The 72089-nt window shown below is 41.9% G+C and overlaps 1 protein-coding gene, 1 long non-coding RNA gene and 2 pseudogenes across 2 annotated transcripts; all 4 read right to left on the bottom strand.

Annotated features, from left to right (window-relative positions):
• Window positions 1-13465: 13465 nt before the first annotated feature.
• LOC138427263 (tripartite motif-containing protein 64C-like) lies at window positions 13466-36213 on the bottom strand (annotated as a pseudogene).
• Window positions 31604-33241, bottom strand: LOC138426901 (upstream-binding factor 1-like protein 1; annotated as a pseudogene).
• A 13660-nt stretch (window positions 36214-49873) lies between the features above and the next one.
• LOC138426454 (uncharacterized) lies at window positions 49874-53621 on the bottom strand. Its single transcript, XR_011251647.1, has 3 exons — window positions 53357-53621; window positions 51326-52044; window positions 49874-50769 (listed from the first exon to the last, which is right to left on the bottom strand). It is a non-coding gene; the product is annotated as an uncharacterized lncRNA (long non-coding RNA).
• Window positions 53622-55669: 2048 nt separating this feature from the next.
• On the bottom strand, window positions 55670-56842 carry LOC138427262 (upstream-binding factor 1-like protein 1). The gene has a single exon (XM_069566611.1). The coding sequence runs from the start codon at window positions 56840-56842 to the stop codon at window positions 55670-55672; it is 1173 nt and encodes a 390-aa protein (XP_069422712.1).
• Window positions 56843-72089: the final 15247 nt, after the last annotated feature.

Genomic DNA, 72089 nt, shown 5'->3' with positions numbered 1-72089 from the left:
ATGGAAATGCCATTAATTGACCTGGTTTTTCTCTTTCTCCCTTGGATAACATTCTCAGTCAGAAAATTACCATTCACAATGTGAGCCTTTCAGAAGATGATACAAGTGTGATGTTTGGAAATCACCATTACTAATTTTTTCTTAGGCGTTGCTACAGAAAAATATTGAATCAAAAATAGTATATACAGGCTTTAGCTCCATAGTTTGAACTCCTACAGCCCAGAATTCCAAGGCCACTGCAGCAGGAGGGAGAGCAGAAAGAGGTCCTCAGGCCTCTCTGCCCTGCAGGGCTGGAGACAAGGAACCCCAACCCAGACTCAAGGTCAAGGTTTCCCCCTGGAGATCGATGTTTGGAGTCCTAGGACAGTTCTAGACCGTGTCCTTTCTCTGGCATCATCGCTGATGGAGCCACCTCCTTCCACAGAGACCTGCCTTCCCCGAGAGCAGCGTGTCTTTCAGGAGAGCCTGGTCTGCCAGGGTCAGAGCCCAGGCCGTCCTGGTGGTCAGTGGGCTCCAGCCCCGCCACTGAGGGACCCGCCCGAGGGGGTCGTGTGAGGCTGGAGGCGCTTGGACACCTGTTCCAGGTGCTCTGGGACAGCCACAGGGCTCAGACCCTGTGTTTCTGGGAAGGATCTTGCTTTCTGTCTGTCCAGGAGCCCAAAGGCCCAGTAGGGAGTCAGGAGAACATGCATGGCAGTGGGAGAATGGCCCTATTCCCGGATCTTAAATGGGCTGCTCCAGGGAACCCCAATATCTTTTTGTCTGCAAGTGCCTGACAGGGCCCCGGAGTCTGGTGGTCCTGAAGGTACTGTCTCCCGATGAACATGGCCTGAGTGTCAGAAAAGAACTCAGATCCCCGGGCACCATGTGCAGGTCTTGGTGAGAGTTAGTGTTGGAAACAGGGGTGCTGGACCACTGAGCCAGAGGGGGTTCATGTGGATTCTGGGGCTGTGGCCTCATCGAGGCTCTCAGGAGCTCTGCTGGCTCCTGAACCCTGCAGGTTCCCTGGCATTGCACCTGCCCTCCCACTGCGTCTTCCTGTGCGAGGCCCCAAGGGTGGTTCTCTGCCCAGGGTGAACTCAAGAGAGAAGCGACTGAGTCAGAAAAAGAAAGATAAATATCTTGTGATATTGACTATATGTGGAATCTAAAATAATGGTACCAATGAGGTTATTTACAAAAGAAACACACAGATGTAGAAAACAAACTTAAGGTTCCAGGTGCTAAGAAACAGGGTGGAGGATGGGAGGGATAATGTGGAGATCTGGATGATTATACACCCATTCCTATGCATAAAACTGTCAGAAATAAGGATCTGTTGTGTAGCATGGGAAATTCTATTCTATACTCTGTAATGACCTATATGGGAAAAAAACTTTTATAAAAAAGAGTGGATATATGTATTTATATAATTGATTCACCAGACTGTATAAGAGAAACTAACATAACCTTGAAAATCAAGGATATTCCAACAAAAATTGAAAAATAAATAAATTTTCTCATCTAGTAACCTTCCCTGAGTGAATTATCATGGCCCATCATTGAATAAATAGAAAAACGTTTTAAGGACTAGAATGCAAACACAGTATAATAAAGAAAACCTGAAAAGATAGTTGCCCAAACTTAACAGGCAATATAATATTTCTTTCACAAGCTGTCTATTTTTTTCTAGTCAATCTTGTACAAAACAATGACATAATCATTAACTCCACAACCTAGCATCAATATTTCCACTGTGCATACATATTGAATAATAAAATGGAGAGAGTAAGAAATCATATGCAAGGAATGAGTATCAGGAGTCTTAGAGAAAAACCCATGACAGCTATTGTGTGTGGAGTTACAGACATAAAGAGAAAAGCAATAGTGTGTAACCTAAACAGAATAACAAAACCAAAAATAAGAAAATAAAAATATTCTGAAGGAAAAATTTCATGCAGAACTGAGTGAAAATAACTGAGTGAGATTTGAAACCATGCTGCTCCCTTTCCTCTCCTCCTCTGACAATTCCATGCTCTCATTCAGTTTCCTGTCTGCACCATTCCTACCACTAACATGAGCGGCTTGTCTAAGAAGGTACAGCTTTTTAATGGTAAGATTTAAGAGATTTTTGTCCTAATTTCCAAGTTTCATTTCACTTAATAGCTTCCCATGTTGACCATAGATTCTTTAGAGTAAGAGCAGTCTGAATTAATTATACATTGGAGTTAAAAACTTCTTGCCATGGAAGGGTTTAGGAAATTGAGAAAGTTTCTCAAATACTTGTTTGAGGTGCACAGTGCATGTGTCCTTAGTCATGTCTGATTCTTTGGGATCCTTTGGACTGTAGCCCACCAAGGTTCCTCTGTCAGTTGAATTTTTCAGTCAAGAATACTGGAGTAGGTTGTCATTTCCTCCTTCAGGGGATCTTCCTGACCCAAGGATCAAACCTATGTTTAATGTGTTCCCTGCATTACATTTTATGTGAATTCTTTACCCACTGAGCCATCAGGAGAAAAAAAAAAAAAAACATAGATGACATGGGGCTTCCCTGATAGCTCAGTTGGTAAAGAATCTGGCTGCAGTGCAGGAGATCCCAGTTCAATTCCTAACTCAGGAAGATCCGGTGGAGAAGGGATAGGCTACCCATTCCAGAATTCTTGGGCTTTCCTTGTGGCTCAGCTGGTAAAGAATTTTCCTGCAACGTGAGAGACTTGAGTTTGATCCCTTGGTTGGGAAGATCCCCTGGAGAAGGGAATGGCTCCCCACTCCAGTGTTCTGGCCTGGAGAACTCCATGGACTGTATAGTCCATGGGTGGCAGAGTTGCACAGGACTGAGTGACTTTCACTTTTAGATGACATAGAGGCCGGAGACCAGGAGAGGGCGCTGTCCTGTGCAGTTAGGAACTTTGCACCTTGGAAACCAAAGGGGAGTCCAGTAAAATCCTTATTAACAATAAAATTGTCTCTCATAGAAGAGCCCCCACCTAGATTCTTTCTGGAAAAAACTAACAGGCTGTGACTTTCTGGAAGTTCTGACTGGAAATATATCACTCTCAAGCACAATCAGCAAATCTACACAAGAAACTGGGAAATATTATAAAAATTATGAGATTATAAAGGGAAGAGAAATCATAGCTACATTTCTCTGATTACTTTTCACAGTGCAGGAAAGTTGTGACCTGTGTATTGCTGCAAGTTCACAGCAAGTGGCTGAGCCTGACCATCGCCCAGTGATGGCTCCTGAAATGAGCTCCGGGGTCACAGGCCCACACAGGTATAGCAAGACTGACTCATGACTTCAGTGAGGACTCCTGCAAGAGTTCATCTTTTGGTGCCACAGGCTTCATCAGTGTTTACTAATACATATTAACCTGAAAATGTTCATCAGAACTTTTTTAAAAAATTTTTTATTTTTACTTTATTTTGCTTTACGATACTGTATTGGTTTTGCCATACATTGACATGAATCCACCATGGGTGTACATGAGTTCCCAATACTGAACCCCTCTCCCACCTCCCACCCCATATCATCTCTCTGGATCTTCCCCGTGCACCAGCTCCAAGCATCCTGTATCCTGTATCGAACATAGACTGGGGATTCGTTTCTTACATGGTAGTATACATGTTTCAATGCCCTTCTCCCAAATCATCCCACCCTCTCCTTCTCCCACAGAGTCCAAAAGTCCGTTCTATACATCTGTGTCTCTTTTGCTGGCTCGCATACCGGGTCATCATTACCATCTTTCTAAATTCCATATATATGCGTTAGTATACTGTATTGGTGTTTTTCTTTCTGGCTTACTTCAATCTGTATAATCGGCTCCAGTTTCATCCACCTCATTAGAACTGATTCAAATGTATTCTTTTTAATGGCTGCATAACACTCCATTGTGTATATGTACCACAGCTTTCTTATCCATTCTTCTGCTGATGGACATCTAGGTTGCTTCCATGTCCTGTCTATTATAAACAGTGCTGCGATGAACATTGGGGTACACATGTCTCTTTCAGTTCTGGTTTCCTCGCTGTGTATGCCCAGCGGTGGGATTGCTGGGTCATAAGGCAGTTCCATATGCAATTTTTTAAGGAATCTCCACATTGTTCTCCATAGTGGCTATACTAGTTTGCATTCCCACCAACAGTGTAAGAGGGTTCCCTTTTCTCCACAAACTCTCCAGGATTTATTGCTTATAGACTTTTGGATTGCAGCCATTCTGATTGGTGTGAAATGGTACCTCATTGTGGTCTTGATTTGCATTTCTCTGATAATGAGAGATGTTGAGCATCTTTTCATGTGTTTGTTAGCCATCCTTATGTCTTCTTTGGAGAAATGCCTATTTAGTTCTTTGGCCCATTTTTTGATTGGGTCGTTTATTTTTCTGGAGTTGAGCTGCATAAGTTGCTTGTATATTTTTGAGATTAGTTGTTCGTCAGTTGCTTCATTTGCTATTGTTTTGTCCCATTAAGAAGGCTGTCTTTTCACCTTGCTTGTAGTTTCCTTTGTTGTGCAGAAGCTTTTAATTTTAATTAGATCCCATTTGTTCATTTTTGCTTTTATTTCCAGTATTCTGAGAGGTGGGTCATAGAGGATCCTGCTGTGATTTATGTCGGAGAGTGTTTTGCCTATGTGCTCCTCTAGGAGTTTTATAGTTTCTGGTCTTACATTTAGATCTTTAATCCATTTTGAGTTTATTTTTGTGTATGGTGTTAGAAAGTGATCTAGTTTCATTCTTTTACAAGTGATTGACCAGTTTTCCCAGCACCACTTGTTAAAGAGATTGTCTTTAATCCATTGTAAATTCTTACCACCTTTGTCGAAGATAAGGTGTCCCTAGGTGTGTGGATTTATCTTTGGCTTACTATTTTGTTCCATTGATCTATATTTTTGTCTTTGTGCCAGCACCATACTGTCTTGATGACTGTGGCTTTGTAGTAGAGCCTGAAGTCAGGCAAGTTGATTCCTCCAGTTCCATTCTTCTTTCTCAAGATTGCTTTGGCTATTTGAGGTTTTTTGTATTTCCATACAAATTGTGAAATTATTTGTTCTAGCTCTGTGAAAAATGTGGCTGGTAGCTTGATAGGGATTGCATTGAATCTGTAGATTGCTTTGGGTAGTATACTCATTTTCACTATATTGATTCTTCTGATCCATGAACATGGTATATTTGTCCATCTATTAGTGTCCTCTTTGATTTCTTTCATCAGTGTTTTATAGTTTTCTATATATAGGTCTTTAGTTTCTTTAGGTAGATATATTCCTAAGTATTTTATTCTTTTCATTGCAATGGTGAATGGAATTGTTTCCTTAATTTCTTTTTCTACTTTCTCATTATTAGTGTATAGGAATGCAAGGGGTTTCTCTGTGTTGATTTTATATCCTGCAACTTTACTATATTCATTGATTCAGCTCAGTTCAGTTGCTCAGTCATGTCCGACTGTTTGCGACCCCATGAATTGCAGCACGCCAGGCCTCCCTGTCCATAACCAACTCCCAGAGTCCACTCAGACTCGTGTCCATCGAGTCAGTGATGCCATCCAGCCATCTCATCCTCTGTCGTCCCCTTCTCCTCCTGCCCTCAATCTTTCCCAGCATCAGGGTCTTTTCCAATGAGTCAACTTTCCGCATGAGGTGGCCAAAGTACTGGAGTTTCAGCTTCAGCATCATTCCTTCCAAAGAAATCCCAGGGCTGATCTCCTTCAGAATGGACTGGTTGGATCTTCTTGCAGTCCAAGGGACTCTCAAGAGTATTCTTCAACACCACAGCTCAAAAGCATCAATTCTTCAGTGCTCAGCCTTCTTCACAGTCCAACTCTCACATCCATGCATGACAACAGGAAAAACCATAGCCTTGACTAGATGGACCTTAGTCAGCAAAGTAATGTCTCTGCTTTTGAATATACTATCTAGGTTGATCATAACTTTTCTTCCAAGGAGTAAGCATCTTTTAATTTCATGGCTGCAGTCACCATCTGCAGTGATTTTGGAGCCCCCCAAAATAAAGTCTGACACTGTTTCCACTGTTGCCCCGTCTATTTCCCATGAAGTGATTGGACTGGATGACATGATCTTTATTTTCTGAATGTTGAGCTTTAAGCCAACTTTTTCTCTCTTTACCTTCACTTTCTTCAAGAGGCTTTTTAGTTCCTCTTCACTTTCTGCCATAAAGGTGGTGTCATCTGCATATCTGAGGTTATTGATATTTCTCCCGGCAATCTTGATTCCAGCTTGTGTTTCTTCCAGTCCAGCGTTTCCCATTATGTACTCTGCATAGAAGTTAAATAAGCAGGGTGACAATATACAGCCTTGACGTAGTCCTTTTCCTATTTGGAACCAGTCTGTTGTTCCATGTCCAGTTCTAACTGTTGCTTCCTGAGCTGCTAGTAATTTTCTGGTGGCGTCTTTAGTGTTTTCTATGTAGAGGATCATGTCATCTGCAAACAGTGAGAGTTTTACTTATTCTTTTCCAATTTGAATTCTTTTTAGTTCTTTTTCTGCTTTGACTGCTATGGCCAAACCCTCCAGAACTATGTTAAATAGTAGTGATGAAAGTGGGCACCCTTGTCTTATTCCTGACCTTAGGGGAAGTGCTTTCAATTTTTCACCATTGAGGATAATGTTTGCTGTGGTTTGTCATATATAGCTTTTATTATGTTGAGGTATGTTCCTTCTTTTCCTGCTTTCTGGAAAGTTTTTATCATAAATGGATGCTGAATTTTGTCAAAGGCCTTCTCTGCATCTATTGAGATAATCATATGGCTTTTATTTTCCAATTTGTTGATGTGGTTAATTACATTGATTGATTTGTGGATACTGAAGAATCCTTGCATCCCTGGGATAAAGCCCTCTTGGTCATGGTGTATGATCTTTTTAATGTGTTTCTGGATTCTGATTGCTAGGATTTTGTTAAAGATTTTTGCATCTATGTTCATCAGTGATATTGGCCTGTAGTTTTCTTTTTTTTGTGGCATCTTTGTCAGGTTTTGGTATTAGGGTGATGGTGGCCTCATAGAATGAGTTTGAACGTTGACCTTCCTCTGCAATTTTCTGGAAGAGTTTGTGTAGAATAGGTGTTAGCTCTTCTCGAAATTTTTGGCAGAATTCAGCTGTGAAGCCATCTGGACCTGGGCTTTTGTTTGCTGGAAGATTTCTGATTACAGTTTCAATTTCTGTGCTTGTGATGGGTCTGTTAAGATTTTCTATTTCTTCCTGTTTTGTACTTTTCTAAGAATTTGTGCATTTCTTCCAGATTGTCCATTTTATTGGCATATAATTGCTGATAGTAGTCTCTTATGATCCTTTGTATTTCTGTGTTGTCTTTTGTGATCTCTCTATTTTCATTTCTAATTTTATTGATTTGTTTTTTCTCCCTTTGTTTCTTGATGAGTCTGGCTAATGGTTTGTCAATTTTATTTATCCTTTCAAAGAACCAGCGTTTAGCTTTGTTGATTTTTGCTATGGTCTCTTTTGTTTCTTTTGCATTTATTTCTGCCCTAATTTTTAAGATTTCTTTCCTTCTACTAACTCTGGGGTTCTCCATTTCTTCCTTTTCTAGTTGCTTTAGGTGTAGAGTTAGGTTTTTTATTTGACTTTTTTCTTGTTTCTTGAGGTATGCCTGTATTGCTATGAACTTTCCTCTTAGCACTGCATTTATAGTGTCCCACAGGTTTTGGGTTGTTGTGTTTTCATTTTCATTCGTTTCTATGCATATTTTGATTTCTTTTTTGATTTCTTCTGTGATTTGTTGGTTATTCAGAAGCGTATTGTTCAGCGTCCATATGTTAGAATTTTTAATAGTTTTTCTCCTGTAATTGAGATCTAATCTTAATGCATTATGGTCAGAAAAGATGCTTGGAATGATTTCAATTTTTTTGAATTTATCAAGGTTAGATATATGGTTCAGGATGTGATCTATCCTGGAGAAGGTTCTGTGAGCACTTGAGAAAAAGGTGAAATTCATTGTTTTGGAGTGAAATGTCCTATAGATATCAATTAGGTCTAACTGATCTATTGCATCATTTAAAGTTTCTGTTTCTTTGTTAAGTTTCTCTTTAGTTGATCTGTCCATAGGTGTGAGTAGGGTATTAAAGTGTCCCACTATTATTGTGTTATTGTTGATTTCCCCTTTCATACTTGTTAGCATTTTTTCTTACATATTGCGGTGCTCCTATGTTGGGTGTATATATATTTATAATTGTTATTTCTTCTTGGATTGATCCTTTGATCATTATGTAGTGGCCTTCTTTCTCTCATTTCACAGCCTTTGTTTTAAAGTCTATTTTATCAGATATGAGTATTGCTATGCCTGCTTTCTTTTGGTCTCTATTTGCGTGGAACATCTTTTTCCAGCCCTTCACTTTCAGTCTGTATGCGTCCCTTGTTTTGAGGTGGGTCTCTTGTAGGCAGCATATATAAGGGTCTTATTTTTGTATCCACTCAGCCAGGCTTTGCCTTTTGGTTGGGGCATTCAACCGATTTACTTTTACAGTAATTATTGATAAGTATGATCCCATTGCCATTTATTTTATTGTTTTGGGTTCAGGTTTATACACCCTTTTTGTGTTTCCTGTCTAGATAATATCCTTTAGCATTTGTTGGAGAGCTGGTTTAGTGGTGCTGAATTCTCTCAGCTTTTGCTTGTCTTAAAGCTTTTGATTTCTCCTTCATATTTGAATGAGATCCTTGCTGAGTACAGTAATCTGGGCTGTAGCTTATTTTCTTTCATCACTTTAAGTATGTCTTGCCATTCCCTCCTGGCCTGAAGCGTTTCTATTGAAAGATCTGCAGTTATCCTCATGGGAATCCCCTTGTGTGTTATTTGTTGTTTTTCCCTCACTGCTTTTAATATTTGTTCTTTGTGTTTGATCTTTGTTAATTTGATTAATATGTGTCTTGGGGTGTTTCATCTTGGGTTTATCCTGTTTGGAACTCTCTGGGTTTCTTGGACCTGGGTGATTATTTCCTTCCCCATTTTAGGGAAGTTTTCAACTATTATCTCCTCAAGGATTTTCTCATGGTCTTTCTTTTTGTCTTCTTCTGGGATTCCTATAATTCGAATGTTGGAGCGTTTCATATTGTCCTGGAGGTCTCTGAGATTGTCCTCATTTCTTTTAATTCGGTTTTCTTTTTTCCTCTCTGATTCATTTATTTCTATCATTCTATCTTCTATTTCACTAATCCTATCTTCTGTCTCCGTTATTCTACTATTTGTTGCCTCCAGAGTGTTTCTGATCTCATTCATTGCATTATTCATTATATATTGACTCTTTTTTATTTCTTCTAGGTCCTTGTTAAACCTTTCTCATATCTTCTCAATCCTTGTCTCTAGGCTATTTATCTGTGATTCCATTTTGATTTCAAGATTTTGGATCATTTTCACTACCATTATGGAATTCTTTCTCAGGGAGATTCCCTATCTCTTCCTCTTTCGTTTGGTTTGGTGGGCATTTCTCCTGTTCCTTTACCTTCTGGGTATTCCTCTGTCTCTTCATCTTGGTTATATTGCTGCATTTGGAGTGGCCTTTCTGTAATCTGGGAATTTGTGGAGTTCTCTTTATTATGGAGTTTCCTCGCTGTGGGTGGGGTTGTATCAGTGGCTTGTCAAGGTTTCTTGGTTAGGGAAGCTTGTGTCAGAGTTTTGGTGGCTGGAGCTGGATTTCTTCTCTCTGGAGTGCACTGAAGTGTCCAGTAATGAGTTATGAGATGTCAATGGTTTTGGAGTAACTTTGAGCTTTCTGTATATTGAAGCTCAGGGGTGTGTTCCTGTGTTGCTGGAAAATTTGTGTGGTATGTCTTGCTCTGGAAATTGTTGCCCCTTGGGTGGTGCTTGGTTTCAGTGTAGGTATGGAGGCATTTGATGAGCTCCTATCAATTAATGTTCCCTGGATTCAGGAGTTCTCTGATGTTCTCAGGATTTGGACTTAAGCCTCCTGCTTCTGTTTTACATTTTTATTTTTACAGTAGCCTCTAGACTTCTCCATCTATACCGCACTGCTGATAAAACATCTGGGTTAAAGATGAAAAGTTTCTCCACATTGAGGGACACCCAGAGAGGTTCACTGAGTTACATGGAGAAAAGAAGAGGGAGGGGGTAGTTAGAGGTGACTGGAATGAGATGAGGTGGGATCAAAAGAGGAGAGAGCAAGGTAGTCAGTAATCACTTCCTATATGTGCTCCACAGTCTGGACCGCTCAGAGATGTTCACGGAGTTATACAGGGAAGAGGAGAGGGGGGAAGTAGACTGAGGTGGCCAGGATGATAAAAGAGGGAAATGAAAAGCAGAGAGACAGATCCAGCCAGTAACCAGTTCCCTAAGTGTTCTCCATCGTCTGGAACACACAGAGATTCACAGAGTTGGATAGAGAAGTGAAGGGCGAAGGAGGAGACAGAGACACCCTGGTGGACAAAAAGGAGAGTCCAAAGGAGGAGAGAGTGGTCAAGCCAGTAGTCTTGCTCTGAGGTAAAATTGGGTACTGAAGATTGGGTTTATAAATGTACAAAATTGACAACAAATACCAAAAAGCAAAGATTAAAAATCTAGAATAGAGTTTGGATTTTCAAAAATACAATATTAAAGAAAAGAAGAGCAGAAAAAAAAGTTACAAGAATTATTAAAAAACAACAACAACCACAAAAAAAAAAAAATATATATATATATATGGCATTTGTTTTAGAAATAAGGTTTTTTTGGGGGGCGTTTGAAAAGTAATAGTAGGTTATAAAAATAAAATTTAAAGGTGAAATAGAGTACTTAAAAATTTTTTAAAGTTAAAAAAAGAAGAAAAAACAGTCAAACAACACAACAATACAAAACAACAACAAAAAAAGAGAATGATTGAAAAAATAGTAAAGATATATCTGGGACTCTGGTATTGCGGGCAGTGTGGGGTCACTTCCAAGGTGGTTCCCTCTGTTTAGCTTCTTCTGTTTGCTGGTCTCTTCAGTGTCTGATTTCCATCCTGACATGGGGTGGGGGCGGGGGAGGGCGGGGGAGGTGATGGACACTTTTTTTCTTTATTAGGCTCACTTGTTCAGTCGCGCTGTGGGGAGGGAGGGATGCTGCAAACAAAAAAACACTGACGTGTGCTCACAGTGTCTCAGCCATGCTGTGCCTGCCCCTGCTCACAGCACACACCGCTCAGGCTCTACTTTGCCCCGCTGGGAACCATCTGAGGCCAGCCCTAGGCTGCATGCACCTCCCCAGTCTAAGCCGCTCAGGCTCGGCTCTCAGGTAGCCCTCAGAGGGGCAGATTTGCTTGGGCCTACGTTTTGTGCCCTTCCCAGATCCGAGTAGCTCGCGTGTTTGGCGAGTGCAGTCGCTGCAATTTATCGCCTTTCCCGTCCCTGCTGCTCAGTTTTCTGGGTGTACTGCTGGCGTCCCTTCTCAGGCGGATGGTGACTGTACAGGACCCCAAGAAGTCTTAGCAAAGCAGCCTGCTTGTAGTTTGGTAGGTAATGCCTCTCGAGGGCTGCAATTGCCCCCTTCCAGCCCCTACAGCTCTGGCTGCCTGTCACCGGCGGGGGATGGTCTGCAGCTGGCTATTTCTGTTCTGTCCTTTGTTCTGTGCATGGTCCTGACGGTGTCTTATGTTAGGGCTTTCGCGTGGTAGCTATCCCGCAGTCTGGTATGCTAGCTCATGTTAGTTCGCTCTGGTTACACTCAGGGCATTCTGGCCCAATTCTTAAAAAGCACTGCAGCCCGCACCTCCCTGCCCAGCCCCCACTTGCTAGTGTCGGATATAGGCGACTGTGCTGCTTCTCCACTGGGGGAGTTACCGTTGGGCTCGTAATCTGTTGGTTTTAATTATTTATTTATTTTTCTTCCCTGTTATGTTGCCCTCTGTGCTTCCAAGGCTCGCCACAGACTCGGCAGTGAGAGTGTTTCCTGGTGTTTGGAAGCTTCTCTCTTTTTAAGACTCCCTTCCCAGGACAGGACTCCTTCACCGGGACAGAGCTCTCTCCCTACCTCCTTTGTCTCCTTTTTCATCTTTTATATTTTTTCCTACCTGTTTTTGAAGACAACAATCTGATTTTCTGGATGCCTCATGTCCTCTGCCAGCATTCAGAAGTTGTTTTGTGGAATTTACTCAGCGTTGAAATGTTCTTTTGATGAATTTGTGAGGGAGAAAATGGTCTCCCTGTGCTATTCCTCCACCATCTTAGGACCGCCCCAGAACTTTTTCTCATATTATATTAATCAGGCATCTGGTGAATTTGCATCATTCTTAGAAAAATTTTTCTCATTTTTCTTTTTGCCTGTCTGCTTCCATGGTCATGACTCTCAGAGGCACTTGCCTCTGTTACCTACAACCTGAGGAAAATTAGCCTACAAGCTGGTTGCTGTTTCCTTCTCCAGGGGATCTTACTGATCAAGGATCGAACTTGCAACTTTTGTGTTTCTTGCATTGGTAGGTAGATTTTTACCTCTGTGCCACCTGGGAAGCTCCATATAATAATATTACACTATAGATATTTCAAATCTCAAGCTAATGAATTTTTTTTTTTTGCTGTTACTTTGAAAATCAATTTCCTATCTCTTGCTGAGATTATTCATTAATATTTTATTTGTAATATGTCAGGTAGATTTTGGAAAACTTCAATAACCATAGAATAATATTTCAGAGTTTTAACTCTTTCACTCATGTATTTGCTTATTCATTCACCTTTTACTTATTGTGTGCCACGTTCTAAGTGCTGAACTGGATAGTGGGAGTAGAGAAGTAAATAAGGCAAAGACTGTGCTTACTTTCTCAGAATTTTCAGTTCCCTAGTAAAATGCACCTAGGTATTTAAAGAAATTCTGTTGAATATTATGATAAGATGGTATCTCATCAGAGAGTATGTTTTAATAGAAATTAAGCTGAGCTGTACAGTCAGGAAAAAGTTTCTGGATAATCTGTTGGTGAGCTATGATATGGTGAATGACTAGGGTTTAGAGAAAGTCTAAATATTTGACAAAGAGAAAGGGTTTCACGATGTCTGTCAACTACTTGAATCCACAAAACTCGGTCACTCTTCAAGAAAAACTGAGTTATTTCTTTACTTTATGAGGCTTCAATATATACCATGTCATTCTTCTACTCAAATATGATTCAACTATGCAAGGAAGACACATTCCGTGCAGTGTACATGAAACTTATGGCATGCAACTTTTACTCTAATAAAACTATTATATGCGAACCGAATATCCACTGATTATATTTGAGAAATGCGCCACAAGGGTTTTTATTATTAGATAACTTAATCAACAAAGTTATGCTTTCAACCTGGTTATGCTACTCTATAAACACACAATCATACTGTTCCATTAAATCACAATGAGATCAGAGACAGACAGGTATCATCCTGTAGCCTCACACGATGTTTCAGTGCTATATTTTCCTCAGACAAAAAGTCACCAAATAAACTGTCATAGAACTTGGCAATTCATAGAGACCTAAGGCAACAGAAAGCTCCAGATGGGAGGAGAAGGAGGAAAGAAGGAAGCTATGTATAAGGGATCCACTGGAAACACCAGAAGCTCACAGCTCCATTGTCATAATCCAGAAACAATCCAATCCTACGCAGAGGCCTTTTCTTCACATACTGAACTATGCGTAGGAAGCTGGGGGGCAGAAATTAATGATTTTTCACCCTCATAGAAAAAAGAAGAAATCATTCTTCAGAATCAATAGTGATAGCAGTATCACTTGTCAAGCTGTTTGCACAGACTCCCACAATCTAGTCGGAGGAGTGGGTCACATCCAACTTTCAGTACAGCCTTCCAGAAGTGGAAGGCCTGAGCTCCCCACACCACAAGAGTCTCTCCACTCTGGGCTGTCTGGGCTTGCATGGCAGTCATCTCAGAAAGGCTTATATTGTGAGTGGTCATTGTCTGACTCAGAACGTTATCCACTGCAGAAACAGCAAGTATCAAATTAGCATGTGGGATTTCCATGTCCTGAGAGGGTCTCTACACAGTGAGTCTTTTCATTTTCTTTCCTCCAAGAAAATAGGAAATGAATACAAAAGGGAGTTCAAACAGATGCTTCTGTGAAGAACAACAGCTATTATTATATCTATAGCATATGGAAACTCCTTAAATCATGTAGAAAAAGTAAAGATTATATATATATATATATATATATATACATATACATATACATATCATGAACTCTGTGAAATCCGGCAATGTCAAAATCTTGACAGCTTACTTAAAGAACACATAAAATTTAATTTTTTCAGTACTTTAGAAAATATATTTGTGTCATTTGTCTTTAATATTATTTAATATATAAACAACACTTTATTATTACATGAGTATTTTAGGGACTATAGTCTCACTTCTTAAGTTTTCAAAGTAAAAATATTTGAGAGAAATTCACCCATGTCTCATTTGAAATCTTTTGAGTGGATGTTCTGACCAGCCATGCTCACATACAACTTGCCTTTCTGTTGTTTTGATATTATCTAACAGCATTACATTTATTTTGCCTAAGACATTTTTCATCTATTTTCTCAAAAGGTAGTAATTATAAAAATAACAAATATTTGTACACAATGCATAACAAATGCAGCAGTAATATCAGTTCAGTCGCTCAGTCATGTCCGACTGTTTGCCACCCCATGAATTGCAGCACGTCAGGCCACCCTGTCCATCACCAACTCCTAGAGTTCACCCAGAGTCACGTCCATCGAGTCAGTGATGCCGTCCAGCCATCTCATCCTCTGTTGTCCCCTTCTCCTCCTGCCCCCAATCCCTCCCAGCATCAAAGTCTTTTCCAATGAGTCAACTCTTCACATGAGGTGGCCAAAGTACAGGAGTTTCAGCTTTAGCATCATTCCATCCAGAGAAATCCCAGGGTTGATCTCCTTCAGAATGGATTGGTTGGATCTCCTTGCAGTCCAAGGGACTCTCAAGAGTCTTCTTCAACACCACAGTTCAAAAGCATCAATTCTTCAGCGTTCAGCCTTCTTCACAGTCCAACTCTCATATCCATACCTGACCACTGGGAAAACCATAGCCTTGACTAGACGGACCTTAGTTGGCAAAGTAATGTCTCTGCTTTTGAATATGCTCTCTAGGTTGATCATAACTTTTCTTCCAAGGAGGAAGTGTCTTTTAATTTCATGGCTACAGTCATCATCTGCAGTGATTTTGGAGCCCCCCAAAATAAAGTCTGACACTGTTTCCACTGTTTCCCCATCTATTTCCCATGAAGTGATGGGACCAGATGCCATGATCTTCGTTTTCTGAATGTTGAGCTTTAAGCCAACTTTTTCGCTCTTCTCTTTCACTTTCATCAGGAGGCTTTTTAGCTCCTCTTCACTTTCTGCCATAAGAGTGGTGTCATCTGCATATCTGAGGTTATTGATATTTCTCCCAGCAATCTTGATTCCAGCTTGTGTTTCTTCCAGTCCAGCGTTTCTCATGATGTACTCTGCATATAAGTTAAATAAGCAGGGTGACAGTATACAGCCTTGACGTAGTCCTTTTCCTATTTGGAACCAGTCTTTTGTTCCACGTCCAGTTCTAACTGTTGCTTCCTGACCTGCATACAGATTTCAAGAGGCAGGTCAGGTGGTCTGGTATTCCCATCTCTTTCAGATTTTCCACATTTTGTTGTGATCCGCAGTCAAAGGCTCTGGCATAGTCAATAAAGCAGAAATAGATGTTTTTCTGGAACTCTCTTGCTTTTTCCATGATCCAGCGGATGTTGGCAATTTGATCTCTGGTTCCTCTGCCTTTTCTAAAACCAGCTTGAACATCAGGAAGTTCACAGTTCACATATTGCTGAAGCCTGGCTTGGAGAATTTTGAGGATTACTTTCAAATTAAAACCAATCAAGGCCATATTTAAACTTTCAGGAATGAAATAAACTGAGTAACTGTACATGATGGACTGCTACACTGACAATTAAAACTTCTGTTTAGAAACAACTAGCCAACTAATCTCTTCTTGATATCCTTATTTGACATTCAACTAAAAATATATGACAAGGCCACATACCAAATAGCACAAATTATATTATAGAATTATAAATTATAGAATTATATAATTATAAATATTCTCTTGTTTTCAGGTTATTGCACATGATTTCCTATTCTGAAAATGGCTGTAATATGCACTCTGTTTCTCAATAAATGCATCATTTTAGTAAACATCTCTAATTTCAATGTCAATAATATGGAAATGCTAATAATGATAATAACTGAAATGTTTGTATCTTAAATCACCTTTTCTGAACTTGACAGACATCAGCCTTTTAATCTTTAACTTTGTAATCTTTAGTGTATAAAGTCATTTTTTGTGTGTGATCTTTGTTCTCAATAGATGTATTAGCCTTAAAATGTTAATAAATAACAGTTTATGCACACAGAAAGCATATATTAGCCTAAAGTACCTCTTTAAAATATCTTCATTTCTTTAAATGGAGGAAATACACTTTGTTCAACAAGAGGTTCTGGGAGAACACAGTAGCTTCAAGTGAAAATATGAAATAAAACTTTCTTTAACTGTTGTTCAGTCACTAAGTCATATCCAGTGCTTTGCAACCCCCTAAAACTGTAGCTCACCAGGCTCCACTGTCCCCCACTGTCTCCCAGAGTTTGCTCAAATTCATATTCATTGAATCAGTGATAATATCTAACCATTTCTTCTGCTGCCCCCTTCTCCTTTCGCCTTCAATCTTTCCCAGCACCAAGGTCTTTTCCAGTGAGTTGGTTCTTTGCATCAGGTGGCCAAAGTACTGGAGCTTTATCTTCAGCAACAGTCCTTCCCATAAATATTCAGAGTTAATTTCCCTTAGGATTGACTGCTTTGATACACATGAATAAACTCAAAGTGGGTTACCGACCTAAATGTGAGACTATATACTATAAAACTCTTAGATGAAAACATAGACAGAACACTCTTTAGCATAAATCATAGCAAGATTTTTTTTGAGCCTTCTCCTAAAGAAAATTTTAAAAAAATAAGCAAATAGAATCTAATTAAACTCAAAACCTTCTCCACAGCAAAGGAAACTGTAAACGAAACAGAAAGAAAACCCACAGAATGGGAGGAAATATTTGAAAAAGATGAAACCAACAAGAGATTTGTCTCCAAAAATTTATAAAGAGCTCATTTGGCTCAACATTTTCTGGGGAAATGTGCAAACTCAAATGGTTAGAAGTTTCCCATAAACTGAGAAAGTTTCGCACACTGAAAGAATTAGTTCTGGAAGCTAAGGAAAATGTTAGCAATCCTTCCAAAAAACACAAGAAAACACAAGAAAACACCAGAAAACACCAGAAACATGCTTATTTGTTCAAGAAGTCCCTGACAGCATACCGCCACATTTCCCAAGTGATGCGACCCCAGTACATCCAAAAACACCCCAAGATAAGCAACCAGCAGCTGACCAGGGTTCTGTCTGAGGAACACAGGAAGGAGCCTGAGCAGCTGAGGGTGAAACACAGTCAGGATCTTGAGAAAGAGAAAAAGGATTTTAGGGAGAAAGTGGCTCTGTTCAGAGCACAGCACCCTGATCTAGTCCCAATCCCGGAGAAATCTGGTGTCCCCCAAAGAAGTGAAATGAAAGTGCCAGAGCAGTTTCAGGAGAATGTTCAAAAAGTGAAGTCTTCCAGAGAAAACAATTTACCCATGAAGTGGAAATTCCACGGACAGCCCAAGAAGCCCCCGATGAATGCCTATCACAAGTTCCCCCAGGATCTCTGGTCAAACAGAGAGCTGAAAGTGGTGCCCCCGAGGGAGCGCATGGTGGAGATCAGTAGACGCTGGCAGCGGGTCCCCCAGGACCAGAAGGAGCTTTATAAGAAGCAGGCGGAGGAACTGCAGACACAGTACAAGGTGGACCTTGATCTCTGGCTCAGGACTCTGTCTCCTGAAGAATATGTTGCCTACAGAGAGGCGACCTGTGCTAAGCGTAAGAACATGAGCATGACGGGGGGCCCGAACCCCAAGATTAGAAGGATGAGTCTGCAGTCCCCATCATCAGGGAATTTGCAAGGAAGGCTTAGAGAGGACCCGGGGCTTCAGGCTGCAGAGTTAGCATCATCAGACACGACTGGAGAACATTCTCCTGCCTCAGGGAGATCAGAGGAAAATGGGAAAGAAGAGGAATGCAGCCGCTCCTCAGCCCCTAGCAGTGAGGATGAAGATGGCGATTCTGAGCTGGAGGACACCAGCTCCAGCTCATCGTCCTCAGGGGACTCTTCTGACTCAGATTCCGACTGAGTTTAGTTCACAACCCAAAGGGACAGAACTTTCCAGCAAAAGTCGATGGGCTCGTCTCTCCATGCTTTTTCATTGCCTTCCTTCTTTCCCTCCCTCTTCATGCAAAGTGGGACCTGTTGGAAAGAAGGCATCTTGTGCTGTAATTTGTGGCCTCTCCATTTACACCAAGTTCACCCTGAGAGAAAGTCTATCCAATGACGGCTCGTGGAATAAACCCTGAGCTGACTGGGCTGGGGGGCACCCTGGACTAGACTGAGCTCCTGAACTGGAAAGGCTTGCTCTCCTACCCTCTGCCTGCCAGACGTGTGAGGGGCTCCAGGGTCTTGTGAGCCCCTTCTCTGTGACCTTTCCCTTAGGACTCAGGCAGTGAGCTGGGGAGGGGAGATCTGATTGACTGGAAGTAGGAGACTTGCCTTAAAGAAAGCTGTCAGACCCTGATGTCTCTGGCCCTTCTCTCTGAGCGGAGGAGCTGGCCCTTCCTTACCTTGGAAGTGGGGCCGGCACATGGGCAGCAGCATTTCCATGTGGGTGCATCCCATTAACTGTCCATGAGATTTTCTCACTGATCAAAACCTCGAAATTAAAAATGTGTAACCCCTCCACCTGAATTAGCTTTTCCTTAAAACCAGCCTCCTCTGAGCCAGTGGCCCTGAGTTTTCAGGCCATGTCTTAATTTCTGCAGGTTTCTGCCCCAACCCCTTCCTCCTGATCCAGGTTGTAAGTAAAACATGTTTTTACCATAGACTCAAATTGTATAATATTATATTAGGACTTGTATAGTTTGTGTGTCAGTATTTTAGTTCACAGTTACTAAACTATTTGGGAATTCATCTGCCGCTATGACACATTTTTATTATTTGGTTTATTGATGTATTTGAAAGTGTATTTAAAGCTACTGTCATCTTATTAAACTTTATTTTTCTAAACTTTGCTGGCTATTTTCATTTTTGATTCTCATGGACAATTAGTTTCACACAAGTATTGTTCTTGTATATGAAAAGTGTTTAATTTGGGACTTCCTCTTCATCCATGATGTCTTAGTGGAATATTTTATTCCTCATGAATATACAGTTTGGGAACTTACTAAAGAGCACATGGAAGTCTGCTCAATTTTGTGTGGCAGCCTGGATGGGAGGGAAGTGTGGGGAAGGATGGACACAGGTATATTCATGGCCGAGCCCCTCTGCTCTTTACCTGAAATTACCAGAATATTATTTCTTCTCTCCTTTTTTTTTTTTTTTACAGATTAATTTACTTATTTTTCACTGAGCTCAGTCTTCTTGCAGTGCAGGGCATGTTACCAGTTAGGGGGAGCTGGGGCAACTGAGTGCTCCAGCTCCCCCTAACCCTGGGGTGGTTTCCCTGAGTTTGGAGCAGGGCCCTAGAGCAGTGGCTCAGTAGTTGCGACACGTGAACTTCAGTGCTCCAGGGCCTGTGAGATCTTCTGGGACCAGGAATCAAATCCCTGTCCCTTGCATGGGAAGGCAGATTCTTAACCACTAGATCAGCAGGCAAGACTTACCACAGAATTATAACAAGCTATACTGCAATACAAATAAAAACTGTTTAAAGAAACAGGCAGGAAAACACAACCACTAGATGAATATAGGCTAAAATTCTGAATTCTCTAATAGAAGAAGACAATATTGGTTAAAATACTAAAATATGTATTTATCTGTAGCTTCACCTATACAAGAACTGGGAATAAACCTCCAGTCTTATAAGATCTAATTTAAGATTAGATTGAGTGCTTCCAAAATGACTTGTTCACAGTTCATTCACATCCACAAAATGTTAAGCGGATTCCTTTCCTCTAGGAAAATCTGAACATATCTTTTGGTTGAAAAGACTCAGGGAGGAAAGCAGGAAGCACTGCTCACGGCCTGCCAGACAGCTGCTCCCTTTTATTCTAGAAATGGGATTGTAGCCAGGAGTCTAGCAGCTCAACCCCAGACATAATGCTGCCTCTTTGGCTGTGGGACCCGGCTGCTCCACGTCATTAGCCCCTCCTTCCCAGAGCCTGCCCAGCCTGCACTTCTGACCCCTGCACTGTGGAAGGACAGGCAGCAGCTGGAGGAAAGCAGGGCTCAGGGGCTCAGCTCTCAGGATTCTCAGGCTGCCATCTCCTCCAGGAGATCTCCCATCCCAGGGGCCAAACCCACATCTCCCGCATTCCAGGCAGATTCTTCACCCTCTGAGCCACCGAGGAAGCCCGGGCTTGGCTCTTAAATAGTCCCATGAAATAAAATGCCTCTCCTTTCAGGTGGTGACTCATGTTTTAGTTGGCAGTTTCCATCCAATCCCTGGAACTCAGGTGAGTGGGGACAAGACACTGTGGGTTGGGAAAAGGTCTTGGAAGAGCACGGCAAGTGACAATAAAAAAAAAAAAGAACAAACTAAAACATGGCAAATATGCTTTATTCGGTGTTTTTACAGAAGATTGTAGCCAGAAAGGTGTCTTCTCAGGTGGTTCTGAGGAACTGTTCAAAAGTTATAAGGGGAGCCAGAGTTCAAAAGGTCACAGGCTGAAAAAACATTCAGAAAACATTAAAAGATTACTGCGGATGATGAACATGATACATCTCAAATTAATGATTTTCATGCTTTTAAACAATTGTTATTTATTTATTTTTATAACCTTCTTTATTTGTTTGCTTATTTTTGGCTGTGCTGGGTCTTCCTTGCTGAGCGCAGCTTTTTCTGGTTGTGGCGAGCAGGGGCTACTCTTGCGTTGAAAAGTGCTGACTTCTCCTTTTGGTGGTGTCTCATCGCAGAGCGTGGGACTGGGGTGTGGGTGTCCGTGATCATGGTCCCCAGGCTCTAGCTGGGTGCTCAGTAGTCATGGTGCTTGGGCTTAGCTGCTTCACAGTCTGTGGGGTCTTCCTGGACCAGAGATCCAACCTGTATCCCTGGCGCTGACCAGTCCTTAACCACAGGACTCCCAGAGAAGTTCCTTTTCATGCTTTTCTCTATGAAAAGACGTAAGAATCTGGACTTTTGAAGTCATGCTTATGATATGCATCTTAACTCCCTCAGGACACCATCCTGTTTTCCTCTCCTTGAACTCCCCTCAGGGCACACTGTCTTGGGGGGCTGCAGTGGATAATTGCCTTTTACTGCAACATCCTTTGTTTACTGAAATGACAAGTGAAATATTTATCCCCAAGCAAAGGCTTAGGAGAAGACTGAAAGTAGAACTGAGTTGCTGTTCAGTTGCTCTGTTGTGTCCATCTCTTTGTGATTACAAAGAATGCATCATGCCAGGCTTCCCTGTCCTTCACCATCTCCCACAGTTTGCTCAAATTCATGTCGATTGAGTTGGTGATGCCATCCAACCATCTCATCCTTTGCCAATCCCTTCTTCTCCTGCCCTCAATCTTTCCAAGGATCTGTTTGTTTGGTTTTTTTTTTTCCTGCATAGTGGTATATATTTAATGGTACTTATGATTAGTTATAATTTTTTAATTAAATTATTTATTTTAATTGGAGGTTAACTACAATATTATTGTGGTGTTTGCCATACATTGACATGAATCAGCCATTGGTGTACAGGCATCAGGGTCTTTTACAATGAGTTGGCTCTTCCAATGAGGTAGACAAAGTACTGGAGTTTCAGCTCCAGCATTAGTGCTTGCAATGAATATTCAGAGTTGATTTCTAGGTTTGCAGGAAATGAAGAAAGGTACTGCCAGGCCAAAATTAGATGGGTCATTCTGGGTACTGGCCTTCAGGAGGTGGTTAGTAGGACCTTGTCTTTAGGCAAATCACCAATCTGATAAGTTTAGGTCAGATGCCAACCTGAATTCTCAGACCTAATTGCTTGCTTTCTCCCTAGATGCCCAAGGACCCCCTTGGCCCATCTGGCAGTAACTAACTGGCAGCTTACAGAGTCAGACTTGCCCCATCTGTCCCAGAGCCCAAACATGCATCAGCTCAAAGGCCTGGATCTGAGTGGGGTCACCATGATGCACTTTAGTCCTGAGATCCTCCATGTTCTTCTGGAACAAGTTGCAGCCACCCTCCAGGAACTGAACTTAGTGTGATGTGGAATCACAGAGTCCCAACATGAGTCCATCCTGTCTGCCGTGAGACACTGTTCAAGCTTGGGACCTTCATTCTGTGTGGAAACGTCCTTTCTGGCCATCCTGGAGAAGCTTCTGAGTCACACCACTGGGATGAGCAAGATAAGTGATGAGTTTGATCCTGCCCCTCAGAAGAGCAGCAGCCCTCATAGACCCCTCCACCTGGGCTGACTCATCCAGCTTCAAGATAAACTCATTGAGATTATGTGGGATTTAAGACATCCAAGGTCCATCTGGCTTAGCTCCAACCTGTGTCCTCACTGGGGCAATAAGACATTCAATCCCGAGGAGCCCTTTCTGTACCACTGTTACACTCATGCCTAGCTGGATGCATCAGTCAAAGTTTACTTCTGGTCACCTGCAAACTAAAATCTAGGCAGTAGATGCATCAGGAACAGAAAATCGACCCATGGTTTCAAACATCAGGTCAATGTGAACGGAAAAGAAAGACAATCAATCCTGTGGGGATGCTGGATTGCGAGGGGAAATGTAGACTCATGGAGGTGTTGGAACTTTTGGGGATATGTATTTATACAATCAATTATGCACCTCAATTTTTGAGGCTGCATGTGGACTTGAGACCCACATGTTGGAATTTTCGCTGGATAGATTATTATAAAACAATTGTCAGAAATAAAGAAACTCTCATTGAAAACCAACTGCTGCCTTCCCTAATTTAATACTCTCTTTTCAGATTATACCTCATCAATCTCCAGTTATTGGTTTTTTAAAAAAGCACTGTGTTGTTTATGATCCAAAACCTTAACTTTCCTGCACATTCTTTTTCTGTTAAGAGCATCTGTTAATCCTTTGCTTATTTCTTTGGCTTTCCTGTTCCTCACTATCTCCCAGAATTTGCCCGATTTCATGTCCATTGTACTGGTGATATCATTCAACTATCTCATCCTCTGATGCCCTCTTTTCCTTCTGCCCTCAATATTTCCCAGCATCAGGGACTTTTCCAATGAATCAGCTGTTTGCATAAGATGACCAAAATACTAGAGCTTCAGCTTCAGCATCAGTCCTTTCAGTGCATATGCAGTACTGATTTCCTTTAGGATTAATGGATTTGATCTCCTTGCTGTCCAAGGAACTCTTAAGAGTCTTCCCCAGTACTACAATTTGAAAGAGTCATTTCTTCAGTGCTCAGCTTTTCTTATGGTCCAACTCTCACATAGCCACATATATGGCTACTGGAAAACCCATAGCTTGACTATACAAAATGGTGTAGGCAAAGTGGTGTCCCTGCTTTTTAATATGCTGACCAGGTTTGCCATAGCTTTCTGTCCAAGAAGCAAGAATCTGTTTTACAAACCTCAGAACTTTATTGTTTTTCTTGCTAACTCTCAGGAAAATGAAACAGATGTATTAACAGATATGGTAATTACCACAAAGATGGAAATTCGTATCTGTGAGCATCTTGATCAGCATGCTGAGATGTCCAGAGGGTTATCATTAAGATGAAAGCACTGGTGATTGCTAAGTTCTGGGAATTTTTATTGTATTTCCACTCAGTTTTCTGTATTTTATTGAATATTGCCTATTATCAGATTCTTTTCCATGACCAGTGTTGGAAATAAAGGCATAATCCTTTTTAAAAATCTAGAGCAAACATCGGAGAATGCAATGGCCACCCACTCCAGTACTCTGGCCTGGAAAATCCCATCGGCGGAGGAGCCTGGTAAGCTGCAGTCCATGGGGTCGCTAAGAGTAAGGCACGACTGAGCGACTTCACTTTCACTTTTCACTTTCATGCATTGGAGAAGGAAATAGCAACCCACTCCAGTGTTCTTGCCTGGAGAATCCCAGGGTCGGGGGAGTCTGGTGGGCTGCCATCTATGGGGTTGCACAGAGTCAAACACAAGTGAAGCGACTTAGCAGCAGCAGCAGCAGAAGCATCAGAGCAAACATACAATGGATTGGAGAAATAGAGACAGAGTTTAAGAAGCTCGCATGAAGAAAGAGAAAGAGGAACTCAGTTATTTAGATTTCACAGATAAAAAAGAATACACAGTATTTACTTTCTCTGATATAGTTCACTTAGCATAATGCCCTCAAAATTCATACTGCTTTGTGGAATATGATAGGATACCTTCTTTTTCATGCCATAATAATACATATATACATGTTTGTATATATATACACACTTATGAGAAACAAGTTCGGGAGAGATGCTTCTTCTATCTGCAGCATTAGAAAGTGTTTTTATTTGAGAAAAATTAAAAAGGTATAGTTTAAAAAAACACAGTTTTCTTTCATAAGTAATTTTCATGGACATATGTATTGACCAGGAGAGTTATTTCTTCTATGTGTTTATATTTGTGGTATTGGCACCTGGGTAGCATTGATTTTCCCCAAGTTGGAATTTTAATAAATAATAATATTTCACCAAAGACTGATGATAAAGTTTCTGATGGACCATGTCTTTATAACCATTTACTGATTTTCCAGTCTCCGTGGTCAATTATGGGACGACAGGGACACTGTTCCTTATTGGACAATATCTAACTTGGGAGTTTGTCAAGAAAAAACAAAATTAGTACATATTGGTATTTTACAATCCAGCAATTTTGCTCCTTTCAGATGACTTGAAACATGCTGTCCATGCAAACACATGCACATGGAAGCTTAGAGCTTTATTCCTCATTGCCAAAGCTTGAAAGGAACCAAGCTGTCCTTTAGTAGGTGAAAGAACCAATAAATATATATATATATATATATATATATATGCAACAAAATGGTATTAAACCATGAAAAGTCATGGAGGAAACCACAATGTCTATTACTAAGTGAAAGAACCAATTTCAGAAGCATACATACAGTGAGCCCGACTACATGACATTTTACAAAAGGTAGACTCAGAGAACAATGAAATAATCAGAAATTTTCCTGGAGTGGAGGTGGAGGAGGGATAAACAGGTAGAGCACGCACTCTGTGTGATTTTACAATGTCCTTATATACTTGTTAGAAGTCATAGAACACACAACACCAAGAGGGAAGAGCCATATAAACTCTCCGCTTTGTGTGATGATGATATATCAACATGGGCCCATCAATTATAACAAATATACCAATAGAATGTGGAATGTAGACAGCTGGGGAGGCAATGCATGTGGAGGGAGAAGGATTTAGTGGAAACTCTCAGCACCGTGTCCTCTATTTTACTTTGAACACAAAACTGCTCTTCAATGTAAAGTCTACTTTAAAATGGATAATCGTAATCCAGTTCTGAAATCTTATTCTAAATATTTTATAGAAACTGTTTTTGAATGATCTTTGAAATCTATTTTAAAGATACTTTTCTTTGGAGACTCCAAGTCCACATGCATCCTTTCACTGAATTTTCTTTATAATTTTAAAAGACAATGTGTATCTTCTATGTTTATATAATGTGTGTTAGTTGCTCAGTCATGTCTGACTGCAACCCCATGGACTGTAGCCTGAAAAGCTCCTCTGTCCATGGGATTCTCCAGACAAGAATACTGGAGTGGCTTGTCATTCCCTTCTCCAGAGGATATTCCCGACCCAGGGATTGAACCTTGGTCTCTGCATTGCAGGCAGATTCTTTACCATTTGAGTTATAGGGAAGTCCTTATGTTTATATAAATCCCAGCACAAATGCATTTACATTACAGCAGATGTTTATAGGATGCTGAACCACACAGCGCTGCTTGCAACATTAATTCATGTCCTCTGGGCTGATGTACCAGTAGGTCCCTTAGAAGTCCTGAGGCTCAGGATGTCTGTCCCCAGAGAGGAGAGGAATCTTTCCTATGACCAACTCTTTTCCCTTCTTGTGATGGATACTAAAGCAGCTTGGGGGAATTCTGATTCATTCATGGCCTCATGTAAGTGCTGAGCCCTCCTTCTTTCCTTCCTGTTATAGGAATATAGAGTAAGCCTGAGGAACGAAGACTCCTGGGGGAGTCTGTTATCAAGGGAAAAGAAGGCAAGGACTCATTTATTAAGCTCATACTCTATACCAGGCCCAGTGCCAAGGGCTTAACATGTTTCATCTTATTGATATACAGAATAAGACTTCCCGGGTGGCTCAGATGGTAAAGAATTTGCGTACAATGTGGGAGACCCAGGTTTGATCCCTGGGTGAGGAAGATCCCCTGGAGAAGGAAATAGCAACCCACTGCTGTATTCTTTCCTGGAGAATCCCATGGACCGAGGAGCCTGGAGGGCTACAGTTCATGGGATCACAGAGTCGGACCTCACTGAAATGAGTTAGCACACAGCACACACACATACTGTGCTTGCATGGTTACCTCCATTTTATGGAGAAGCAGATCTTGCCTAAGATCCTCCAGCCCAACATCCATTCCATCCCCAGAGCCAACAATACCAGCTCTTGAATCTTCAGCAGGAGCCTTCATTTGGGTGCCCGTGGTTCATGGTCTCTGTGTTGGTTAAATTTATGTGATATTAAGAGTGTGTATTTCTGACAGGATGTTCCAGGAAGAGTGCAGCATTTAAACCATCAAATGAGTGAAGACATCCGTCCTCACCTACATAGTTGGGTTTCATCCAATTTCTGGGGGCCTGAATGGAACAAGGTACTGTCTTCTCTCCCTCATTTTCTTCTTGCCCACGAACATAGCCATTTCTGGCTCTTGAGACGAAACTCCAGGACTTATCTGAGTAGTGCCCTGGTTCTCAGGCTTTTAGCATCCCGCTTGGAGTTCCATCACAAGCTCCCCCCATTTTCAGTCCTAAGCATTGGCATGAGTTATCAAAGTGGACTTGCTGGTCCTCTACTTTAGAGAGAGCAGGCCATGAGACTCCTCCATCTCTGTATCCTCTTTGAACCCCTTCCCATAATAATCCCTTCTAATGCATATACACATGATGCTTTCTAAGGCCCACTTGACTTCACATTCCAAGATGTCTGGCTCTAGATGAGTGATCACATCATCATGATTATCTGGGTCGTGAAGACCTTTTTTGTACAGTTCTTCCGTGTATTCTTGCCACCTCTTCTTAATATCTTCTGCTTCTGTTTGGTCCATACCATTTTTGTCCTTTATCAAGCCCATCTTTGCATGAAATGTTCCTTTGGTATCTCTAATTTTGTTAAAGAGATCTCTAGTCTTTCCCATTCTGTTGTTTTCCTCTATTTCTTTGCATTGATCGCTGAAGAAGGCTTTCTTATCTCTTCTTGCTATTCTTTGGAACTCTGCATTCAGATGCTTATATCTTTCCTTTTCTCCTTTGCTTTTTGCCTCTGTTCTTTTCACAGCTATTTGTAAGGCCTCCCCAGACAGCCATTTTGTTTTTTGGATTTCTTTTCCATGGGGATGGTCTTGATCCCTGTCTCCTGGACAATGTCACGAACCTCAGTCCATAGTTCATCAGGCACTCTATCTATCAGATCTAGGCCCTTAAATCTATTTCTTACTTCCACTGTATAATCACAAGGGATTTGATTTAGGTCATACCTGAATGGTCTAGCAGTTTTCCCTACTTTCTTCAGTTTAAGTCTGAATTTGGCAATAAGGAGTTCATGATCTGAGCCACAGTCAGCTCCCAGTCTTGTTTTTGTTGACTGTATAGAGCTTCTCCATCTTTGGCTGCAAAGAATATAATCAATCTGATTTCAGTGTTGACCATCTGGTGATGTCCATGTGTAGAGTCTTCTCTTGTGTTGTTGGAAGAGGGTGTTTGCTATGACCCGTGCATTTTCTTGGCAAAACTCTATTAGTCTTTGCCCTGCTTCATTCCACATTCCAAGGCCAAATTTGCCTGTTACTCCAGGTGTTTCCTGACTTCCTACTTTTGCATTCCAGTCCCCTATAATGAAAAGGACATCTGTTTTGGGTGTTAGTTCTAAAAGGTCTTGTAGGTCTTCATAAAACCGTTCAACTTCAGCTTCTTCAGCGTTACTGGTTGGGGCATAGAGTTGGATAACTGTGATATTGAATGGTTTGCCTTGGAGATGAACAGAGATCATTCTGTCGTTTTTGAGATTGCATCCAAGTACTGCATTTTGGACTCTTTTGTTGACCATGATAGCTACTCCATTTCTTCTGAGGGATTCCTGCCCGCAGTAGTAGATGTAATGTTCATCTGAGTTAAATTCACCCATTCCAGTCCATTTTGGTTCTTTACAATAGTTTATATATAGATCCAATGTGGAAGTTGTTGTTTAAAGAAAGAAATAACAGAAATAAATATATACATCACTGGATATCACTGTGTTTACTTGATTGTTACATTTTAAAAAACAAAATTACTTTCTTTTAGCTTTCTGATATTTTCTCTGGGAAAATATGTAGCTACATGTTTAAGTCAATTTATGGAAACACATTGAGTGACTCAAGGTTAAGTGTCATGTAGGTCCCGGGCAGGTGAAGATCAAATTCAACAGGAAGGTAGGCACTGTTCCTGGTCCCCCAACCAGGTACCCGAGGGACCCTGGCTCTGACAATTCCCACTCTAGGCTCAGCGGTAATGAGGAACATCATATCTCCTGGAGTAAACCATGGAAAGGCCCATTTCTCTCAAGCCCCCTGGACAGATCAGAGTAGCAAGTAGGATGAGCCAGGGACCTGGGGACCCAGCTCTTTCAGCTGCAGGGTCTCAGAGACCTACTTCCAGGGGCTGGTGGTAGAAGACACTTCCCTTTTCCCAAGATCTGGATCTCAAGAGGATCTGAGAAAAAGACTTCTGCTCCATTAGCTCTGGAAAATCCCCAGGAGTAGCCAAGGCCCAGAGACCAGGAGGAAGGTTAGGGATTAAAAACCATGGTTCTCCAGGAGCTCACAAAATTCTCCAGGGTGCAGAAACCACTGTGGTACCAAGGAATCCTGGCAGCTTCTAAAGGGACTGGACCCTGGAGTGAGGTGGTCTCCTGTCTGCCCAAGGCCAATCTGCCCACAGTGGTGCATGGCCCCAGGAGACTCAGCCCTGGACTCAGGGGGTGGCTGCCCTCTGTGACCATCCTTCAGAGCAGACAGGGACCCTCAGACCTTTGAGCAGGCAACACTGGGCTCTGTGTTCTCTTCCCTGCCTTTGTAGGTACTGAATCTCTGACAGCCCAATGTAGCTTTGTCCAGAGAGAGAGCTTTTCCCTGAGGCCCCAGATTGGCTCATGTACCTGGCGCACTGGGAAAGCAGGGGTGAGGCTCTGCTAAGCCCAGAGTCCCCCTTGGAGGATGCGCAGGAGGTGGCAGGGGGCTGCAGGGGTCCCAGAGCTGCTCTTTACACTCAGAGTCTGTGCCCCTCACCTCCAAGGCCTGCATCCCCAGGGGAACCGGTGGGCTCCACTCCTGGAGAGAGGGGGTAGAAGAACTAGGAAGCACTCCAGGACTGAGAGCTCAAGAACCTCTGCACTTGGTCTTCACTGCTGAGCCTGGGCTTCCTCTAGTTGGTGCCAGTGGGGCTGCTCTTCACTGCAGTGTGCTGGCTTCCGATTGTGGTGGCTTCTCTTGTTACAGACCATAGGCTCCAGCTCATATCTCAGAAAAAGATATATTTAGGTTTAGCAGGAAGAGAGAAATGCACTTATGATTTTTTTGTGTGTGAATGAACTGTGAGGCAGTCATTTTAGAAACACTAAATCTAATCTTAAATTAGATCTTCTATGACTGGAGTTTTATTCCCAGTTCATGAAAGTATGGATGAAGGGACTCTTCTGTTCTTATACATGTGTACATTCCCCCTAAAGCCCCCCTCCCATCCAGGCTGCCACATAACATTGAGCTGAGTTCCAAGTGTTGTACAGCAGTTCCCTGACTGCATATTTATAAAGAATAAAATATTTCACTAAGACATCAAGGAGTATGATGAATTCTCAAAACTCAACCCTTTCACATGTAAAAACACAACTTACTAATTGTAATACTAACTGCATGGTATTAATTGTCCATGAGAATAAAAAATGAAAACATCAAAGAATGTTTAGAAAAGTTTAATGAGATGGCACTGGCTTTAAACATAGTTTCAAATATATCAGTAAACTAAAATGATAAAAGTAGTGTCATACTAATACATAAAATCCCAGTTTAGCAACCTGTAGACTAAAATACTGATACACAACACATAATTAATACAATCTCATAACATAATACAAATAAATCAAGGGCTTCCCTCTGATACTCAGTTGGTAATGAATCCGACTGCAAAACAGGAGACCCTAGTTTGATTCCTGGGTCAGGAAGATCCACTGGAGAAGGGATAGGCTACCCAGTCCTGTATTCTTGGGCTTCCCTTGTGGCTCAGTGGGTAAAGAATCCACCTGCAATCCCAGGTTCAATCCCTGGGATGGGAAGATGCCCTGGAGAAGGGAACAGATACCCACTCCAGTATTTTGGCCTGAGGAATTCCATGGACTGTTTAGTCCATGGGGTTGCAAAGAGTCGGGCATGAGTGAGTGACTTGCAGTTGACTTCACATGGTCAACACATGATGGGTTGCAATAGAAACCAGAAGGAATTTAGATGTGGCCTGGAAAATTAGTGTAATTGAGTAAAAGGATGCTGGCTTTAAGGAAAAACTAACTCAAATGGAACAGTTTTAAATTTCTAATTTTTGAAATCAGTAAGAATATCTCATTGATAGCGAAAAGGATGAGTATATTATAAAAATGTTGCTGCCCACGTGCTGACACCGCTTCCAAGGTAAGGAAGGGCCAGCTCCTCACTTCAGAGAGAAGGGTCAGAGACATCAGGGCCTGACAGTTTTTTTAAGGCAAGTTTCCTACTTCCAGTCAATCAGATCTTCCCTCCCCAGCTCACTGCCTGAGTCCTGAGGGACAAGGTCACAGAGAAGGGGCTCACAGACCCCTGGAGCCCCTCACACGCCTGGCAGGCAGAAGGTAAGGAGAGCAAACCTTTCCAGTTCAGGGAGCTCAGTCTAGTCCAGGGGGCCCCGCAGCCCAGTCAGCTCAGGGTTTATTCCACGAGCCGTCATTGCATTGACTTTCTCTCGGGGTGAACGTGGGGTAGATGGAGAGGCCAAAAATTACAGCACAAGATGCCTTCTTTCTAACAGATTCCATTATATATTGAAGAATAAAGGAAAGGAGAAAAGTAATGACACGGTGTAGGCAGAAGAGCCCTTCAGTTAGAGGAAGATGCCATGGACTTTTTCTGGAAAGTTCTCTGTCCCATCAGGTTGTGAACTAAACTCAGTTGGAATCCGAGTCAGAGGAGTCCCCTGAGGACGATGAGCTGGAGCCACAGTCCTCCAGCTCAGAATCGCCATCTTCATCCTCACTGCTGGGGGCTGAGGAGCTGCCTTCCTCATCTTCCTCATTTTCCTCTGATCTCCCTGAGGCAGGAGAATGTTCTCCAGTCATGTCTGATGATGTTAACTCTTCAGCCTGAAACCCCGGTCCTCTCTAAGCCTTCATTGCAGATTCCCTGATGATGGGGAGGCAGACTCATCTTTCTAATCTTGAGGTTTGGGCCCCCCGTCATGCTCATGTTATTATACTTAGCATAGGCCACCTCTTTGTAGGCAGCATATTCTTCAGGAGACAGAGTCCTGAGCCAGAGATCAAGGTCCACCTTGCACTGTGTCTGCGTTCCTCCGCCTGCTTCTTATAAAGCTCCTTCTGGTCCTGGGGGACCCGCTGCCAGCGTCTACTGATCTCCACCATGCGCTCCCTCAGGGGCACCACTTTCAGCTCCCTGTTCGACCACAGATCCTGGGGGAACTTGTGATAGCCACTCACTGGGGGCTTCTTGGGCTGTCCGTGGAATTTCCACTTTATGGGTAAACTGTTTTCTGGGGGAGACTTCAATGTATACACATTTTCCTGAAACTTCTTTGGCACTTTGCTTTGACTTCCTTTGGGGACATCAGGTTTCTTAGATTTCTGTACTAGATCAGGGTGCTCTTCTCTGTACAAAGCCATTTTCTCCTGAAACTCCTGCTTCTCTTCCTAGAAATCTTGACTGTATTTCAGCTTGAGCTGTTCTGGCAGCTTCCTGTATTCCTCGGACAGAACCTTGGTCAGCTCCTGGTTGCTCATCTCAGGGTGTTTTTGGAGGTATTGAGGTCTCATCGCTTTAAAAAAGCAGAGGTAATCTTTCAAAGGGTTCTTGTATAAATCAGGATGTTTCTTGTGTTTTCTGCTTTTGGAAGGATTGTTAACATTTTCCTTAGCTTCCAGGACTAATTCTGTCAAAGTGTGAAGCTTTCTCACATTATGGGAAATCTCTAACTATTTGAGTTTGTACATTTCCCCAGAAAATTCTTTACAAGCTATTTTTTCCCAGTCCATCACTGACTGGGTTATTTTCAACATGTGCTTGTCACTGGGTAGATTTTTTTTTTTTTTTACATTCCAGTAACTGTAAAATGTCTTCTCTGGACCAGTCAGCTTGGCTTTTAAGTTGCAAATTTTCTAGGTTTTAGGGAAATGTATGGTCCCAGCAGTTAAGACACCTCAGCGGTATTTCCACCGTTTGCACTCTCACGATTCAGCAGGTGAGTTCTTTCTGCACTCTCAAGATTGAGCAAGTGAGTTCTTTCTGAAGTCCAGCAGTCTGTGGGATTCTATGTGTCTGTGGAGAAAGAAACAGAAAGCCTCTCTTTGGAATACATGAGAGAAGCACACTCTGCTTAGATATGTCCCTTCTATCCTTCCCTTTACCCTTAAGAGTTTAAATGAAAGCTGTCTCAATCTGAATTGAGATTCATTTTGAGCATTAGGAAGCTTCTTTTGCAGTTAAAAATCCTCAGATCCCATCCCAATATGCCTGGCAATCAATCTCACAAAAGGATGTTTAACACACAAATGAACAAAATAAAAGACTGGCTGCTCACTCAAGGGACAAAGAATAAGAGAAAATGAAGGGAGTGAAAAAAAAAAATTAAAAGGCCTGAAAAGCAAAGGGCTTTAAAATAGCAATGAGATACCACAGCACATGTATAAGAATCATCAAAATCCCAAAGAGGGACATCACCAAATACTGAGAGAATGTGCAGAATCAGGAACTTGGTTTCATCGCTGCTGCCTGTGTCAAATATATCTAAATATCTGTGTCTGGATTGGCATTTTCAGGAAACTACAGGTGGCAAACCTCAGCCTTGGTGTTTGAAATCTGACTATAGTGGCAGAAAAGATGTTAACAACTTCAGGAAGTTATGCACCTCCTTCGTGTCCAAGAATATGTATCAGAAATGAATGAAGGTTTGTTCCTAAGCTAAGAAGGTCTAAAGAAATGAAGTCCTGTTCATCAAAAGGCTGACTCTTATCCCTGAAGTTGTTCAGCATGTGTAGGAATCCAAAGATAGGCCAGGAAGGGAGCTCTGGGTTCATGGGCTGAGGCTTCTGCATCTGTGCCAAGTGAGCCCTATAACAAAGGACATAGGTTCATGTCAAGACCAAAAGCTAATCACATGAGCGTTGAAAAACAGCAGACTTCGCCACAGGATGTGTTGTCAGAATTCTCCTAATTTTGGTGATTTGCATATACAATATATTCTACTCACATGAGAATATAAAAATGTTACCATATTTTTTACTAAATAGAAATTATCTCAAATTTCAATTTTCCCATTTTTCTCAGACATTATTCCAAGTTTTCACTCACTGAACTTCATTCCCTTCCTCAATTCCATCAATTCAAAGATCCTGGGCATTTTACAGAGATCAAGACATTCAGGCTAAGCCTTTGAGGCTTCACTCACAAAGTAGTCATCAAGGATGCATTCTGTGTCAAAAAGAAGTGCTCACTGACCAAATATGTTTACTCTTGTCAGTCTAGCAAAGTGACCCAGGTCCAACCTGGCTGCCCTGGTCCTGAAAGTCACTGCTCTTGAGTGAGCAGCAGGAAGCACCTCCCTGTGAGGTCCTGCCTGCAGGGGCTTGCTGTGATGGAACAGGCTGAGTCACTGCTACTCAGTATTATCAATATCACAGTCTCACTTGTCATGTGTGGGGAATATGTTCCTTTCGTAATTTTCAAACCTTCCAACTCACTAGGGTAGGTGCTTCCTCTGTGATATCCTAGAAAAATCCCTTCACTAAGTTTTATTTTGGTGAGGTTGGAGAGGATGGGGCCAGTGGGTGAAACAAAGCCAAGAATGTCAGCAGATTCTCAGGTACATGGCCTTCCCTCATAGCTCAGTTGGTAAAGAAACCACCTGCAATGCAGGAGACCCTGGTTCAATTCCCGGGGTCAGGAAGGTCCCCTGGAGAAGGGATAGGTTACCCATTCCAGTATTCTTGGGCTTCCCTTGTGGCTCAGCTGGTAAAGAATCTACCTGTAATGTGGGAGACCTGGTTTCAATCCCTGGGTTGGGAAGATCCCCTGGAGAAGGTAAAGGCCACCCACTCCAGTATTCTGGCCTGTATCCATGGACTGTATAGTCCATGAGGTCTCAAAGAGTCGGACATGAGTGAGTGACTTTCACTTTCACTTTCTCAGGTATATTTGTTTTCAATCAAATGAAAAGGAAACTTCTGAGACCAAGGATCAGAAGTCCTTAAAGTTCTTTTGAAATAAAATAGAAAATGGCCAAAAAGACGGTATTGATAATACATATGCTAGTGTTCTGGACCTACCTATGGATTCACACATGTATTCATCAGTCTGTACATTCTGGGCTACTTATTTGTTTACTTGTTCATTTATTTTACAATAGGAGCTTGTAGAGCTACTTTTCTAACTACATTTCATACATGGTGTGTACAGGTCAATCCCAGATTCCCAGTCTAAACGTCCTTTCTCCTTTGTCTTTGTTCTGAATGGAAAAAAATCAGAAAAAAAAATTTACAGAAAGCTTCAGAAAGATAAAACTTGAAAATGCCACATACCAGGGAATGACTTATGTTCCATTTAATTTACACTGTAATATGTTGCAATAAGTTGACTAGAGATGGCAAAGTGTACAGGAACATGCTTAGAATTTATCTGCAAATACTATGGCATTATGTACAGAGGACTTTTTATCCTGGAATTTGGGAATGGGGGAGGACCTGAAATCAATTCCCCGTGGCCCCAAGGAACAATGGTGAATCCACGTCATGAAAACGACAACAAATTTTTCAGAAATCAAAAATCATTAGTGTGCACTCATCTTTCTCAATACATTTTCCAAGCCCTGTCAAAGAAAAACAAAAAAGAAAAGATCATGTTAATCATGAGAGTTCTATCCTTTTTCATGTTCTTTACTATTCCGGTTTGGGTATAAGATATGGCTTTCTAATTCTTTTCTAGGGAACACTCAGAAGCTATCTTCATAACGGAGCCTAAACGAAAACATGACGGGCTTCCTCAGGGCACATTAAGGAAGGAGAGGGGCGGGAAGGGTCAGCCTCAAGATGCATGAACATCTAGGTTTCCAATGTCACTCACTGCTCAGTGCTATGTTCAAGGAGAAATCTCACCATTTATAATAACAATCAGAGTAAAACAGACAACTGAATAAAACGAATTATAGACTGCTTTAAAATTGATACCACTTCTCAATATCTCACCTATATGACAGGAAACACCTCAGTGCCCTCAGGGTGTGGACAGCAGAGAGTGACAAGGGTTTAGGGGGATGTATAGCAAGATTTATGCCAAGAAAATTAACTTTCCCCTGGTCACCAAACTTTGCTGATTTTGTTACCATCTGTCTAGATAGGTAACATTTCAGCGTCACAGCAGCTCGTCCAGAAGAGTTTTTCTCTCTCTGAGGATGGCCCCTCCTTTCTCACCTGGAGCAGCTCCATGTTCAGCTTGTGGCACATCTCGGTCAGCTCTCTGTACATTTCTTTCAGACTTTCTCTGTACTGAGTCATTCTGAACACACTCTGCTTGAGTTGTAGACAAATCTCCTTGGCTTCTCTCTCCAGGGCCTTCAGATGCATTTGCTCCTCCTCCCGGAGCAACAGAAGCATCCTCTGATATTTAGCTGTAATCATCACCTTCCTTAAGGCCACATATTTCTGAGGGGATAGAAGATTCAAAGCATCGCTTATGTTCATATTCAAAAGAAAACCTCAAATATTATTTCCTTCATGTCATCAAGAATGTCATTGACAAACTTTTGGTCTCAGATATCTTCCAGTCCATTTTCTGTGAGTTCCTAGTTTCTTTCCCTGTTTGAATCAAGCTACCTAGGGGTCCCACACTCCATCATTAAGAGGATTCTTCAGGGTTCTTACTCCATTAGTTATTTCCTCTTTAAATTGGATCTACATTTTCTCTTCCTTTCTCTGGTTTCTCTAAATATTCGTTAAAGTGATAAACCTCTTTTTGTACAGTTTTTAAAAATACATATACACACTCTAATTTTCCTCTACTGTTACTGTTGCTGCTGCCAACTCGTTTCAGTTCAGTTCAGTTCACTTCAGTTGCTCAGTCATGTCCGACTCTTTGTGACCCCATGAATTGCAGCACGCCAGGCCTCCCTGTCCATCACCATCTCCCGGAGTTCACTCAGACTGACGTCCATCGAGTCCATGATGCCATCCAGCCATCTCATCCTCGGTCACCCCCTTCTCCTCCTGCCCCCAATCCCTCCCAGCATCAGAGTCTTTTCCAATGAGTCAACTCTTCGCATGAGGTGGCTGAAGTACTGGAGTTTCAGCTTTAGCATCATTCTTTCCAAAGAAATCCCAAGGTTGATCTTCAGAATGGACTGGTTGGATCTTCTTGCAGTCCAAGGGACTCTCAAGAGTCTTCTCCAACACCACAGTTCAAAAGCATCAATTCTTCAGTGCTCAGCCTTCTTCACAGTCCAACTCTCACATCCATACATGACCACAGGAAAAACCATAGCCTTGACTAGATGGACCTTAGTCGGCAAAGTAATGTCTCTTCTTTTGAATATGCTATCTAGGTTGGTCATAACTTTTCTTCCAAGGAGTGTCCAACTCTGTGCAACCCCATAGACAGCAGCCCACCTGACTCCACCATCCCTGGAATTCTCCAGGCAAGAACACTGGAGTGGGTTGCCATTTCCTTCTCTAACTCAGGAAAGTGAAAAGTGAGTGAAGTCGCTCTGTTGCGTCTAACTCTTAGCGACCCCATGGACTGCAGCCTACCAGGCTCCTCTGTCCATGGGATTTTCCAGGCAAGAGTACTGGAGTGGGGTGCCAGTGCCTTCTTCAAATTTCCCTCTAGGCACTACTCTAGTCCCCTCCTCTCCTTCACAGTGACGCGTATGCAATGTGTCTTATACTCCGTGTCTGACAAGGCTTATTCAAATATGTAAAATTTGTCCTAGGAATACTTTTCATGCCGTGGTTTTCTGATATACTAGCAATCCCAGGGATGACAGAGCTTTGTGGGCTGCCATCTACAGGGTCGCACAGAGTCAGACACGACTGAAGTGACTTAGCAGCAGCAGCAGCAGCGTTTCTTGAACTAACCTGTTCCAATTGTTATTACTGATAGGTCATTTGAAAGGATGCCTTTTCAAGAGAAGAGATCAATATCCTTTAATGGGAATTTAAATGGACCTGAAAAGCTAGACTTTTATCAACACAGAGTGGGTAGCTTTTCCCTTCTCCGGGGGACCTTCCAAATCCAGGGCTTGAACCCCAGTCTCCAGCACTACAGGTAGATTCTTTGCCATCTGAGCCACCAGGTAAGCTTCCTGGGACAACTCTTATGTCCTTGCTTATTTCTTTGGCTGTTCAATGGATTAATACACACAGAGGGTAACACAGCATCCAATGAACTATTGGAACGAAGAGCTCTCTGCAGGGCTCTCTCTGCTGACTCAGACCGTGAGCTTGGGCATGAGTATTCTTCATGCTTCTACCAGTCAGTGCATAAATCACAGTTTCTTGCCTTTGTGTGTCCTCCACTGCCAAATGCGAGGTCTTCCATTCTGTAAGATATTTGGCACACTGCCAACAAGACTGAGCCTGGTTCTCACCATTCCATGCCTGTCAAGGAGGAGGAGTTATAATTGATATAGTCAATTATAGGAGTGATACATAGAAGTGATATAGGTGTGATTATAGGAATGATATAGGAGGAGATTTAATTGAGTTGTGACCAGAAATACAAAGTCCTTTTAGTAAAATGCTTAAATAGAAATTAAAAAAAAAAATTGGCATGGCTTTTATTTTCATGCCACATTCTAGAATTATATCATTTTGGTGGTTGGTCATTTCAGAATAGGTTGATAATTCTTATTACAAGTCTAATCCCTCCCTATTGGAAAAGCAAAGGATAGCTTGTCTGAAAATCGGAATGTTCAAATGTAAAAGAAATATATATTATGTATTACATGTAACTCACAGTCGTCTCTCCATATCCTCAGTTAATCATCCTCAGATTCGGCCAACTATATATGACGTTCAGTTTAGTTCAGTTGCTCAGTCGTGTCTGACTCTTTGTGACCCCATGAACTGCAGCACACCAGGCCTCCCTGTCCATCACCAACTCCTGAATTTACCCAAACTCATGTCCGTTGAGTTGGTGTTGCCATCCAACCATCTCATCTTCTGTCATCCCCTTCTCCTCCTGCCTTCAATCGTTCACAGCATCAGGGTGTTTTCAAATGAGTCAGCTCTTCACATCAGGTGGACAAAGTATTGGAGTTTCAGCTTTAACATCAGTCCTTCTGATGAATACTCAAGACTGATTTCCTTTAGGACCGAATTATTTTATTTCCTTGCAGTCCAAGAGACGCTCAAGAGTCTTCTCCAAACCACAGTTCAAAAGCATCAATTCCTCAGTGCCCAGCTTTCTTTATAGTCAAACTCTCACATCCATACATGACTATTGGAAAACCATAGCCTTGACTAAACAGACCTTTGTTGGCAAACTAATGTCTCTGCTTTTTAATATACTGTCTAGATTTTGTCATAACTTTCCTTCCGAGGAGCAAGTGTCTTTATTTTTTTTTTTTTTAGTTTTTTATTTTTTTAATTTTAATATCTTTAATTCTTACATTAAATTTCATGGCTGCAGTCATGATCTGCAGTGATTTGGAGGACCAAACTAATAATAATAATAATAATAATAATAAAGTCAGCCACTGTTTCCCCATCTGTTTGGCATGAAGTGATGGGACCAGATGCCATGATCTTAGTTTTCTGAATGTTGAGCTTTAAGCCAACTTTTTCACTCTCTTCTTTCACTTTTATCAAGAAGCTCTTTAGTTCTTCTTCACTTTCTGCCATAAGGGTGGTATCATCTGCATATCTGAGGTTATTGATATTTCTCCCAGCAATCTTGATTCCAGCTTGTGCTTCCTTCAGCCAAGTGTTTCTCATGTTTTACTCTGCATATAAGAAAAATAAGCAGGGTGACAGTATACAGCCTTGAGGTACTCCTTTCCCTATTTGGAACGAGTCTGTTGTTCCATGCCTAGTTCTAACTGTTGCTTCCTGACCTGCATATAGATTTCTCAAGAGGCAAGTCAGGTGGTCTGGTATTCTCATCTCTCTCAGAATTTTCCACAGTTTATTGTGATCCACACAGTCAAAGGCTTTGGCATAGTCAATAAAGCAGAAAACTTCCTGATGTTCAAGCTGGTTTTAGAAAAAGCAGAGGAACCAGAGATCAAATTGCCAACATCTGCTGGATCATGGAAAAAGCAAGAGACTTCCAGAAAAGCATCTCTTTCTGCTTTATTGACTATGCCAAAGCCTATGACTGTGTGGATCACAATAAACTGTGGAAAATTCTGAGAGAGATGGGAATACCAGACCACCTGACTTGCCTCTTGAGAAATCTGTATGCAGGTCAGGAAGCAACAGTTAGAACTAGGCATGGAACAACAGACTCGTTCCAAATAGGAAAAGGAGTACCTCAAGGCTGTATACTGTCACCCTGCTTATTTTTCTTATATGCAGAGTAAAACATGAGAAACACTTGGCTGAAGGAAGCACAAGCTGGAATCAAGATTGCTGGGAGAAATATCAATAACCTCAGATATGCAGATCCAACCAGTCCATTCTGAAGGAGATCAACCCTGGGATTTCTTTGGAAGGAATGATGTTGAAGCTGAAACTCCAGTACGTCGGCCACCTCATGCGAAGAGTTGACTCATTGGAAAAGACTCTGATGCTGGGAGGGATTGGGGGCAGGAGGAGAAGGGGACGACTGAGGATGAGATGGCTGGATGGCATCACTGACTCGACGGATGCAAGTCTGAGTGAACTCTGGGAGTTGGTGATGGACTGAGAGGCCTGGCGTGCTGCGATTCATGGGGTCGCAAAGAGTCGGACACGACTGAGCGACTGAACTGAACTGAACTGAATGGTCACCTTGATCAGAATCTGTGTGGATTTAGCTAGGTCTGAAGAAACAGTAATCATCTAAATACAGTAGGAAAGAGGCCAGTGAAATTATGATTTATTTGACTTCTACGACCCCTGAAAAAAATGGGGTAATAGCTGGGAAAATGGCTGGGGAAATAGCCATTTGGAAAGTGTCCTCAGTGAGACAAAAAAAAAAAAAACTTAAAGAAAACCTCTGGATGACAGGGTTATTTGGGACTGAAGCAGGCTTATTTCTTCTCTGATTCCAAGTTCCCAAAGAGCTCACAGTGCCCACCCTCAGTGTGCTGTGCTGATCTCAAGTCTCTGGGGAAGAACAGCCTCTAAGGTGACAGTGTCTCCTCTGAGCCTCTCTCTTTTCCTGTCTTTTTTCCTTGAAATTTACTGCATTTCTTTCTGTGGCCTTGGGTCTTCACTGTGGTTCCTGCTTTTCTCTAGCTGGGGCAAGGGGGCTGCTCTCTAGTCGTGGTGCGCAGGCTTCTCACAGAGGTGGCTTCTCCTGTTGCAGAGCAAACTCTAGAGTTTCAGTAGTTTGACTTTCAGTAGTTTCGGCTCCCAGGATTTAGAGCACAGACTCAACAGTTGTGGCAAGCGGGTTTATATGCCTCACGTCATGTGGGATCTTCCCAGACCAGGGATCACACCCATGCCTCCTGCACTGGCAGTCAGACTTTTTATGACTGAACCACAGGGAAGCCCTCTTTTGCTACCTTAATATCACCCAGAGTAACATATTTAAATTTCTCTGTTTCTCAAAATATAAAAATGAAAAAGAAACCTTTATTTTTCCATTGTTGGGATCATTCACAATGTCCCTTTAGGAATGCTCAGCTCCAAACTGTCCAGAGCCACTCTTATGCTCACTGAGGTTTTAACCTGTTCACCTTCAGAGAGGGCTTGGCTTAGGCCTAGAAAACCAATCATATCCCCCAAAGCTCTTATCTTGCTGCCCGATAGGCTCAGAATCTCCTGTTTCCCCCTGAGTGAAAATCTCATACAGGAATGAGTGTATTTTGCTTTATTTGACGACAACACCACTGTTTTCATGAAGCTGATTTAATTCAAGGACATTTTGCTAATTTTGACTTGACCAAAATTCCCCCAACAATGATTCTGTCAACTTTTGTTCTTTCTTGTTCAAGGGCAGAAATCAATAATCCCTTTCATGCTTGACCCACAAGAATATAACTGTCCATATTAGTAGAATACAGTCAATATTTGTGAAGTGAATCAGTGAATGGGTCCTTGATTACCTGACCACCCCATCAGTCTCTGTTTGGTGATGTGTATATGATTCAATCAACTAATCTAAAAAAAAGATAATCCAATCAGGGTCAATCCAATGGTCACTCTGTAATCTAATTAGATATACTGTTCCAGTTGGGTTAGCAGTGGGACAGAAGGATGACAGAAAAAGAAAGACTTATAAAAGTCTCAAGCACTGGAGAAGAGGTGCAGGATTTCCTGGCTCTGGCAACATCAGAGGGATTCTCACAGGGTTTGAATTGTGAGCACCCCACTAGGTACATTAGAGCAGTAAGTTACCGCACTCATATAAAGATGCTCTTTTCTCACTAGTGGTTATCTAATCTTGAAGGGTGCCATGTATCCCTAGTGCAGGGAGAATTCTTAAAAAATCAGTATGAGAGACAGCAAAAGAGACACAGATGTATAGAACAGTCTTTTGGACTCTGTGGGAGAGGAAGAGGGTGGGATGATTTGGGAGAATGGCATTGAAACATGTATAATATCATATAAGAAAGAAATCGCCAGTCTAGGTTCGATGCAGTACACAGGATGCTTGGGGCTGATGCACTGGGATGACCCGGAGGGATGGTATTGGGAGAGAGATTGGAGGGGGGGTTCAGGATTGGGAACACATGTACATCTGTAGTGGATTCATGTTGATGTATGGCCAAACCAATACAATATTGTAAGGTAATTAGCCTCCAATTAAAATGAATAAATTTTTAAAAAATGTTTTTAAAAATCAGTTCTTTCCAATGAATACGTTTCAGGTTTAATTTTCCCTGTCAGTGTAGTTTTGCCTGAACCCAAACATTTTAGTTAGTGCTTTAACTTCTATCATTTTAAAATATATTTTAAAGACATTTAAAGTATGTATTTAAAATATCTTTTTGGAGTTTTGTTTCATGAATTTAACCTACACAGTTCTGACACAAATGGCATTCATATTAGGGGTAAGTGAGGATGGAGGCTGTGTTGGTCCACATGACCTTCCTCTTCTTAGATGATGCTCTGACATCATCCCCTCATAAAGACTGGAGTGAGTTTTCAGTCTTCCTGCTACCCGCTTCCAGGTGGGACTTGGATTAATCAAAGCACTCTATGGAACCGAACGGGCTGGTGGTTGCCTTTCCTCTGGATTGGTACTTGTGAGAGGCTTGTTCTGAATACAATAGGGAAAGAGTTATAGCTTTGTGCCCATTGAGACCTGAATGGCCTGTGGCCTGATGGAGGCACGTCCACCCCTGCCGGAGCAGTGCCTTAGTCCTGAGTAGATTCGTCTGAAGGGTTGGGAGATTGTCTTAGGTGTGCCCCTGCTTGGCCTGACATGGATGATAAGCTCACTGGCATTTTCCACAGGATTACTCCTGAAGCAGAGTCAGGATGAGTGTCCAGAACCCCTGTAGGCTCCTGGACCTGGAGAGAATGCACCTTCTCAGGGACGATGGCTTGGTCTATTCTTATCTGGAGTTTCTGCCCAGGGAGCTCTTCCCACCCCTCTTCATGGATGCACATGGGAGACACATCAAGACCTTGGGATCATGGTGCAAGCCTGTCCCTTTGTCTGCCTGCCTCTGGGGGGCCTCCTTTCCCTGCCTCATGTGGGGCCCTTACAAGCAGTGCTGGAAGCACTTGATGTCCTGCTGGCCAAGAAGGTTCACTCCAGGGGAACCAGATCCAGGTAGCTTGATAGGGTCCTGGACACCCGGGAAGAGACCTCTGGGGTGGGCCAATTGGGTGACCCATGGATGGACCCGAGGGCTCTCAGGGTGGCAATGGAGAGGCTTAGAGGCCTTGGCTCATTGTGGGAAATGCCTTCCTGACGTGCAAGGGTGCCTGAGATGCAAGGGGGGTTGAGAGAACATGCCCTATCCCCTTCCCATGAGGCTTAATCCTACTAGAAGTAGAGACCTGGAGAGGAGAGGGGAGAAAGGGAGCTGGAGAACAGGGAGGCACAGAGGGGAGCTGGCGAGGCAGCAGGTGATGAGAGATGTGAGGGAAACAGAGGGGGCGGTCTGTGGTCTATTTCTGAATCTGTGGCTGCAGTTTGTGTGGATAGTAATGCATCCCTGTCAATCTCCTGTTCCTCATAGGAGGTACAAACTGTGGATGCTAGATTCAAGGAATACTGGCCAGAATTTCTGGAGCATGTGGGCTGGAGCCAACACCCAAGGGTGCTGACACTCAGGAATACCACTAGTGGTGGAGGAGAGCTCAAGGACACACCAGGCCTTGGCTCCCTTAAAGGTAAACATAGATCTTTGCCTGAAGAAAAGGACCCTGGAATCCTACCTCCCCAGGGGGGTGGCACAGAGAAAAGTCTGCACACACCTGTGCTGTAAGAAGCTGATGATCTCTGAATGGCCCTGGACAGTATCACAAAGGTCCTGAATATGGGGCAGCTGCACTGTATCTAGGAGGTACAAGTGACCTGGATCTGGCATCTGTCCATCCTGGCCACATTTGCTCCTCTCCTGGGTCAGACGAGCAACTTGCAGGGACCCCGTCTCTCCCACGTTCACGGTCTGCCTGTGAGGAGCAGCAGCAGAAAGTTCTCCAATTTCCCCCTCAGTTTCTCAGTGGCACCGTCTCCAGTCTCTCTGTCTGGACTCTCCCTCCTTGTCTGAAGCTGCCTGGACCAGACACTCAGGTGAGGGTGGACCGCTGCCTGGGAGACAGTCAGCACAGCACTGGCATGTCAAGCACACCGGGTCCTTTGTGGCTCTGTCCTGAGCTGTGGTATCACTTCACCTCGGAAATCAAGGGGGAGGAACAGAGACAACACACTGGAAATCTCTGGATGGGGCAGTTTGGATCCAGTGAGGGGGGGCATGCGTTCTTCCTTAGGAAGGGAAAGCTATGTCAGATGACTAAGAAAATAGGTAAGTGAAGAGGGCATTAAAGAAGGGAAACCACCTCAGACCCGAGCAATTTGAAAGAAAAGGTCTGAGGAATTCCCTGGTGATCCAGTAGTTAGGACTCTTCTCTTTCGGGGCTGAAAGTCCAGGTTTGATCCCTTGTGGGGAAAGTAATTTTCACAACCTGTGTAGTGTGGCTGGAAAAGAGAAATAAAAACATAAAATTTGGGAGAGAGACAGAGAAAATATCTGTGCTTACCAGATTCCTGAACACAATGAACTTGTCTCAAATCACCAGTCCCCAAAAGAGAGCCCGTTGCTCCCGATAAGTTAGTCAATAATTGAGAAATGCATAATTCTAAGAGGATCGTAGGGGAGCAGGAGCCAGAGATCATAGAAAGCTGCAGGCGGTGTGCAAATGATGCAGAGAGGTAGTGGCAGGCCAGAATGAGATGGTCATTCTGGGTACTGACCTTCAGGAGGCAGTTAGTAGGACCTTATTTTTGGGCAAATCACCTATCTGACAACTTTAGCTCAGCTGCCACCCTGATTTCTCAGACCTAATTGCTTGCTTTCTCCCCAGATGCCTGAGGACCCCCTTGGCCCACACAGCAGTAACTAACTGGCAGCTTAGAGTCAGACTTGCCCCATCTGTCCCAGAGCCCAAACATGCATCAGCTCAAAGGCCTAGATCTGAGTGGGGTCACCATGACGGACTTTAGTCCTGAGATCCTCCACATTCTTCTGGAACAAGTTGTAGCCTCTCCAGGAACTGAACTTAGAGCAATGTGGGTTCACAGATTCCCAGCATGAGTCCAACCTGAGTGAATGCATGTATCAGGTATGGAAAACCAATCTGTGGTTTCAGACATCAGCTCAATGTGAACAGAAAGGAAAGATGATGGTGCGGGACTCTAAGGGGAAATGCAGACTCTGATTGGTGATGGGTTCAGAGACATGGGTTTATAGCATGACAAACATGAATTAATTTCCTGGAAGGAAATCTTGTATGCACATGGGGCGTTACCCTTGAGTATTATTTATTGGAAATAAATGGTCACAAGTAACGAAACCTGCATTATATTTGTCTCTGGTGCCCTTCATGATACATTATCGTGTTTGTCTGTTTTCACTCCAGGAATCTCCAGGTAGTGATGAAAGCAAACACACAGGATTGTCTATGCTCAGAAATCCCACTATTGCCACTGGTTCTGTATTCTGTCCCATGGTCTGCTCTCTCTAAAGGAGAGGACCAGCAAACTCACTTTGATAACTCAGGCCAATGCTTAGGATTGAAAACAGGGGGAGCTTGTGATGTAACTTCAGAGGGAGGCTAAAGGCCTGAGAACCAGAGCACTACTCGGGTAAGTCCTGAAGTCTCGTCTCAAGAGCCAGAAGTGGCTATGTTCATGGGCAAGAAGAGAATAAGGGAGAGAAGACAGTACCTTGTTCCATTCAGGCCCCTAGGAATGGAACAAAACCCAACCATGTAGGAGGGTGGATGTCTTCACTCATTTGATGGGTTTAAATGCTTCTCTCTTCCTGGAACATCCTGTCAGAAACACCCACTCTTAATGTCACATAAATTTAACCAACACAGAGACCATGAACAAAGGACACACAAATGAAGGCTCCTGCTGAAGATTCAAGAGCTGGTATTGTTGGCTCTGAGGATGGAGTGGATGTTGGACTGGGGGATCTTAGGCAAGAGGATCTGCTTCTCCATAAAATGGAGGTAACGATGTACTCACAGCGTCTGTGTGTGCTGTGTGCTAAGTCATTTCATTCAGGTCTCACTCTGTGATCCCATGAACTGTAGCCTTCCAGGCTCCTCGGTCCATGGGATTCTCCAGGAAAGAATACAGCAGTGGGTTGCTATTCCCTTCTCCAGGGGATCTTCCTCACCCAGGGATCGAACCTGGGTCTCCCACATTGCAGGCAACTTCTTTACCACCTGAGCCACCAGGGAAGCCTGGAAATCAATAAGATGAAACATGTTAAGCCCTTGGCACTGGACCTGGTATAGAGTATGAGCTCAATAAATGAGTCCTTGCCTGCTTTTCCCTTGCTAGCAGACACCCCCAGGAGTCTTCGATCCTCCGGCTTACTCTATATTCCTTTAACAGGAAGGAAAGAAGGAGGGCTCAGCACTTACATGAGGCCGTGAATGAATCAGAATTCCCCCAAGCTGCTTTAGTAGCTGTCACAGGAAGGGGCAGGAGTTTGTCATAGGAAAGATTTCCCCCCTCTCTGGGGACAGACATTATGAGTCCAGGACTCCTAGGGGACCTGCTGGTATATCAGCCCAGAGGACATGAATTAATGTTGCAAGCAGGGCTGTGGGGTTTAGCATCCCATAAATATCTGCTGTAATGTGAATGCATTTGTGCTGGGATTTATATCAACATAAGGACTTCCTTGTAACTCAAATGGTAAAGAATCTGCCTGCAATGCAGGAGACCAAGGTTTGATCCCTGAGTCAGGAAGTTCCTCTGGAGAAGGGAATGACAAGCCACTCCAGTATTCTTGTCTGGAGAATCCCATGGACAGAGGAGCTTGTCGGGCTACACTCCATGGGGTTGCAAAGAGTCAGACATAACTGAGTGACTAACACACATTATATAAACATAGAAGATATACACTGTCTTTTAAAATTAAAAAGAAAATTTAGTGAAAGGACGCATGTGGATTTGGAGTCTCCAAAGAAAAATATCTTTAACATGGATTTCAAAGATCATTCAAAAAACAGTTTCTTTAAAAATATTTAGAATAAGATTTCAGAACTGGATTGCAATTATCCTTTTTAAAGTAGACTTTACATTGAAGAGCAGTTTTGTGTTCAAAGTAAAATAGAGGACACGGTGCAGAGAGTTTCCACTAAATCCGTCTCTGTCTGCATGCATCACCTTTCTAGCTGTCAACATTCCACATTCTATTGGTATGTTTATTATAATTGATGGTCCACATTGACATATCATCATCACGCAAAGTGGGAAGTTTATATGGAGCTTCCCTCTTGGTGTTATCTGTTCTATGATTTCTAACAAGTATATAAGGACATTGTAAAATCACACAGAGTATCTGCTCTGTCTGTTTATCCCTCCTCCACCTCTACCCCTGGAGAAAATTCTGATTATTGCATTGTTCTCTGAGTCTTCTGCTGCTGCTGCTAAGTCACTTCAGTCGTATCCGACTCTGTGCGACCCTATAGACGACAGCCCACCAGGCTCCCCCGTCCCTGGGATTCTCCAGACAAGAACACTGGAGTGGATTTCCATTTCCTTCTCCAATGCATGAAAGTGAAAAGTGAAAGTGAAGTCTCTCAGTCGTGTCCGACTCTGTGGGACCCCATAGATGGTAGCCCACCAGGCTTCTCCATCCATGGGATATTCCAGGCAAGAGTACTGGAGTGGGGTGCCCCTGCCTTCTCTGAGTCTGCCTTTTGTAAAATGTCATGTAGTTAGGCTCACTGTATGTAGGCTTCTCAGATTGGTCCTTTCACTTAGTAATAGACATTGTTCTTTCCTCCATGACTTTTCATGGTTTAATACCATTTCTTTGTCTGTATATATCACAGTTCATTCGTTCTTTCACCTACTAAAGGACAGCTTGGTTCCTTTCAAGCTTTGGCAATGAGGAATAAAGCTGCTCTAAGCTTCCATGTGCATGTGTTTGCATGGACAGTATGTTTCTAGTCATCTGAAAGGAGCAAAATTGCTGGATTATAAATACCAATATGTACTAAATTTTATTTTTTCTTAACAAGCTACCAAGTTAGATATTGTCCAATAAACGGTAAGGAACAGTGTCCCTGTAGTCTCATAACTGACCACAGAGACTGGCAAATCAGTAAATGGTTATAAATGCATGGGCCATGGAAAATTTATCATCAGTATTTTGTGAAAGATTATTTATTAAAATGACAACTTAGGGGAAATCAATGCTAGCCCAGGTGTTAATACCACAAATATAAACATATCCATGAAAATTACTTATGAAAAAAGTACTTATGAAAAAACTTTATTTTTTACCATACTTTTTTGGTTTTTCCCAAATGAAAACACTTCCTAATGCTACAGATAGAAGAAGCATCTCTCGCTAACTTCTTTCTCGTAAGTGTATATATATACAAACATGTACATATATATTATTATGCCATGAAAAGAGAGATATCCTACCATATTCCACAAAGCAGGATGAATTTTGAGGGCATTATGCTAAGTGAACTATGTCAGAGAAAGTAAATACTGTATATTCTTTATCTGTGAAATCTAAATAACTGAGCTCCTCTTTCTCTTTCTTCCTGCGAGCTGCTTAAACCCTGTATCCTTTTCGCCAATTCGTTGTATGTTTACTCTAGATTTTCTAAAAGGATTATGCCTTTATTATCAACACTGGTCATGGAAAAGAATCTGATAACAGAATACTCAATAAAATACAGAAAGTTCAGTGGAAATACAATAAAAATTCCCAGAACTTTGCAATCAGTGCTTTCATCTTAATGATAACTCTCTGAGCATTTCAGCATGCTGATCATGATGCTCACAGATATGAATTTCCATCTTTGTGGTAATTACCATATCTGTTACTACATCTGTTTCATTTGCCTGAGAGTGAGCAAGAAAAACAATAAAGTTCTGAGGTTTGAAGAATAGATGTTTGCTTCTTGGACAGAAAGCTCTGGCAAACCTGGTCAGCATACTGAAAACAGGGACACCACTTTGCCTACACCACTTTGTATAGTCAAGCTATGGTTTTTCCAGTAGCCATGTATGCATGTGAGAGTTGGACCATAAGAAAAGCTGAGCAGTGATGGACTGACTCTTTCAAATTGTAGTACTGGGGAAGACTCTTGAGAGTCCCTTGGACAGCAAGGAGATCAAACCCATCAATCCTAAAGGAAATCAGTCCTGAATATTCACTGGAAGGACTGATGCTGAAGCTGAAACTCCAGTATTTTGGTCATCTTATGCGAACAGCTGACTCATTGGAAAAGTCCCTGATGCTGGGAAATATTGAGGGCAGAAGGAAAAGAAAGCATCCGAGGATGAGATGGCTGGATGGTATCACCAGTGTAATGGACATGAAATAAGGTAAACTCTGAGAGACAGTGAGGAACAGGAAAGCCAAGGAAATAAGCTAAGGATTAAGAGATACTCTTAACAGAAGAAAGAATGTGCAGGAATGGTAAGGTTTTGGATCATAGACAATGCAGTGGTTTTTTAAAAATAATCAGTAACTGAAGATTACTGAGGTATAACCTGAAAAAGAGAGTACTAAATCAGGGAAGGCAGCAGTTGGTTTTCAATGAGTTTGTTTATTTCTGACAATTGCTTTACAAGCATCTATCCAGGGAAAATTCCAACATGTGGATCTCAAACCGACATGCAGCTCTAAAGATTGAGGTGCATATTTGATTGTATAAATACATATCCCCCAAAATTCCAACACTTCCCTGAATCTACACTTCCCCTTGCAATCCAGCATCCCTGAAGGATCATCTTTCCTTTCTGTTCACGTTGAACTAATGTCTGAAACCATGGCTTTGTTTTCCATTCCTGATGCATCTACTGCCTAGATTTTAGTTTGCAGGTGACCAGAAGTAAACTTTGACAGAAGCATCCAGCAGAAGGAGTGTAACAGTGGTACAGAAAGGGCTCCTGGGGATGGAATGTCTTATTGCCCCAGTGAGGCCACAGGCTGGAGCTAAGCTACATGGACCTTGGATGTCCTAAATCCCACATAATCTCAATGAGTTTATCTTGAAGCTGGACAAGTTGGCCCAGGTGGAGGGCTCCATGAAGGCTGCAGGTCTTCTGAGGGCCAGGGTCAAACTCATCACTTAAGTTGCTCAGCCCAGTGATGTGACTCAGAAGCTTCTCCAGAATGGCCAGAAAGGACGTTCCCACACAGACTGAAGGTCCCAAGCTTGAACAGTGGCTCAGGGCAGACAGGATGGACTCACGTTAGGACTCTGTGATCCCACACTGCTCTAAGTTCAGTTCCTGGAGAGTGGCTGCAACTTGTTCCAGAAGAACGTGGAGGACCTCAGGACTAAAGTCCATCATGGTGACCCCACTAATATCTAGGCCTTTGAGCTGATGCATGTTTGGACTCTGGGACAGATGGGGTAAGTCTGACTCTAAGCTGCCAGTTAGTTACTGCCGGGTAGGCCAAGAGGGTCCTCGGGCATCTGAGGAAAAAGCAAGCAATTAGGTCTGAGAAATCAGGGTAGCAGCTGAGCTAAAGTTGTCAGATAGGTGATTTGCCCAAAAACAAGGTCCTACTAACTGCCTCCTGAAGGTCAGTACCCAGAATGACCCATCTCATTTTGGCCTGGCACTACCTCTCTGTATCTCCTGCAAACCACCTGAAGCTTTCTATGAACTCTGGCTCCTGCTCCCCTACAATCCTCTCAGAATTATGCATTTCTTAAATATTAACTAACTTTTTGGGAGCAACAGGCACTCTTTTGGGGACTGGTGATTTGAGACAAGTTCATTGTGTTCAGGAATCTGGTAAGCACAGATTTTCTGTCTCTCTCCCAAACTTTCTGTTTTCATTTCTCTTTTCCAGCCACACTACACAGGCTGTGAAAATTACTTTCCCCACCAGGGATCAAACCTAGACTTTCAGCCCCGAAAGAGAAGAGTCCTAACCACTGGACCACCAGGGAATTCCTCAGACCTTGTCTTTCAAATTGCTCAGGTCTGAGGTGGTTTCCCTTCTTTAATGCCCTCTTCACTCACCCATTTTCTTAGTCCTCTGACATAGCTTTCCCTTCCTAAGGAAGAACCCATGCCCGCCCTCACTGGATCCAAACCGCCCCATCCAGAGATTTCCAGTGTGTTGTCTCCTCTTCTCCCCCTTGATTTCCGAGGTGAAGTGATACCACAGCTCAGGACAGAGCCACAAAGGACCCGGTGTGCTTGACATGCCAGTGCTGTGCTGACTGTTTCCCAGGCAGTGGTCCACCCTCACCTGAGCGTCTGGTCCAGGCAGGTTCAGACAAGGAGGGAGAGTCCAGACAGAGAGACTGGAGACGGTGCCACTTAGAAACTGAGGGGGAAATCGGACAACTTTCTGCTGCTGCTCCTCACTGGTAGACTGTGAACGCGGGAGAGATGGGGTCTCTGCACGTTGCTTGTCTGACCCAGGAGAGGAGCAAATGTGGCCAGGATGGACAGATGCCAGATTCAGGTCACTTGTACCTCCTGGATACAGTTCAGCTGCCCCATATTCAGGACCTTTGTGATATTGTCCAGGGGCATTGCAGAGATTATCAGCTTCTCACAGCACAGGTGTGTGCAGGCATTTCTCTAGTCAAAGCAGTGGTTTTTCTAGTAGTCATGTATGAATGTGAGAGCTGGATCATAAAGGAGGCTGAGCACTGAAGAACCAATGTTTTCAATTCTTGAGAACGCGCTTCAGAGTCCCTTGAACTGCAAGGAGATCAAATCCGCCCATCCTAAAGGAAATCAACCATGAATATTCATTGCATGCACTGATATTGGTGAAACTCCAGTACTTTGGCCACCTGATTGGAAGACCCTGATGCCCACACCCATGGCTGATTCATGTCAATGTATAGCAAACACCACTACAATATTGTAGTTAGCCCCAATTAAAATTAATTATTTAATTAAAAATTATAATAACTAATCATAAATACCATTGAATATATAGCATTATTTAAAAAAAAAAAAACCCTGATCCTGGGAAAGATTGAGGGCAGGAGGAGAAGGGGTTGACAAAGGATGAGATGGTTGGATGGCATCACCAACTCAATCGACATGAATTTGAGCAAACTGTGGGAGATGGTGAAGGACAGGGAAGCCTGGCATGCTGCATTCCTTGCGGTCACAAAGAGACAGACACGACAGAGCAACTGAACAGCAGCTCAGTTCTACTTCCAGTCTTCTCCTAGGCTTTTGCTTGGGGATAAATATTTCACTTGTCATTTCAGTAAACAAAGGATGTTGCAGTAAAAGGCAATTATCCACTGCAGCCCCCCAAGACAGTGTGCCCTGAGGGGAGTTCAAGGAGAGGAAAACAGGACAGTGTCCTGAGGGAGTTAAGATGCATATCATAACCATGACTTCACTAAGCCCAGACTCTTACCACTTTTCACAGAGAAAAGCATGAAAAGGAACTTCCCTGGCAGTCCTGTGGTTAAGAATCCACTGGTCAGCGCCAGGGATACAGGCTGGATCCCTGTCCAGGAAGACCCCACAGACTGTGGAGCAACTAAGCCCAAGCACCATGACTACTGAGCACCCAGCTAGAGCCTGGGGGCCATGACCACTGGTGCCCACACCCCGGTCCCACTCTCTGCGATGAGAGATGCTGCCAAAGGGAGAAGTCAACGCATTTCCATTCAAGAGTACCCTGCTCGCCACAACCGGAAAAGGCTGCACTCAGCAATAAGACACAGCACAAAAAATAAACAAACAAATAAAGAAGGTTATAAAAATAAATAAATAACAATTGTTTAAAAGCATGAAAATCATTAATTTGAGATGTATCATGTCCATCATCTGTAGTAACCTTTTGATGCTTTCTGAATGTTTTTTCAGCCTGTGACCTTTTATACTCTGGCTCCCTTTATAACTTTGGAACAGTTCCTCAGAGCCACCTGAGAAGACACCTTTGTGGCTACAATCTTCTGTAAAATCACTGAATAAAACATATTTTCCATGTTTTAGTTTATTCATTTTATTGTCACTTGCCGTGCTCTTCCAAGACCTTTTCCCAACCCACAGTGTCTTGTCCCCACTCACCTGAGTTCCAGGGATTGGATGGAAACTGCCAACTAAAACATGAGTCACCACCTGAAAGGAGAGGCATTTTATTTCATGGGAGTATTTAAGAGCCAAGCCCGGGCTTCCTCGGTGGCTCAGAGGGTGAAGAATCTGCCTGGAATGCGGGAGATGTGGGTTTGGCCCCTGGGATGGGAGATCTCCTGGAGGAGATGGCAGCCTGAGAATCCTGAGAGCTGAGCCCCTGAGCCCTGCTTTCCTCCTGCTGCTGCCTGTCCTTCCACAGTGCAGGGGTCAGAAGTGCAGGCTGGGCAGGCTCTGGGAAGGAGGGGCTAATGACGTGGAGAACGTGGGTCCCACAGCCAAAGAGGCAGCATTATGTCTGGGGTTGAGCTGCTAGACTCCTGGCTTCATTCCCATTTGTAGAATAAAAGGGAGCAGCTGTCTGGCAGGCTGTGAGCAGTGCTTCCTGCTTTCCTCCCTGAGTCTTTTCAACCAAAAGATATGTTCAGATTTTCCTAGAGGAAAGGAATCCGCTTAACATTTTGTGGGTGTGAATGAACTGTGAGCAAGTCAATTTGGAAGCACTCAATCTAATCTTAAATTAGATCTTATAAGACTGGAGGTTTATTCCCAGTTCATGTATAGGTGAAGCAACAGATAAATACATATTTTAGTATTTTAACCAATGTTGTCTTTTTCTATTATAAAATTCAGAATCTTAGCCTATATTCATTCATCTAGTATTTGTATTTTCCTGCCTGTTTCTTTAAACAGTTTTTATTTCTATTGCAGGTATAGCCTGTTATAATTCTGTGGTAAGTCTTCCCTGCTGGTCTAGTGGTAAGAATCTGCCTTCCCATGCAGGGGACATGGGTTTGATTCCTGGTCCCGGAAGATCTCACAGGCCCTGGAGCGCTGAAGCCCACATGTCACAACTCCAGAGCCACTGCTCTAGGGCCCTGCTCCAAACCCAGGGAAACCACCGCAGGGAGAAGCCGAGCACTGAGTTGCCTCAGCTCCCCCTAACTGGTAACATGTCCTGCACTGAAAGAAGACTGAGCTCAGTGAAAAATAAGTAAATTAATCTGTTAAAAAAAAAAAAGAGAGAGAGAGAGGAGAGAAGTAATAATATTCGGGTAATTTCAGGTAAAGAATAAAGGGGCTCGGCCAAGAATATACTTGTGTCCATCCTTCCCCACACTTCCCTCCCATCCAGGCTGCCACACAAAATTGAACAGACTTCCATATGCTCTACAGTTAAGTTCCCCAACTGTATATTCATGAGGAATAAAATATTCCACTAAGACATCATGGAAGAAGAAGAAGTCCCAAATTAAACACTTTTCAATAAGAACAATACTTGTGTGATATTAATTATCAATGAGAATCAAAAATGAAAATAGCCAGGAAAGTTTAAGAAAAAAAAGTTTAATGAGATGGCACTAGCTTTAAATACACTTTCAAATACATCAATAAACCAAAATAATAAAAAAGTGTCATAGTGGTAGATTAATTCCCAAACAGTTTAGTAACTGTGAACTAAAATACTGACACAAAAACTATACATGTCCTAATATAATGCAATTTGAGTCTGGGTAGAAACATGATTCACTTACAACCTGGAGCAGGAGGAAGTGGTTGGGGCAGAAACCTGCAGAAATTCAGACATGGCCTGAAAATTCAAATCCAGTCAGAGGAAGCTGGGTTTAAGGAAAAGCTAATTCAGGTGGAGGGGTTACACATTTTTAATTTCAAGGTTTTGATGAGTGAGAAAATCTCACAGACAGTTCATGGGATGCACACACACATGGAAATGCTGCTGCCCACGTGCCAGCCCCACTTCCAAGGTAAGGAAGGGCCAGCTCCTCAGCTCAGAGAGAAGGGCTAGAGACATCAGGGTCTGACAGCTTTCTTTAAGGCAAGTCTCCTACTTCCAGTCAATCAGATCTTCCCTCCCCAGCTCACTGCCTGAGTCCGAGGGAAAGGTCACAGAGAAGGGGCTCACAAAACCCTGGAGCCCTTCACACGTCTGGCAGGCAGAGGGTAAGGAGAGCAAGCCTTTCCAGTTCAGGGAGCTCAGTCTAGTCCAGGGTGCCCCGCAGCCCAGTCAGCTCAGGGTTTATTCCATGAGGAGTCATTGGACAGACTTTCTCTCAGGGTGAACATGGGGTAGATGGAGAGGCCACAAATTACAGCACAAGATGCCTTCTTTCCAAGAGATCCCACTTTGCATGAAGAAGGAGGGAAAAAAGCAAGGCAATGAAGAGGCATAGAGAGAAGAGCCCATGGACTTTTGCTGAAAGTTCTGTCCCTTCAGGTTGTTAACTAAACTCAGTTGGTATCCGAGTCAGAAAAGTCCCCTGAGGAGGAGCTGGAGGCGCGGTCCTCCAGCTCAGAATCCCCGTCTTCATCCTCACTGCTGGGGGCTGAGGAGCTGCCTTCCTCATTTTCCTCTGATCTCCCTGAGGCAGGAGAATGTTCTCCAGTCATGTCTGATGATTCTGACTCTGAAGCCTGAAGCCCCGGGTCCTCCCTAAGCCTTCCTTGCAGATTATCTGATGATGGGGACTGCAGACTCATCCTTCTAATCTTGGGGTTCGGGCCCCCCATCATGCTCATGTTCTTACGCTTAGCACAGGTCGCCTCTCTGTAGGCAGCATATTCTTCAGGAGACAGAGTCCTGAGCCAGAGATCAAGGTCCACCTTGTACTGTGTCTGCAGTTCCTCCGCCTGCTTCTTATAAAGCTCCTTCTGGTCCTGGGGGACCCGCTGCCAGCGTCTACTGATCTCCACCATGCGCTCCCTCGGGGGTACCACTTTCAGCTCCCTGCTCGACCAGAGATCCTGGTGAAACTTGTGATAGGCATTCATCGGGGGCTTCTTGGGCTGTCCGTGGAATTTCCACTTCATGGGTAAACTGTTTTCTTGGGGAGACTTCACCTTTTGAACATTCTTCTGAAACTTCTCTGGCACTTTCATTTCACTTCTTTGGGGGACACCAGATTTCTCCGGGTTTGGGACTAGATCAGGGTGCTGTGCTCTGAACAGAGCCACTTTCTCCCTAAAATCCTTTTTCTCTTTCTCAAGATCCTGACTGTGTTTCACCCTCAGCTGCTCAGGCTCCTTCCTGTGTTCCTCAGACAGAACCCTGGTCAGCTGCTGGTTGCTTATCTTGGGGTGTTTTTGGATGTACTGGGGTCGCATCACTTGGGAAATGTGGCGGTATGCTGTCAGGGACTTCTTGAACAAATAAGCATGTTTCTTGTGTTTTCTGGTGTTTTGTTGTGTTTTCTTGTGTTCTTTGGAAGGATTGCTAACATTTTCCTTAGCTTCCAAGACTAATTCTTTCAGCGTGCGAAACTTTCTCACCTTATGGGAAACCTCTGACCATTTGAGTTTGCACATTTCCCCAGAAAAATCTTTAAAAGCTACTTTTTCCCAGTCCATCACTGACTGGGTTGTTTTGAACGTGTGCCTGTCACTGGATGGAATGCTTTTCTCCATACTTTCCAGTAACTGCACAATGTCTTCCTTGGACCAGTCATCTTGGCGTTTAGGCATTGCCATTCTAGGTCTTTGGGACACTTATGTGATCCCAGAAACTCAGACACCTCAGCAGAATCTTCAGCTTCTTCACTCTCAAGATTCAGCAGGTGAGTTACTTCTGAAGTTATTTCGCACTGTGTGCGATCCTCCGTTTCTGTGGAGAAAGAAAAGGAAAGTTACTCTCCTGTGTGACACAGGAGAGAAGCACAGCCCCCTTGGGATACGTCCCTTCTGTCATTTCATTTACTCTCAAGAATATAAATGAAAACCCACCCATCCTCTGAGTTGAGAGTCCTGTTGAGCATTATGAAGCTTCTTTTCACAATTAAAAATCCTCAGGCCTGACCCCAACTTGCCACAGTGGGGCTTACATAGAAATGAACAAAAGCCTGGGGACTCACTTAAGGGACAAAGGACGAGAGAAAAGGAAGGGAAGTTAAAAATTAAAATGCCTGACAAGCAAGAGGGCTTTAAAGTAGCGATGAGATACCACAGCACATGGGCAAGAATGGTCAAAATCCCAAAGAAGAACCAAGTACTGAGAGGATGGAATATCAGGAAATTTGTTTCATTTCCTAAGGTGATGAAAAACAATACAAGCCTTCTGAAAGACAATAAGGCAACTTGTTACTAAACTAAATATCCTACCATGTAAGTCAGGACTCATGCTCCTTTGTATTTGCCCAAATCATTTGAAAACCTATATTCATTAAAAAAAAAAAAAAGACTTGCAATGGGATGTTTATAGGCACTTTGGTCATAATCACAAAACTTGAAAACAACCAAGATGAATGGATAAAGAAATTGTGGTACATCAAGGCCAAGAAATATTACTCAGTACTTTAAAAAAAAAAAAAAAAAAGATCAAGCCAGCAAGAGACACAGAGCATTCTTTTATTCATATCTCTAAGTGAATGAAGCTAAGCCTAAACGCATACATACTTCATGAGTCCAGCTATAAGACATTCCAGGAAAGAGGAATATATGGGGGAAAAAGAGACATATATGAGGACAGTGAAATAAACTTTGCTTCCCAGCAGTTAGGGTGATAGGACTGATGAAGAGGTGATCACAAATGACTTTCAGCAGTCTAACACTTGTGGATATTATAAAGCTGGATCCTTGTCACTGTGTCTCAGTGAAAACTAACAGAATGCACAGCACCAAGAGTGAACACTAATGCGAAACCATAGACTTTGGGTGATAATGAAGTGTCAGTTGAGGTTCCTAAATCATAATAAACACCACTCTGAGCTATAATGTGATAACGGCACTTAATCTGGGGAGGTAGGATGTAGACAGGAATTCTGTGCTTTCTGCTCAATGTTACTATGAATGTAATCTTCTTTAGAACAGTAACACTCCTTAGGATTCTGAGCATAGTTCCCTCCTAAGAAAAGTCCAGATGGCCATAGACTGAATGTGCAGTTGAGATAATGATTGATATAATTCATATAAGAAACATGTAAGAGATATAATTCATCTAAGAAACATGTCATAGAAGTGCAAAGGGAAGATGAAAAGAAGAGAAGGGTAAACGTGTAAGGACTGAAAAAGAGTTTAAGTGGTCAGTATTTCATTTCTGGTGAGGTTAATAGACATTATAATAAGGCATGTTAAATACAACTGTATACAACAAGACCCTTTCCTTGTGACTCAACTGGTAGAGAATCCACCTGTAATGTGGAAGACCTGGGTTTGATCCCTGGGTTGGGAAGATCCCCTGGAGTAGGGAAAGGCTACCCATTCCAGTATTCTGGCCTGGAGAATTCCGTGCACTGGGTAGTCCATGGGGTTTCAAAGAGTCAGACACAACTGAACTACTTTCATTTCACTGCTTCACAATATGCTAGGGACTCTCTGTTTTGGCTGAGATATAAAGATGACAAAACACATCTCATGGGAAGCTCATAGAAATGAACAAATAGGAACACTGACCTGTGGAGGAGGCGCAGGTACTTCAGGCGCTGGCAGGGGAAGCCCTTCTCTGCACGTGTCTCCTGCACTCACACAAGAAGAGTCCTCTTACCGCCTCTGACAGAGCAACCTGAGAAACAATGACACATCACACACAGGGTATACACGCAGTCATCTACACTAAACAAAGGTGCTTACGTTCAATGTTCTATTTTATTCTATTAAAACTCAGTCCCTTCTATCTCTAATAAAAATGACTCCTAAGCATAACACTAATCTTTGTTTAACTACAACTTTCAGTTCTGAGAACTCTAACAATTAAATTTTCTCTTCTCTTTGACAATGACACTCTTCAATTTAAGTGACCTTAATGTAAGGGGAATCAATATCTTTGATTAGCACATCAACATACTCCCAATCTTATCAGATTTGCTCTACTATCAGAAAAGTTTTCCTGTTTGGAAACATACAAATTCCAAGTCACAGTAAGACCAGTTCTGGGACTTTCTTGGAGGTTCAGTGGCTACGACTGAAGGGTTAATAGGGTAGCAGAGATGTGCCTGCAAACGGGTCTCTCTGCTCAGGCTGAGCGTCCTTGCATACGAGGCGTTCTGCCGAAGAGTCTGGACACAGCCTTGAGTTTAATGGTCCCTTGCAAACAAGGGAGCATTCCCTGCTTGAGATAAGAAGGAGATGAGGGCTTTGGGCAGACTCTTCAGTAGACAGAGATTTCACTCCCCTTTGCTGTACGATAACATGTATGCACCTGCACTGTGCTGAAAAGGCTTATTCTTACAGTCTGGAATTCTGCCTAAGGACGGCTTTATAATAATAAACGGCAATTAGTTTGCCCAGTTGTTCCTCTGGCCAGAGTGGTGTCCTGTCTGTCTTTTGTATGTCTTGTATGGTTTATGTCATTTCACGCGTAATCTCCAAAAATCTCCTACAAAGACTCCATGTTCCCAGTGGACGGGACCAGCATTTGTCCTCCATCAGGGAATTAGAGCCCTCATTCCACAGCTAAGTGTTCACCTGCCATGACACAGAATTCCTGTGTGGTGACTAAGAGTTTGCATGCCCCATCTAAAGATCCCTCGAGGTGCAAGAAAGATCTGGTGCAGCCAAATTCATCAAATCCATCAATCAATAGAGACACAGCTCCATCTAATACTGTTGTTTAGTCCCTGAGGCCTGTGTCACTCTTCTGCAACCCCTTGGACTGTACCCACACCAGGCTTCTGTCCGTGGGGTTTTCCAGGCAAGAATACTGGAGTGGGTTGACATTTCCTTCTCCAGGGGCCCTAGAGACCGACAGATTGAACCTGTCTCTCCTGCAGGCAGCTTCTTTTCCCCTGAGCTATGAGGGAAGCCAGCCATCTAATATATTGTGTTTCAAAATAAATGACTGAAGTTAATAAAAGTTTTCACTTCTATATCAGAGTGAGTGCAGAATTTCCTTTTTTTTTTCAGATATTTGGTGTGTTACCAATCTTTTTTTGAGAACCATCATCAGGTCTGGATTGCTATTGGATAATTTAAAGGCAGAAAACCCAACTTTTCCTTACAAATATATTACTCTTCATGTTCTACAGCAGTTTCTCAATCAAATTTTAGGTATCATGCTAAATGGGAAAAACTGTCTAGGACTTCCCGTTAAGAAATTAATATTTTCCTTTATATCATAGAATCATAAGTTTGTAGAATCACTCATGTTCATTCACAATGATTTGAAGGAAAGTCTATAGTTTCAGAATGAATTCTAAGTAATAACATAATTCTTATGAACCAGTTTTTTTTTCATTTGCTTAAGAAATTATTAGGCCTGTTACTGCTGAATTATAATTATTCTTTTATTTTTTGAGGGAAACAAATATGAATCCATCTACTCAGAACCATTTACTCACCAGAAAGTTGTAGATTTGGTCTCCTCAATGCCGGTACGATAATCAGTCCCATCCAGTCAGGAGTTCTATGTTCTCTGAATGGGTCAGCAGCTGTAACTTTCAGAGCTGTCCACAGTCCAGCCAACTCAGAACAACTCTGAACAGAAGAAACAGTGCATCTGAGATCAGGACCTGACTATCAGGACCCTTGAGCCCCTTCCTGATTAGATTACCACAGTTCCCTTGGATAAATCCAATCAACACTAACTGCACTAAATCTTTCTAATCCCTATATGTTAATAGAATCCACAACTGAAGTCCCAGTCCTCATCACTGATCTTATATTGAATACCCATTCCTCTCTGATTTTAAGGATCTTGCATTCTCCTTAAATTCCCTCCATATTTGATTATAGTTTACTAAGATATTTGAATGTGTATCCTAACATGATTTGATAATTGCTGCCCTTTATTCACAAGTTCTACGGTCTAGTAACACATCAAATTTACAATGGTCATTAAAGCCCTTTCAGTTGTAATCCAAATTCTACCAGTGTATAGCATTGATAAAAATATGAATAATTATTGTAGATTGGTTTGGGAATTAGAGAAAGAGGCTCCAAATTCTGACATCCAGGCTTGATTTAATTCTGATTTTAGAGTAATTGTACAGGAACATTGCATTTTTAAAAATGCAGTTGCTTTGTTGAGAAAAGTTTGATTCAACCCAACATGGTCAAAATTATATGTGGCTTGAAATGACTAGCTATTAGGCCAAAGAATGTTTTCAATAACAGATTTCAAAATTGAAATCTGTCTTGAAATTGACTTCTATTTCCAAAATTATATATAAATATACTTTGCAATTAGTACTTGTGAAACAAGTAACAGTAGGATATTATTTGGAAAGCCTAAATCAGTGAATTATTTTGATACTTAGCTTCAAAAAACAGTAAATAACTATGGCATCATTTTGGGTATATACTTTTACTTATGGATGTGCACAGGCAAAGCTGAAATCATATATCAAAATGTACACTGGATTGCTAAACTTTTTGGAGGATTCCATGGTAGTTAATAGATGGGATTTGCTAAAAGTAAATGTCTCATCTCTATATATATAATCCATATTTTTGGATGAACTGCTCATGAAAAAGCACAGCTGTTTTTATTACATACATGGCCTTCACATAAATACTTTTCAGAGGAGAGTAGCTCTAATTAGTTTTAATATAATATTTTGTCATCCATAAAAAGAATAAGGGAATCAATAAATGTTGCATTACTTATAACACAAAATTAAGATTAAATATTAGTAGATTCACTATTAGAGAAAATAAAATACTTCAAAAATGTTCAGGTTCCAAATAGGGAAAGGAGTACATCAAGGCTATATATCGTCACCCTGCTTATTTAACTTAGAGTACATCATGAGGAACGCTGTGCTAGATGAAGCACAAGCTGGAATCAAGATTGCTGGGAGAAATAGCAATAACATCAGATCCCCAGATGACACCACCTTTTATGCCAGAAAGCAAACTAAAGAGCCTCTTAGATGAAAGAGGAGAGTGAAAAAGATGGCTTAAACTCAACATTCAAAAACCGAAGATCATGGCATCTGGTCTCATCACTTCAAGGCAAATAGACGGGGAAACAGTGACAGACTTTATATTATGGGGCTCCGAAATCACTGATGATGGTGACTGCTGCCATGAAATTAAAAGATGTTTACTCCTTGGAAGAAAGGTTATGACCAAACTAGAGAGCATATTAAAAAGTAGAGACACTACTTTGCCAACAAAGGTCCATCTAGTCAGAGTGATGGGTTCTCCAGTAGTCATGTATGGATGTGAGAGTTGGACTATGAAGAAAGCTGAGCATTGAAGAACTGATGCTTTTGAACTGTAGTGTTGGAGAAGACTCTTGAGAGTCCCTTTGACTGCAAGGAGATCCAACCAGCTGATGGACTTTAGGATGTTCTGTATATATGCATTCAAATCCTTAAAAAGTATATTTGCCTTTGACTCAGTAATTCTAACCTTGAAAAAACTTCAAAGGAATTCACTAAACAAAACCTCACAATCTGAAACCTTGCTTTAACTATTTCTCTCTCTACTGCATATAATCTATGTGCAAAGCAAAGAAAAACTACTGAGGTTTTTACTTTCTCCAGCAAAATCTGAGACCTCTTGAATTTAGGACAGAATCCTTTCATTCTGTTCATGAAGTAGTGAGTTAATGTGCCCATTGTGTTAGCTGCTCAGTCTTGTCCGACCCTCTGTGACCCCATGGACTGTAGCCGCCAGGCTCCTCTGTCTAGGGGATTCTCCAGGCAAGAATACTGGAGTGGGTTACCATTCCCTTCTCCAAATGTGCCCCTTACCCTCTCCTAAATTATGTCCAAATCCCAACAGCTATTATCACTGTGACTTTATTTTTAGAATAGAGACATAATCAAGGTGAAAGCATCATGATGAGACCATCCAGGGTAGAGAGTGGACCCTAAATCTGCTGACAGGTGTCCTGATGAGAGAAAGAAGGATGTTTTAGATGCACCAGAAAAGGTCCTGTAAGGAAGCAGAGATTCAAGTTAAATGTCATAGTTTGAGGATTGCCAGGAGCCAGCTGGCACTGGAAGAGATAAAGACAAATTCATTCAGAGCCTTCGAAGAGAGTACAGCCCTTCCAACACCTTGATTTCCAGCCTCCAGATCTGTCAGAGAATACACTGATTTTAAGCCACCCCGTGTGGGGTCGGGTGTTATGGGAGCCCTAAAAACCTGATAAAAATAGTGACCTCCAGGGATAATGGCTAGGCCTTCATTTTCTCAGCTTTGAGGTCCTTCACCATCTCTTCAGTTCAGTTCAGTCCCTCAATAGTTTCTGACTCTTTGTGAACCCACGGACTGCAGGATGCCAGGATTCCCTGTCCTTTACCAACTTTCGAAGCTTGCTCAAACTCATGTCCTTTGAATCTGGGATGCAATCCAACCATCTCATCCTCTATCAACCCCTCTTCATCCTGCCTTCAATCTTTCCTGGAGTCAGAGTCTTAACTAATGAGTGAGTTCTTCGCATCAGTTACCCAAAGTATTGAAGTTTCAGTTTCAGCATAAGTCCTTCCATTGAATACTCAGCATTGATTTCCTTTAGGATTGACTGATTTCATGTCCTCTGAGTGCAAGGGACTCTCAAGAGTCTTCACCAACACCGCAGTTCAAAAGCATCAATCCTTTGGCACTCAGCTTTGTTTATGGCCCAACTCTCACATCCATACCTGACTAGTGGGAAAACCAAAGCTTTGATTAGATGAACCTTTGTCGGCAAAATAATGCCTCTGCTTTTTAATATGCTGTCTAAGTTGGTCACATTTTTCTTCCAAGGAGCAAGCGTCTTTTAATTTCTTGGCTGCAGTCAGCATCTGCAGTGATTTTGGAGCCCAAGAAAATAAAGTCTGCCACTGTTTCCATTGTTTCCTTATCTCTGTGCCATGAAGTGATGGGACCAGATGTCATGATCTCCGTTTTCTGAATGTTGATTTGTAAACCAGCTTTTTCCCTCTCTTCTTTCACTTTCATCAAGAGCCTCTTTAGTCATTCTTTACTTTCTGCCATAAGGGTGGTGTCATCTGCATATCTGAGGTTAGTGATATTTCTCCAGGCAATCTTGATTTTAGCTTGTGCTTCATCTAGCCTGGCATTTCACATGATGTACTCTGCCTATAAGTTAAATAAGCAGGGTGACAATATACGGCCATGACATACTCCCTTCTCAATTTTGAACCAGTCCATTCCATGTCCGATTCTAATTGTTACCTCTTGACCTGCATACAAGTTTCTCAGGAGGCAGGTCAGGTGGTCTGATATTCCCATCTCCTTAAGAATTTTCCACCATTTTCTGTGATCCGCACAGTCAAAGGCTTTAGTGTAGTTAATGAGGCAGAAGTAGATATTTTTCTGGAATTATCTTGCCTTTTCTATGATCCAATGGATATTGGCAATTTGATTTCTTGTTTCTCAGCCTTTTACAAATTCAGCTTGAACCTTCAGATGTTCTGGGTTCACAAAGACTGGCTTGGAGAATTTTGAGCATTACTTTGCTAGCCTGTGAGGTGAGTGCAATTTATGTGGTAGTTTGAACATTTTTTGGCATTGCCTTTCTTTGGAATTGGAATGAAAACTGCCCTTTTCCAGTCCTGTGGCCAGTGCTGAGTTTTCTAAATTTGCTGGCATATTGAGTGCAGCACTTTCACAGCATCATCTTTCAGGAATTGAAATAGCTCAGCTGGAATTCCATCACTTCCACTAGCTTTATTTGCAGTGATGCTTTCTAAGGCCCATTTGACTAAGCACCCCAAGATGTCTGGCTCTAGGCGAGTGATCACACCATCATGGCTACTAGAGTCACTAAGATCTTTGTGTGTGTGTGTGTACTTCTTCTGTGTATTCTTGCCACCTCCTCTAAATATCTTCTGCTTCTGTTAGGTCCATACCATTTCTGTCCTTTATTGTGCTCATCTTTCCATGAAATGTTCCCTTGACAGCTCTAATTTCCTGAAGATTTCTATTTTTTTCCCATTATGACTTTCCTCTATTTCTTGGTACTGATAACTTAGGAAGCCTTTCTTATCTCTCCTTGCTATTCTTTGGAGCTCTGCATTCAGATGGGTATATATTTCCTGTTTTTCTTTGCCTTGTGCTTCTCTTTTCTCAGCTGTTTGTAAGAAGTAACCATATTCCTGTAGAACTATGGATGGAAGTTCATAACATTGTACAGGAGGCGGTGGTCAAAACCATCCCCAAGAAAACTATTTTTAAGCATAGGGTTAACTCCTGTTATACAGATGAACCATTTTAGTATTCTCACCAATATTCACTAATTTTTACCCCCAGTTTATAAGGAGGATACTTGACATACTGTGGATAAAATATTACTTGTCTAAAAATCACATATGGAACAAATATTTGATGCAGGGCTTAAAAATAGATATTACTGGAAGACAAAGAAATTAGTTTTTCTATCCATGATTACCATTAAAGTTTTATTTTTAACTGAACATAGCTCAAATTCATCGTACCTGGATCAGGTCTCACCTCAGTACTGTTACAGAACTCTTCTCTCTTGTTCAGGAAGTAACTCTGTTAAATCAGTTCAGGGTTTAGGTGTTCACTTCCTGGTGACAAACACCTTCAAATCTCCACAGTCCAGTCAATGCAGAAGGCAACAGCTCTGGGCTCTGGAGAAGAATGAGCTTGGATCTTTGCTGGATGCTTTATATATCCTCTGAAGACCGGGTCCACTTCCTCAAAGTGATAGGGTTATCAACCCTGCATAAAGGTATAGGAGCATGTGATTAGATTTCTTAAGAATTGTAAACACATCTAGAGGACAAGGATTGAAGTCTAACCTTCTGAAATTTACTTAATCCAATTACCATAATCCAATCTCAGGTAAAGAGTCACAGATTAAGTTTACACTTCCAATCCATGAAGTGGGGGATTCATGTTGATGTATGGCAAAGGCAATACAATATTTAAAGTAATTAGCCTCCAATTAAAACAAATAAATTTATATTAAAAATAAATAAATAAAAGAACTCCCCAATTATAAATTTCACATCTCCATTTATAGAAGTTTATTATTGTCCTAATTGAAGCGACCCACTAGTTTTGGTTACCTGTCTGAGTTTACCTGCATTACTTCTTGGATATTTCTTCAGGAAGAGGAGTTCTTCACATTCTGTTTTTCAGCCCAGAACAGTCAAGCTCCCCAATAATACCACTTACTACTCTTGCCTTCTGCCTCAACCCCTTCAGAACTAAAGTCTCTTAAATTTTATTCATTCAGTTTTCCATGAAATTTTTCCCACTGAGGCTATTTTGGTTACACACTATTGTTTCCCCCTGGCTATAACTGCGCACAGAACAGAGGCTGGTGGTTATTCTCTAAGACTCTGTTCCTTTTAGTCATTCCCTGCATATCATCTCATACCCATTCATATTATTCAATATGTATGTACCTTTGAAATATTGATGATAAGCTGTGTAGTTAAAGATTATTACATAATTGTACACTGCAGGATAGACTAAAAAAATCATAGACAGTCTGTGAAAGAAATGTGATACTGTCTTTGAAGTTTGGACAACTATCTTTTAAGATTTTCTTTATTTTGACTTTCTTTGCATTCTATTCCTCAAAACATTTTCATATTTAATCAAAGATGGGTCATGGTGCTCCATTCAGAGGAAGATACTAGATGGGAAATTTTCTTTACTTATTTTTAAGTTTTTTGAAATATGTACAATATTGTATTAGTTTCAGGTGTATAGCAAAGTGAATCATATATATATATATATAATTTCACCTCTGTTTTCCATACTGTTCATGAGGTTCGTGAGGCAAAAACAGTTAAGTGGTTTCCCATTTCTTTCTCCAGTGGACCACGTTTTGTCAGAACTCTCCACCATGACTCATCCATTTTGGTGGCCCTTCAAGGTATGACTCATAGCTTCCTTGAGTTACACAAGGCTGTGATCCCTGCAATTAGTTCAAGAAGGCAAAGTGCTTGTCCAAGGAGACCTTGCAAATAGCTGGGAAAACAAGAGAAGCAAACACAATAGAGAAAGGGAAAGAGATACCCAACTGAATGCAGAGTTCCAGAGAATAGCAAGGAAAGGTAAGAAATGCAACGAAATGGAAGAAAATGGGAAAGACTAGAGATCTCTTCAAGAAAATTGGGGATACCAAGGGAATACTTCTTGCAAAGTTGGGCACAATAAAGGACAGAAATATCAAGAACATAACAGAAGCAGAGAGATTAAGGAACAGTGGCAAGAATACACAGAAGAACTATACTAAAAAGGTCTTAATGACCTGGACCACAATGGTGTGGTCATTCACTTAGAGTCAGATATCCTGGAGTGTGAAAAAAAAAAGTGAAAAAACTGTGCTTTAAGAGATATTACTAGGAACAAAGCTAGTGGAGGTTATAGAATTCAGGCTGAGCTACTTAAATCATTAAAGATGATGTTGTGAAAGTGCTGCACTCAATATACCAGCAAATTTGGAAAATTTGTAGCGGCCATGGGACTGGAAATGGTCAATTTTTCTTCCAATCTGAAAGAAATAAATGGCAAAGAATGTTCAGACTACTGTGCAACTGCAATCATTTCATATATCAAGATTAAGCTCAAAATCCTTCAAGTTAGGCTTCCGCAGTTTGTGAACAGAGAACTTCCAGATGTGCAAGCTGCATTTAGAAAGGGCTGAGGAATCAGAGATCCAATTGCCAACATCTGTTGAATCATAGGAAAAGTAAGGAAATTCCAAACAAGGAATTACATCTGCCTCATTGACTACTCTAAGGCCTTTGACTATGTGAATCAAATAAAACTGTGGAAAATTCTTAAAGAGATGGGAATACCAGACTACCTTCCCTGTTTTCTAACACTGTATGCAGGAAAGGAAGCAACTGTTAGAACCAGACTTGAAACAAGAGAGTGGTTCAACATTCGGAAAGGAGGATATCAAGACTATATATTGTCACCTGCTTCTTTAACTTATATGCAGAGTACATCATGCCAAATACCAGGCTGAATGACTCACAAGTAGAGTCAAGATTGCTGGGAGAAATATCAACAACCTCAGATATGCAGATGATACCACTTTTACAGCAGAAAACAAAGAGGAACTTAAAAGCTTCTTGATGAGGATGAAATAGGAAAGTGAAAAAGCTGGCTTCAAACTCATCATTCAAAAAACTAAATCCTGGCATCTGGTTTCATCACTTCATGGCAAATAGATGGGGAAAAAGTGGAACCTGTGACAGATTTTATTTTCTTGGGCTCCAAAATCTCTGCATCCAATAATTACAGACACGAAATTGGAAGCCCCTTGCTCCTTGGAAGAAAAGCTATGACCAACCGAGACAGCATATTAAAAAGTAGAGACATCACTTTCCCAACAAAGGCCCCTATAGTAAAAGCTATGATTTTTCCAGTAGTCATGTGAGTGTTGGATCATAAAGAAGGCTACATGCCAAAGAATGGTGCTTTCAAGCTGTGATGCTAGAGGAGACTCTTGAGAGTTCCTTGGACAGCAAGGAGATCAAACCAGTCAATCCTGAAGGAAATCAACCCTGAATATTCATTGGAAGAACTGAAGCTGAAGCTCTAGTACTTTGGCCACCTGATACAAAGATCTAGCTCATTGGAAAAGACCTTAATGCAGGGAAAGATTGAAGGCAAGAGAAGGGGGTGACAGCGGATGACACAGTTGAATGGCATCGTTGACTCAATGGATATGAGTTTGAGCAAACTTCCAGACATAATGAAGGACAGGGAAGCCTGCGTGCTGCAGTTCATGGGGTTGCACAGAGTTGGGCATGACTTATTTCCTGAATAACAACAATAACTTTTTTAAGATTATTTTTTATATACTTCATTCCCATGTGTTCACTTGAGTTCCCTGTGCTATACAGTAGGTTTTTATTAATTATTTACTTCATATATAATAATGTGTATGAGTCAATCCCAGTCTCCTAATTAATCCCTCACCCCTTCTTAGCCCCAAGTTACATGTTATTTTTTCTACACCTGTGATTCTGTTTTATAAATAACTATTTGCATCATTTTCTTAGATTCCAATATCATATGATACTGCTTTTTCTTTTTCTGACTTACTTCACGCAGTATGACAGTCTCCAATTCCTTGCATGTCGCCGCACATGGCATTTTTGTTTCTTTTCATGGCTGAGTGATATTCCATTGTATATATATAACACATTTTCTGCATCCATTCATCTGTCCCTGGACATTTAGGTTCCTTCCATGTCTTGATGGTTGTGAACAACTTGTCAATGAACATGGAAGTGCATGTATCCTTTTGAACCACATTTCCCCCTGGATATATGCTCAGGAGTGGGATTGTTAGATCATATGGTAGCTTTATGTTTGTTTCTTAAGGAAAGCTTAACTGTTCTCCACAGTGGTTTACCAGTGTATATCCCCATGAATAGAGCAGGAAGATTCCCTTTTCTCCAGACTCTTGAGAGAGTTAAAGCTTAGGCGGTCCAGGTCTCCTTTAAGGAGGAGGTGAACATTCTCACTCTTGCTTTCCTTATGCCTCATGCAACAAGCTGTCTTGCCTGAGAACTGGCCTCTCTAGGAACTAGTGTTCACACTGCACAATGTCTTACTGGTGGAAATGCTTTTCTTAAGCTCTGTAGAGTCGGACACGACTGAGCAACTGAACTGAACTGATGTTAATGATTATAATTGTAACAAATCTTGCCTGGGAGCCTGTTTCTCAAGACTTGTACCGCTGAGCTGTTGCCCAGTACAGTTCTTCCCGGCTAATCTTGTGCCAAATTATCTCAGGATGTGTGCCTTGGGTAAGGGTCTGGTGGAACTCTTACAACCTTGAGGTCTTCTTTCCATCTGTTCTCAGCAGCCAGCTGAGAAGTACAGAAGGCTCCACTTAAACTAGCGAGGCAGGCACTCTCTTGCCTCTCCCAGTGGCCTTGCTGGAAGCTTTCTCCAGCAAGCTTCCACTGTCACTGCGACAAATTTCATTGCACCAGGTGGTGAGCGGCTGGGCCTGCGTCTTTTGGTCCCAGGCTGAATCCAGGTCTCTGGAGGGCACGTTCATGCACATGTGGGCAGTCTCAGTGATAAGCTACCGCTCTCCCCAGCATTTACTGTTTGCAGTAGCTTTGATGATGGTCACTCTGACTCATGTAAGGTTAGATCTCATTGTAGCTTTGATTTGCATTTCTCCAGTAAATATTGATGTCAAGAATCTTTTCATGTGTTGCTTTTCCATTCATATGTTTTCTTTGAAGGAGTGTCTATTTGGGCCATCTGCCCATTTTTTGCTTATTTTTATACTGAGCCACATGAGCTCTTTATAAATTTTTGGAGACAAATCTCTGTTGGTCTCATCTTTTTCAAATATTTTCTCCCATTCTGTGGGTTTTCTTTCTGTTTTGTTTACAGTTTCCTTTGCTGTATAGAAGCTTTTGAGTATAATTAGATTCCATTTGCTTGTTGTTGTTGTTGTTGTTGTTGTTGTTTTAATTTCCTTTAGGAGAAGGCTCAAAAAAAATCTTGCTATGATTTATGGTAAAGAGTGTTCTATGTTTTCATCTAAGAGTTTTATAGTATATAGTTTCACATTTAGGTTTTTAACCCATTTTGAGTTTATTTTTTGTGTATCAAAGCAGTCAATCCTAAAGGAAATTAGCCCTGAATATTTATTTGAAGGACTGTTGCTGAAGATAAAGCTCCAATACTTTGGCCACCTGATGCAAAGAGCCAATGCACTGGAAAAGACCTTGATGCTGGGAAAGACTGAAGGCAAAAGGAGAAGGGGTCAGCAGAAGAGATGGTTAGATAGTACCACCGACTCAATGGATATGAATTTGAGCAAACTCTGGGAGACAGTGGGGGACAGTGGAGCCTGGTGAGCTATAGTTTGGGGGGTTGCAAGGCATTGGATACAAACAACTTAGTGACTGAACAGTTAAAGAATGTTCTATTTCATATTTTCACTTGGAGCTATGTGTTCTCCCAGAACTGTTTGTTTAAAAAAACCTGTATTTCCTCCATGTAAAGAAATGAAGATATTTTTAAGTGGTAATTTAGGCAAATACATGTTTTGTGTGTGTATAAGCTGTTGTTTATTAACATTTTGAGACTAATACATCTATTGAAAAAAAGTGATCACCAGGAAAAAAAAAATGACTTCATACCCTAAAGATGATAAAATTAAAGATTAAAAGGCTGATGTCAGTCAAGTTCATATAAGTTGATTTAAGATACTAACATTTCAGTTATTATCATTGCTAGCATTTCCATATCATTAACATTGAAATTAGAAATGTTTACTAAAATGATTCAATTATTGAGAAACAGAGTGCATATTCCAGTCATTTTCAGAATAGGCAATCACGTGTAGTAAGCAGAAAATAAGAGAATATTTACAATTTTATGCCAAATGGCATATGACCTTGTCATACATTTTTAGTCACATCTGAAATAAGGACAGCAAGAAGAGATTAGTTGGTTAGTTGGTTCTAAACAGAGGCTTTAGTTGCCAGTGTAGCAGGCCATCATGTAAGTTTATTCAGTCTATTTTATTTCTGAGAGTTTAAATATGGCTTTACTTGGTTTTAATTTTTTCTCTATTACTGTTGCATTTGTTATGCATTGTACACAAATATTTGTTATTTTTATAATTACTAACTTTTGAGAAAAAAGATGAAAATTGTCTTAGGCAGAATGAATGTAATCCTGTTAGATAATATCAAAACAACAGAAAGGCAAGGGGTATGTGAACATGGTTTGTCAGAACATCCACTCAAAAGCACTCAAACAAGACATGGATGAATTTCTCTCAAATATTTTT

The sequence above is a fragment of the Ovis canadensis genome, chromosome 21 (genome assembly GCF_042477335.2).
Source record: "Ovis canadensis isolate MfBH-ARS-UI-01 breed Bighorn chromosome 21, ARS-UI_OviCan_v2, whole genome shotgun sequence".
NCBI lineage: Eukaryota > Metazoa > Chordata > Mammalia > Artiodactyla > Bovidae > Ovis > Ovis canadensis.
This window is presented reverse-complemented; position numbering and strand designations above follow the sequence as displayed.

Bases quoted from the DNA above. Each gene is read 5' to 3' on its own strand.
- LOC138427262 (XM_069566611.1), bottom strand. From the start codon at position 56,842: ATGGAGAAAAGCATTCCATCCAGTGACAGGCACACGTTCAAAACAACC.